General features: G+C 38.3%; 2 protein-coding genes across 3 annotated transcripts; both read right to left on the minus strand.

Moving 5' to 3' along the window:
* Positions 1 to 15,486: 15,486 nt before the first annotated feature.
* On the minus strand, positions 15,487 to 19,560 carry LOC139713279 (uncharacterized). The gene is made up of 2 exons (XM_071625023.1): positions 18,653 to 19,560; positions 15,487 to 15,873 (listed from the first exon to the last, which is right to left on the minus strand). Exons 1-2 carry the CDS (start codon positions 19,558 to 19,560, stop codon positions 15,636 to 15,638), a joined length of 1,146 nt encoding a protein of 381 aa, XP_071481124.1. The 3' UTR covers positions 15,487 to 15,635.
* An 8,226-nt stretch (positions 19,561 to 27,786) lies between these two features.
* LOC139713285 (nose resistant to fluoxetine protein 6-like) lies at positions 27,787 to 54,429 on the minus strand. 2 transcript variants are annotated; one of them, XM_071625029.1, is made up of 16 exons: positions 54,183 to 54,429; positions 52,164 to 52,243; positions 51,481 to 51,556; positions 49,829 to 49,989; positions 49,271 to 49,358; positions 48,663 to 48,753; positions 40,245 to 40,627; positions 39,839 to 40,012; positions 38,296 to 38,389; positions 37,412 to 37,691; positions 35,301 to 35,380; positions 34,829 to 34,930; positions 32,744 to 32,882; positions 31,600 to 31,798; positions 30,669 to 30,811; positions 27,787 to 29,786 (listed from the first exon to the last, which is right to left on the minus strand). In XM_071625029.1, the coding sequence occupies exons 1-16, from the start codon at positions 54,256 to 54,258 to the stop codon at positions 29,676 to 29,678; spliced, it is 2,277 nt and encodes a 758-aa protein (XP_071481130.1). In that variant the 5' UTR covers positions 54,259 to 54,429; the 3' UTR covers positions 27,787 to 29,675. The 2 variants fall into 2 exon arrangements, with proteins under 2 accessions (XP_071481130.1, XP_071481131.1); XM_071625030.1 differs by lacking the exon at positions 39,839 to 40,012.
* Between the last annotated feature and the right edge of the window lie 8,330 nt (positions 54,430 to 62,759).

Genomic DNA, 62,759 nt, shown 5'->3' on the forward strand with positions numbered 1-62,759 from the left:
CAAGTAAAATAAGCCCAGGAGATATACGGCTCACGAGACCGACACTGCGCACAAAAGGCTCATGAGACCGACAGTAAGCAAACAAAGCCCACGAGACCGACACTACACTTAAAAGGTCCACGAGACCGACGCTACGCATACAAGGCTCACGAGACCGACATTACGCAAAAGAGGTTCACGAGACCGACAGGATGAACAGCGCCACCTGTAGACCAATAAATTGTATAGGGTGTCCTGATAATAGCATAGGAAGATATGAGAGATGGAAAAGAAGAGTTGCCATCTCCGGCAGGGTGTTACACCATCAGTCCCCCCCCCCCCCCCGAAATGATCAGGATCTTTAATTGTGTTTGCATGGGTGTGTGTTTGTGAAAAACAGTACAGTAAAAGTGTGTAACAGATCTTTCTACAATAAACCTGCGAGGGTGTTGATTTATTATCAATTAAAAATAAAATATAACGTAATCGTCTATTAAGGTAGCGTTAGGGATTCGGAAAAAACCAGATGCATCCATGAAAACAGCTATTGTATTTCACGATAAAATGTACTGTTCGGAGGAGAATAACACAAGCCACAAAATTGAGGTGAATCCCTGCGACATAAAACGTTTTAATCAGTAGAATTACATCATAGTTACAGAGAAATTTACAAATAGATCTTACTGCAAAACGTCAAAGCAGGAGGGTAGAATATCTACAATAGAATAAGTAACTAGTGAATCGGGAAAGAGAAGAGGTAAAATTTATATCATGTCCATTTTCTAGCTAAAAACTGGGAAAGCCTATTAAAAATAGCACGATGGCATTATCAATGCTCTAAGATTAATTCATACATCGTTATTGTCCTCTGTTAAATTCATTTGTGTTTTTGTCTCTTTTGGGGGGATGAAGAATACTAATTCTTCCATTTTTTGTTGGGGGGGGGGGAGGGCGGGGGCATGAAGAATGCAATTCAATTTTTCTACTTGATAACAATGTCGCTCCCTGACACACTTGCCCCCCCCCCCCCCCTCCCCAGAAGTATGTAGAAATACATATTTGATGACGTTCATAATTATGTAGATGGTAACCATCTTTCAATTGATAGCGTTACGAAATTACACCCGCCGGTATGTTATTTTTCCGTTCATGGAACACCCTGTACAGGTGATTGACATGTAGATGGCGCTGTTTATCCTGTCGGTCACGTGGGCCTTCTTTGCCTACTGTCGGTCTCGTGGGCTTTCTTTGCTTAGTGTCGGTCTCGTGAGCCTTTTTAGCTTATTGTCGGTCTCGTGGGCCTTTTTTTTTTTTACCTACTGTCGGTCTCGTGGGCTTTCTTTGCTTAGTGTCGGTCTCATGAGCCTTTATTGCTTAGTGTCGGTCTCGTGGGCTATGTTTGCTTAGTGTCGGTCTCATGAGCCTTTTGTGCGTAGTGTCGAACTCATGGGCTGTATGACTCCTGAGCCGTATAACTCGTTGGCTGTATGACTCATGGACCTATTATTGATGTCGGTCTCGTGGACCGTATGACTCGTGGGTGTCGGTCTCGTGGGATGCCCCCGTATCAGTAATGCTTACAATTTCGACCACAGTCCGTTAGCCATGTTAGCTCACGCAATATCTTTATTATAGAACAGTGCTTTATAAACCAGCCAATGTAAACAGAAATAATAAGATTTGCAGCGAAATAAATTAAATAAACACATTTCATGTTGACAAGGAACGTCGGGACTTGGTTAATTGATTTCCTTTAGCACACACTGTTAACGTATATTTATGAAAGTAAGTTAATTGAGTTCAATCATTAAGTAGCTAAAGCTCAGTAAATTAGGTCTGTTTCTGTAAACATTCACCTCTGTAATACGAGACTTTGTCTGTACTTGAGTAACGTCTAAACAAGAATCTCACGAGTTATACAGCCCACAAGTCATACAGCCCACGAGTCATATAGCTCACAAGTCATACAGCCCACTAGTTGTACAACCCAAGAGTTCTCGGACACTAAGTAAACAAATTCGACATCAAGTAAAATAAGCCCACGAGTAAAGAAAGCCAATGAGTTCGACACTACGCAGAAAGCTCATGAGACCAACAACCACTGACACCCATGAGTGATACAGCCCACAAGTCACACAGCCTAAAAGTCACATAGCCCACGAGTTATACAGCCGAGTTATACAGCCCATAAGTTCGATACTAACCATCAAGGCTCACGAGACTGACACATTAAGCCCCTTTCTGTAATGTCAAACTCGTGTGCTGTTTTTACCTGGTGTCAAACTCGTGGGCCTAGTTGTAGGACTCATGGTTGTCGGTCTCGTGGGATGACTATTGATTACATTCCTTTAAGAACGCGTTAAAGGAGCATTCCAGACGATTTTCATAATTTCACATCACGTAGTACATAAACCGACAGTTCCATGTACAGATTTGTGGAATTTATTGTGGTCTTTGAGCAGAGAAACCAATATTCTGAAAAAATCTGAAGTAAATTACACTAAACAATGTTGATGACACAGAGCCTCAAACATTTCAGAAATGTGCCAGTGTATCTCAATTACAATACTGCTTGATTGACAAGTTCACCTGTGTAGAATGTATGCATACCTTCTTCTTTTGTTCTGTTTCCTTGAGCCCAAACTCATGCATTCTTATGGTGAGGCTGCCATGTCATCATCCTTGTTCATTGCAATTTGTTTTAGATTTTGAACAAATTTTATTCCTCATCCCAATCACTGTAAATTCTGAAACTCTGTACTCAGTACAAGTAATTTATCCTTGTTCAAATGTAAAAATCTGACAATCAACCCGAGGTCTCCTTTAACTCATACATTGCGCTTGAAAAAAAAAAAGAATATCATTTTGGAAATGGATTCGCTATAACAGCATAATTTTTTATTGCAAAAGAAAGCCAACGTGCTGGTCAGAATCGTGATTGCAGTGCAACAAGGTTAAGTGTGAAGGCAACATGTTTGTCATTTTATTTAGTCTAATAATTCTAGTTAAGCAGTCTATGTCAGAAATTGCTAAAGCGATGAACAGATATTGCAAGAATACCATAGGAGGCTTAAAACATTACAGTACAACGCTAGACCAGCTCTGAGAACCAGGAAAAAAATAAACTCAATTAGAATCACACGAAAAGCTGAAATTTACACATTTCACTCAAGTAACATAAAGGTAACCATGTGTTGCTTTGACCGGTTTTCAAACAAAATGGGTGATGAATACTAATAGTCCGACCCAACGAGGCGAGTGGGTCAGGTAAAGATGGAGTAGGAGCTATAGTTTTTGATCAACTGATGGCAGGCAATATGGTTCGGCAAGGTCGTCACTTGAATCCGCGAATCTTGGACCGAGATGGGGACATTGATTGTGCGTTGAACGCTAGTCACGGGCGCGGAAGTCATGATTCATCGGTGATCGATGGTCCATTACTCTTGATGAAAAGGAAACAGATGAAGAGCGTTGAAAACCCGAATACCAGCTCTCATCATTGTGCGCATAGTGCATTAAAGAGTATTACATACACGTATGTGTGCGTGTATGTATTAAGTGATCAAACTAGCCGGTAAATTATACATAGTCAGGATTATACCGGATGTTTTGAAATAGTTTGATCCATGAAAATGTACGTTGGGCCATCTTGGGCCGTTTTGAAAGGACATTATTTTAGTTTTGAATAAATATGAAATATTCTGGTAAAGTTGAGCCTGGCCCATGTAGTTTTTGCAGCTGACATTGGCCATTTGTTATGAACTCTCAGATGTAGATCCCCCCCCCCCAAAAAAAAAAAAAAAAAATGACGAGATAAATGTTAAGAAAGTAAAATGGGATATATTTACAAACACAACAGTCAATTCACAAAGGTCATGCAATTTCCATGATCATGCCAAACTGTTACCCGAAACTTTTCATTGCAATCGCCTAACCGGGGCGTGATATAGGCGCCTTTTTCTAAAATAGCATTACTAATCATAGCGTCATGACCATGTGACATTTCTTCCAAAGTAGGTGAGCATTAACTTCAGGTAAATGTAATAACGTCAAAATTAAGTCAAAATTTTCGAGTGCTCAATATTACTGAGATATCCTACAACTTACCGTGACATACATTTCAAGTCATTTTGAGCATTTCAGAATTTGCGCATATGCGCGTGCAAGTAAAAATTAAAAAATGATATACATTGTATATATATATATATATATATATGTACATATATATATATACATATATATAATGACATGTTTTTGGTAGGAGTCACTTTTTAATGTATTGGAGAATATGTTGACTAAATTCCATGGCTATCCGACTTCATAATGATGTCATACGGGCCTGTCAAATGAAATTTCGTGCTTGCGTCACTGACGATATTAAAAGGAAATTTACAAAAAGAAAAATGCTCATCTTAGATGCGTTATACCTCGTCGGATGCAAGCTTACCTCCTTTTTATCATATGTATATATATTGTTACTTCTGAGTTTTGTTGTCAACTTCTCATGAATCTCCTGATAGTGAAGGTGTGTTTAACGATGTTAACCAATGTTTCTCTGTTGTGCGTGTCATAAGCACAACTCATAGTAACAGTAGTCAAAGTGCGATAAATGGTAAAATGTGCTGTAAGCACTGCTATGCACATATATGAGAAATACCTGCTTTTGGTAATATTACAGCTTGAATTTACTAATCTGAAGTTGCCGCTTCATTACCATCAGTACGGCTATTTGACTGACTGTGAGACAAAAGTCATGGAGCTTGCAGCAGGGATTGAAGTTAGATTTCAGTTCCAAATGCTGAATTTTGTCTTCTCATTTTCCAGATGAGTGTTATCAAATGATAACGGCGGGGGGGGGGGGGGGGGGGGGTAAGAGAAGCAAATAATTGACGGAGACGCATGTCATATTCCACGTAACGATGTTCGCGAGACATACAGTTAGTTATTTTTATATTCTATCTGAATTGAGGATAGTACAGAGGTAGCTGAGGATCTTTTTTTTTTCACAATACATCGAACACAAAAGAAATTGGATGAGTTCATTCAATTTTCACTGCTACGAATCCAGAAATAGGAAACAATGCATACCTACCCAATTAGAAATAAGAACTTATACAAACTTACCCAGAGATGTCATCGTCAGTTACCTCAGTGAATTAAATGATTGTTAATTTTTGTCTAACCTGGATTTTAACAAATGAAGACTAACCTGGATTTTCTCAACCAAGTTACATTAAAAATGAGCAAACTTCACTAACATCACTTGTCTGCTGCCCTCGTTGTTATTCGTCCTATCCATGCGCACAAGACATGTGTAGATCAGTATTGCAAATGGATCATTTTATAAATCAAGGATTGTTTTGATCAAACGCTAGCTTGGCTGTCTAAATTACGACCAAATGCGTAGAAATTTTACTTCATTCTTAATCTTGGTTAAGTCTATCGTCCCCGATCCAGCGTGTCACCTCTTTCGTCTCAGCGCCTTAATGCCGTTGTAGTTGACACCTGGGTCGTAGTCATGACGGTGACTTCTGGTGCGACTTCTGACAGCTCACTGGTTGCGCAAGCGATCCGGATACCGATTACTTCGCAAATCACACCCGACAGTGTCATCAGTATGCCGACCACCACTGAGCCCACGGCTAACATTATGATACCGACCAAGAGGAGCCCGACTCCAACCAACACCATGAACACTGCGACCTTCGCCGACATCACTTTTTCCTTCTCTCTCTATCTCTCTGTCTTAAGTCACAGGGTGTATCTCTGTTGGAGAAAAGGACGGTATCACGAAACGTAAGACTCGTTCAAACAAAATGAGGACCAGGAGACCAGTGGATGCGATGTGAGAAACCCACTGAGAAACTACGACTCTTGTAGTGGGTCAGGGTTGCTAACTTTTGAACTAAAAACATTTTTTTTTTCTTGTAATTGCAAGTTGATGACAAACCAATGAGAGGGTGGTAACGTGGTGGCATCATCGTCTTTTCTGATTGCATAGAGTGTGACTGCAATTAACATTTAATTAACAATTAACATTTCAATTGAGTATATGAATATAAGAACGACCCAAGTCCAATTTTTGGCCAAATTCAGTTTGACATGGGAAATTGTAGCTTATGCATGGACTCATCTTGTGTATAAATGATAAATCCTAATTACCCCTGGAAGTGCCTGAAATAAATGAGTTAAATCTTATATGAATGTAAGAATGAAGGACTTGGGTCATTCTTACATTTATATTATAGCGCCCTCTCTCGTCCTTCTCTCATCTCTATAGCAGAATTTCATGTATATGAATCAAAGAACGACCCAAGTCCATATGAATCAAAGAACGACCCAAGTCCATCACACAAAATGGCGTCTCCACAAGTAATGTTAATGTTAATTGTTATAGTGATATATGTTCTAATTTGTATATACAATGTTGCCTTCCCATCACAGTTAAATAGAATATTATTGGACAAACAAAAAAGATATGAAGTTTTTTTTAGTTTACTCGAAATGGTCTTCCATGGACTTGGGTCGTTCTTATATTCATATACTCAATTGTGTTAAGCCCTCATAAATCCTCATAAACTTCCTTACTTTAACCCTATAAAGCCCAAGCTATATGACCCTTCCCAGGCCCAAGGGGGGGGGGGGGGCGCACAATGTGCCCCCTATATAACTTTGTTATTGTTTGATGTTTCATCGTCATATTTGGCTATTCATAGCAAAATAAAGAAATACATTATGAGACCTGTATATGTATTGATTGGGATAGGTACATGCATAATAGTTATCATATTTCATATTCCCATAATATTGGAATGTGATAAACAAATAATATTAGAGGTATAACTTGGGTGAAGGAATCAGAATGACACAAAATAGAACAGCAATCTTTGGAAAATACTATTGATTTTCAAGTATATCTATTATATCTATTGTTCCATGCCGTTGTTACAGAAAAACAAAGGAAATAATAGGAAAAACATTTCAGGGCCATAATTACTTCACATTTTGCTTCTTAAGCAAATTTCAGCCAAGAAACGCCCATTTTATACATCATAATATTATTAATTGCAATTGGAACAGAAAAATACGCAAAATCTAACTGACATGGTTGACAGTTTATGGTTGCTATGGCAACCAGCAATATCAAATATAGCTAAATCATAATTATATCGAAATGTTCAGAATAAGATTTTAGGAAAAGTCACCAAAGTCGGTTACAATTGGATTAAGGGGGAAGGAGTGGCGAATGAAAATCTGATAGGGGGCTTCATAGGGTTAAGCATGGACCTACGCTATGTAGGCCCATGCTTATTGTCTGATTTTCACAAAACTTTTAGCACTCCTGTTCGTAATATTCCACTCTATTCTTCACTGCACCGTCACTCTGCTCTGTACATGGTGATTGGGAAATGATTGGCAGTGATAAATCTGTGCATGGTATTACCATATCATATTATTCAATTTTGAAATTGATAAATTCTTATAGCATGATCTATTGTATTAATATCTGTAGACTAGCCGCTACAATCAAGACCTTTCAGTTCTCCGTTGGTGCAAATAAATCCTCAAAGAATACCAAAGCAGGTATATCTAACTCACATCATAATAATATTGCTTGTCTGAAATACAAAGAAATTAATGTGAACATTTTTAATTATCATAAGTGGACTGGACAAGATTTGCAACTTGTTTTTGTCGAGGATGAGATGAAGTAAGGTGTGAGTTGAGAAAATCTAACACAACGAGACTTCCAACGCCCGTACCAACAATGATCAAAGGACAGAACATTATCAGCTCGCTATAGCCTGACCGAGTTTTGAATCAGGGACCTATTGGTTGGACAGGGAAGACAGGCTACCGACAGCGTGACATGTGATGAAAACATAGAACATTGATACTGCATTAAAAACAAGTTTGCCTTCATAATTATGTACATGCATGGACTGAGTAAATGTGCAATTGTAGTAATATCAATAAAACATATCAGTGAAAGTTTGAAGAAAATTGGACAGTAAAGTTATGATTGTTAGTTTGTCTGACATCAGAATTTGATTTTAAGATTTCATTTTGCGTTAGATTTTTAAACAATCATAGATGATCATGTTTCATGATTATCAGTCCTTAATAATATTAGTTAAACCAGATTAGATAAGAAATAATATTAAACAATTGTATTTCTTAGAAAATGAAGTATTAGTGTGAGGTCAATGCACATTCACACACAGCAAGATTCACCTTGCACTATTTCAGGCACAATTTTTCCTCTTCATTTTTCGTTGCCCTTCTGTTCCCTACCAATATTCTAAAACCACCATCATTTCAAGCATAGGCTTACGATGTGCTGTCTGTTGCAATTTCCCCCTTCACGAATAGTTCTTTTATCTGATATTGATGCGAGTTCTGTTTGCATTGTATAATATTCTGTTGTCAGCAATACTGAAAATTAATCCCCAATGATATATTCTTTTACAATTGAAGTATAGGAAAAACGCAGAAATAAAACAAAACAAAACTTACCCCCTTTAAAGCGAGTTGATGCGATTGTCAGGTAATTCAACGTCACAATAATGTAAAGTGATCTCAAAGTGGGCTCGATGTTACCACCCAAGTACCAGCAAAGGAAGCCTGGGAAATATGTACAATATAGCCCATTGTTCATTAATTGCCTTCCCTTCACTGAAATGTTCGTCAGCATTGTCCAGGGTATCGGATCCCACAGCTTCTTCACAAAAGGTCTCCTAGGCGACGATTGCTTGTTAGGTCAAAAACATAATTAATCTTTGTGCTGTGTACAGAAATTTTTCCCCTCTCTGTAACACGGACTGAATAATAATTGTGAGCATTCCTCAATGTCTAGAATCGTATCTTAAATAATTAGAAAATGTTGACTAAAATCGTATGCAGGTGATAATAATGGTCATGGACATAAGAAAAATGTAGATATTGTATCAATCGGGTAGTGAACACTCGCGATAAAATATTCGAAGTAGAAGTAAAAAGTTTATTGAAGTCTAAGCAGTAGAGAACATAATTTTATATTAGGATATTGTACGAAATAATACAGAAAACAACAAGAACAGGAATAAAATAGGAATAAAAGAAGAAGCAAGCAAGATGAATTTGAAGAAGACAAAGGGGATTGAAGAAAATCATAAGAAGATAAAGTAGAATCAAAATGAAGAGGAGTAAAAGTTCAAACATTGACCTGCCAGTCGAGAGCTGATGACGGGATGCTAGGGACGAGTGCTGCTTAGCTTTGCTCGAGCTTATCTATAGCCTAGCAACACAAGAGGTACCACTCATTGAATTATGGAAAGACACTCTCTTCGCTAGAGTCTCTAATAACTTTAAAAACATGGTTGTGCCTCTATGCGTACATTTCCCGTCAAAGAGACCTCCCTCACAGGCCTGACTCAGAGTGTTCTGGAGGGTTCCTATATCTCCACAAGCAACACATTTGTTAGGTTCATTATAATACCACTTGTTCATGCTAGCAGGAGTGAGCAAAGGGTCATAAGTTAGAATTAGTAGCTCCATCTGCCATAATATAAACCATGTCAAGTGCCTTGGGTTCTACTCCTTTCCATATAGTCCAGGCACCATTGAGTTGAGCCTGGCCTACTGCTGTGTTCAATCTCTTCTCCTCCTCAGCCTCCCCGAAGCACACAGTCACGTTGCTCCTTGACTGTAGCTGTTGACCAACTTTTGGTTGAGGTCAAGCCCACACCAAAAGGACCTCTGTCTTTCACCATTTCTTTATGCTTTAGCCTTGACTCGGTCTCCTCAACAACAATCTGAGCTCACCATTTTTTGCCTGATTTCACCACTGGCTGACCATTCTTTACGATCGGAGCATAATGGACGATCTAGCCTTTGCCACATTGACCTCTTCAACCAAGGAGGCAACTTTAGTCAGGCAACTTGGAACGCTCAGCCACCTATTGGCACATTCATTGATCTTCCGTTTTGTAGCTTCAACATAGGAAAACCCAACATCATAGACAGTCAATGGCCACATGATGTTTGGCATCAAACCAAGGGAATGGCGTCCAATCAAACTGAAGACATTAGAGTTAAGTTTACCCGGGAGACCACACTTATCAATTGCCTGCAGACCCTTGGCAATCTGCTCCTCTGTCACCTTCGATTCTACAGTGTACCACCAACTTGCTGGTCGTACTTGTGTGGATGGGATTCGATCCCTCACCACAGAATAGAAAGGGGCAGTCACGCACCTTCACTTTTAGGACAAGGCTTCTTCGTCTTGAATCTCATTCTACACCAGTTCTACAGGTTCTGAAGCCTAGCCAGAATCTCACCTGCGAACTTTTGAGTTTGGACAGAGGATTGTGCGGTCGTCCACGAAAGCATGAATCGGAGGCAACTCCTCTGCATCGGGAAAGGTAACACCACGCCTTAAAGTCTATGCCGACCAAGCAATCACATTCACTTCTAACACAAAACATTTAATAGGCTTATGGGAAAAAATGCCCAACCCATGGGTATGCCATCTCCCAGGCTCTGCTGACCCGTTGTACACTGCTGGATGGTTGACCGCATCTTGAAGTCTTGATAGCTCTGCAATCACCATGGAAAGAATCCACAAGAATTCATAGCAAACTCAAGAAGTGCATGTGGTACTGAGTCTTACGTATTTGCCACATCAACAGCGAGATTCCATCGTAGTCTCTTCTTGAATGGTTCGCCGTATCATATAGAAGTATGTTTGAGGCACCCGGGGAAACGTTCAATACCTGCCTTCTACACAGATGTGTTACTAAACCATTCCCAACAACAAAGGAGTAGATCATCACTGATAAAAAAGCCAAACATGATTTTACCTTAGAAATTGAGCAGAGAGATAGGCCGAACTGACCTACCAATCAGGTGGATTTTTCCTCCTTGGGGTTGCATATACTCCCTATGCCTTACACAGGAACGTAGGACGACACCCTGCTTCCATACAACTATCAAAAATTGCGGCAAGAACTTTCTCAGCCTTCCACACTTCTCGAAAACCTTGTACGGAAGGCCATTTGGGCCTGGTGCAGAACCTGCCTATATAGACTTCTTTAGGAACCCCTCGACCTCGGAGAACTTAGGCTCAGGCAGCAAAATCCAAGGGCTCGTCAGGTTCGGTAGGCCTGACCAAACCCGTATAGGAGGCAACGGGACATCCCTCCTGTCGTCAGAGCAAGTACTGGCCAAGTGCTCCTCAAACTCAACTTATCAGACTTACTCTGATCAAACAGAGCCTAATTGGTGAACCTACATGGGGTTCTCGAAGAGATTCTGCAAAGAGACGTCAGCTTTGCTGCAAAGAGACGTCAGCTTTGTTTACAAGCTCTCGCGCAACTCAGACAGGCCTGGCTTCTCGCTATAACCTTCTTTCTTCAACCAGTGTCTTGATAACCTATTAAATTTTTCAGTGTCTTTTTTGACTAATTTTGTCTTTATGTTTCGATACATGAACTAAGTAAGCAATGAACATTACATTGTTTTTTGTATAAATGGAAAGAGAAATCCATTTTTTTTTGTCAATTTTGATATGAAGGATGGAAGAGTCAGAGCCCAATGGCATCTAAATTCTCCTTTGGAACATCCCTAAAGGTAGCTTTCATTTTAGCATCAGCCCAACATTTTCATCAAAAGCGCTCCAAGCACAGAAGGCCACATAACTCTTCTTTATCACGCTGTCACTATCATTTCGCTCTGAATTTATCCTTCTACTTTGGTTCGCCATCCGACATGGGCTATCTCCCGCCTTATATGGACCAGGGAGGTGGAAGACGTTAGGTTCTTATTTCCAGCATGATCCGCCAGTTTGTAGCAGAAATGAAAAATCCCTATCTAAAGACTGTGAGCATACTGTGTGTATGTGTGTGTGTATTGATAATATACATGCTGTGGGTACATGACTGGGGACGAACAATACACGTCTCACCTGTATTCGTGTTTTCCCCTGCGTTTTTGGACCAGCGCTCATCGACAATGATAAAAGTCACCCCCCCCCCCCCCCGCCTCTATGGCATTCATGTTTTAGTTCTGATTCTGGTTTGAGGATACCCAGGCGGAACCTACAGCACTAGTATTCTGAGCGTTCTGCTGCTGGGCGAACTGGGTGAAGCCGCTATGTGACAGCAGTGGCGTGGGGAAGATGGTAATTTGCGAGTCCTACCTTCCCTGACACTTCTTTGACATTCCATGACATGTACGAGCGTTGCCGCCCTCCCCTCAAATGACTTATTTTACGTCAGAGAGAGAAAAGTAACGTAATAGAAATCATATTCACAGAAATATATATAGCTACCTATATGTCTTGATATCTATATTTATATATATGTATATATGTATATTATATGTTATGTATTATGTATATTATATATATATATATATATATATATATACATACAGGTAAGTAATACAGTGTATTTTGTAAACATAATATCTCATGTAAGGACATTATTCATATATACATGTATATTCATATGTTCATATAAATATATATGTATTATATATATATATACATACATACATAGCACATGTTTATACTATTATAATAATATATAAGTAATTAACTCGGTACTATATAGCGTAATGGCCATTCCCATTGGTGACAAGTGTGAGAAAACGAGGCGAGCCACATGCAATGAGTTGCAAATGCTCCATAGTTTAAAAAAAAAAGTTCGATAAAAAAGACACATCATGAGCATTATCTTTAGTATATTTTCTTCCAAAGGAAACATAATGAACATAGTTTTAAATTACAATACATGTACAGTGTATATTGCATATTTTCACAGCGTCTACGTCATAAAAGGGAATTAGTAAAATTGTGCTTTTATGAGAATGCATGGTTCATAATAACCACACATAAAACATTATTGTTGCCGTGCCTGGATAAAACAAAAAAAAAATCACAATTATAATCATGTCAGAAGACGAAAATTCAAACTTGAAATTGACTAATATGTCTTGTGATGAGCAGCTTATATTTTCTATCTATACGCATAATGATAAAATCGGTTTGGCACAGATCAGTAATGTTGTTGCCACAGATCTGGCAAGTCTGGGGTGTATATCAGACAAGCTCACCATTGTCACTGATTACCTACTTGAAAAAGATCGTCAAAAAAGGGATAATGGTTATTAATTCTATACAAAATATTGTGCAATAATACCTAATGAGTGACACGATCTGTGAATACGTACTGTTATCTTATCTATATCACAATAATTATGGCGTTTATTCTAGATTCAAAGAGATTTTTCTCCTCACCACCACAAGCTCTTTGTCTAGATTACAGTGGAGGAGCGGGGGCTGTGCGTCAAAAGGTTTTTCACGTCATTTCACATTGCTGAAGAGACCCAATATTACACCATGACGCTCTATTCATTACATAAAAACAAAAAGACAACAGACAAACGAGCAAAATCAATTTCACGCAAAATGCTGATGCTCTAAAACAGAACGCGATTCAGGTTTTGATCACGTTGACGTTTATAGACACCTATGGAGTACGTCTTTTCAACAACAATTCAGCTAGAAAATTTCTAATAAAGCACATATAAAAGCTGGCAAGTCACCGCTGTCATATAACATGTCACCACGGAAATAAGAAGGAAAAATATTTCAAAGAGTTGAACCTGATATTCACAAAGATGGACTGGATTCAGTCACGACTGAACATCTCGACCAAATCTGTGGTTTAGCGCACACAATCATGGAATAGTGCGGTTTAAGCTCGTCAATGTAAGTAGAAATTATAAAGTTTGCAGCGAAATAAAGATCTCAATATACGCATTTCATAATGATTGGAAATGCCAAAACAATCAGCATGTTTGGGGGATTTGGTTGATTGTTCCAATTTTGTTCCAAAGAACATATCTTGATATGAAAGTAAGTAACTTTTTGTTCCACTATTGACTAGCCTATGATATATTAAAGCCCATAATAACTGTTCCTTCTATCACTGTCATCGTTATGACTTTGTAATAGCATGAGTAACGTTAAAACAGGAATGCTTGCGTGTCCCACACATCCATATCGGTGTTAGTTTATACCTCATGTACCTCAACATGGCCACTGCATGGTACACCCAACGAATACAACGTTCTCATAGAATTTATTTGAATTTCAAGAGTCTGCAAGATGTCAGCAGTGTGTAGAAAATGTCTCATTCATTGTGTCTCGAAGTAAAATTCCGCTGCTAAAAAGTAGATCTACTAGTGTGCAGCTCCAGATTGCCCTTGAAATCTTTTTTTTTAAGGTTATTCATCCGAAAATATACTTTCTAAACATTGAATACATATATGCCCTTTAAAGTAGCAAAATGTTTACAGAAATGAAAGTCTAAACATATTATTGTTATGCTCTCGTATCGATGTCCAGTGTGACCAAATGTGAGTCAAACAATGGACGATAGCTTAAAAAAAGGCAAAAAAGTACTTTCTACGTCATTTCACAGTGCTGCAAATCGATTGCGCAATGATTAATCTATTTTCTAATATTCTTGTAAACTATGCGGTTTGCGATCAAATTGACACCATATCATACTTGGGGCCTCACGTTAGCCTATAGGCCTAATGCATTTGTTTAAAACGGCGATAAGTTTTTCAAGGATGATTAATAACCTCAAAACATTTTAGGTGCAATTTTATACTTTTGTTTAACGTTAATACAGTAATAAATGTTTGGAAGTGGCAATGTCAGTTCACATATGACATTCTTAATTGAGGGTATCGTCAATACGTAGGTGCCGTGCGCAGAACAGCGTTTTAGATGTATTATGGGATAGCTCACGGGACAAACTTGCCACGGTTTTGACTGCACATACGCACTTACATTACGCTCTGTCTTTACATGAAGATTTCTTCGCTTTCCATCATGTGACCAGCACATTGAAGCCTTGCAGTAGTGAACCATGACTCTAGTGACCGCAAATCAGTAAAGCTTAGTCACTTTCAACTCTTTTAAGCTGAATTATAGCCAAGAAAAAAAGGCTAACAACGGAAAAGCAGACAAAGAACTCCATTGAATCGTATGGGAACTGCAACTCGCGTGAGACAACCGGAAGCGAACAAGGGACCGAGGAATCCCACAGTGCACCTGTGACAGAGCTCTTCAGCGTGCGCAGGAGTTTTTTACGTCATTGGCGATAGCTAGAATTCCACAAAGACCTAGGAAAGCGCCCACCATGATCACAAGGTAATTGCGTAGAATTGTTTATAGAAGGCTGTCACTCTTAAACTGAGCGGGAAATAAATACAAATGTCATTATTTACTAATTAAGCACTTGCTTTCCTTCACAAAAAGTACTAAATAAAAAAAAGATGTCAGTCACATAGTGGCCAATATCGTGAATACAGCGCAACATAGTCAATGTAGCATGTTTATTAGTTGAGATGATCTTAGTAAATTATGGTTAAGCAGTCTACGAGAGAAATTGCTCCTAAAGATAAGGAAAAAAGATGAATAAATCTTCCAAGAATATAGGAGGCATAAGACAGTACGATGCCAGCCCAGATCAGGGCACCAGAAGAAAAAAGTAAAGTCCTCATCACAAGAAAACCTAAAATTTACACATAATTCGTTCAAGTAACACAAGGCAGCCATGTGCTGCTTTCACAGGTTTCCAGGCAACGGGTGATGTATACTAATAGTCCGGCCCACCGAGGCGAGTGGGTGAAGTAGAGCGGGAGTAGGAGCGGTAGTTTTTGATCACGTGATCGTAGGAAGGCGGAGTCGGGTTGGGCGGGGTCGCCACGTGTGTCCGCGAACCCTGGACCGAGATGGGGACATTGAATGTTCGCTGAGCGCTAGTCACCGGCGTGGAAGTATCCATCGGTGGTCGCTGTTCCATTACTCGCATGATCTCTTGATCGTCAGATTTGCTGAAATGGAAATAAATCGACAGCGTTGAAAGCCTGAATAAAAGAAGTCGGTGTACTTAACAACTCTCAGGTAGCAGCAGCATGGCTAGGCGGAAGACGCAGATAGGTGCTACTGCACTAGACTCTCCAGTCATTTATTTTCTACAGCTTTCAGCCAACTTGGGTTTGCCAATATATCGATGTGATAGACATATGGTACTAGCAAATAAAATTTGTCCATATCCACAGATAATAGATGCATATGGAGAGCCATAATATACATTCACACAGTAATCATCATGATTTTACATGACAAATTTAGTATAACAGATCTAAACAGTATCAGCTTACTGCAAGTCATTTCATATTCATTCACAGACTCATAAAGCATATTGCAAAGTCACACAGTGGTAAGTGATTCAAGATCTATTCTTGACCAAATTACCACTTATTTTGAGGTTATGTTATGATAATATGCGTAATATATATTATACATACATTTTGTGAATGAATTTGATATGACTTGAAGTGGTATTTGTATTTATAGTTTTATAAGACTATGAAATGTTCTGAACAAATTGTACCATGTATATACAATTTTCGCCGTTGATGACGTAATAACAACATGATCAATTGCATTAATTTAGAACATATTTTTTATTTAATTGATCTTCTTTCTTATCCTTACGCGTGAATAAGGAACAAAGATTACACAATACACCCATCATACCAAAAACAGCATTAACCAATTTGTCAATCAGTTTCAACAGCATTAACCAATGTTTGAAAAAAAAAGCCAGCAACGGACTCCAACTTCCGTAGAAATGTTAATAATACCAATCCAAAGTCAACAATTTGGGTTGCCCTATTATATCAGCTATCACTGAGAATGCTTCATTCTTGATTTTATTTCACTTCCAACAAACAAATAAGAAATACAAAGAAACGCTCATATACACAGACGTCATGAAATCAGTACCACAATGCGATGAACAGAATAACATTGTAAGAAAAATATATAGGTAAATTATCAACAGAGATACAAATAACTGTTACGTCCCTGTGGTAAATGCATAAACAATATTGTTGGAAATGGAGGGGACTGCTAAAAAGCAGAGCTTGTAGAATGCAGTCCCCTCATAGAGAAAAAAAAATTGCAAAAAACAACAACAACAACAAATTTCCCTAAGCGGTAGCAAAAAAAAAAAAAGACAGACAGAGTAATACATGCACACATACGGACGCACATTAACAAACACATGGCGGCTCTCTTGTAAGGAAAACTGGAAATGTCGCTACGGCGACTGGTGTATGCCTCTGCCATAATGCATGGTTCTCCTAATAGGTCTATAGTACAATGTCTTGACAATGTGTGATGAAAGTTTCACACAATTGGCAAAATATTAAAATGACAGGCTTGCCACAAATGTGCTGAATGTTCACTTTCCTAGAACTAGGTTCAATTGGATGAATGATTAAAACGTCAGAGTGCAGCCAGGTATTTGGGGGATATGATGATTTTTACTTGACTTTTGACCCTTTCATAAGTTTATGCATTGAGTAATTTTCAAGGTATTGAGAAAAAGTATAATTTCAGTATCAAATGGTAAAATAGTATTATCTAATCCTGGCCTTTAACCTTTGACCTCACAGTTCCAAAGAGAATCACTGTTAGGTAGAACATGCATAAATAAATAAGTTTCATGATAATACCTTGAGTTACTTTTGAGATATGGAGGAAAAAGTGCAATTTAGCACTTTCACTTGACCTTTGACCTTTTGACCTTTGACCTTTTGGCAAGAAACTTCCCACAGAATATATATTGGGTTATACATGCATACATCAAGTTTAAAAAAATCCTTCAGGCATTGCATAAATATAAGGAAAGCAGTGATATTTTGAGGAGTTGACCTTGACCTTTGACCCATGACCCCCCAACTTCCCTAGATAATCACTGCCCATCGGCACATGCATATATACTAAGTTCCATGAAGATACCTTGAACCATTTGCGAGATATGGAAAAAAAATTTCAACCTTTTTTTCACAAAATAACCCGTGACCTTTGACCTTTGACCCCGTGACCCTAAAATCCAATCAAAGTATTATCCCCTCAGGATATAACCTCATACCAAGTTTGATGCAAAACCACCTCACGGTTCTTGAGATATCGACAAAAACAAAACGGGACGGACGTACGGACGGACGGACGGACGTACGTACGGACGGACGGACGACCCGAAAACATAATGCCTCCGGCCACTTCATTTGCGGAGGCATAAAAATTGATGAGAGGATAGAAAGATATAGTAGTGAAGAAGGTAGTAAGTCCGAGGTGGACAAGGGGGGAGGAGGGGAGAGGAGAGGAAAATGGTGGGTCATAACCATGGCACTGGAGGCACAGAAGCACGGGCTCGCTGATGAAGAAAGAGTAGTGAGAATAACGAAGCAACAACAACTTTGAAAATCAAAAGTTAAAAGAGAAAAATGAATTATGCTGCGTACGAAGTTTTTAGATGATTCTTTAACTTTAAAGAAAATGTATAAAAACTTAAAGCTTCTATCATATTATTATCCAGAGAATTCCAGAATTTTGGTCCAGAAAAGGAGAATAAAGATTTTGCAAAAACCGTCCTAGTCAAAGGCAAATGATATTCATGGGATTGACGGGTTGGATATGCATGAACAGTTTCATTCTTTAAAAGCACGGAATCAAACACAAGGGGGAGAGAATGGTTGGTGAGTTTATACATGAATTGTCCTAATTGCACACGATAACTTAAATTCCTATCTAGCTTACTTCCTGATCATTTCTTGGAGGGCCTCTTCTAGCTGGGCGAAGTCGTCTTTCCATCTCTCAGAATCTTCCGATTCCGACATCGCCATGGCAGGATTGCCGCCGAGCAAACCGCTCCGCTGATCGGCAACGTATCCAGAAGTTTCTTCTTCGTGGGAGGGGCTAGTGTCCGCGTTTGCACTGAAATATGTGATTGTGTTGACTCTCAGTGGTCGATAGCCCATCGGCGTATGCCAATCGGGGCTCGCGTCTCCTCCCTTCGAGACTGTGGGCGTATCTTCGTTGGCCGTGACGTACGTTGTAGAAGGCCCCTCCTCCGGCCGGCTGAAGTCTACGTCACCAGTGTCCCCGCCCGCTGAGGCGGAGTTAGTGCCGACGCGGGTTTGTAAAGTTGTGTCTGACGTGACTGTCGACCCACCGCCCGGCGTGTCGTCTGCTACGGCACCGATCTCGCACACATCCCCGCCCCTAAACTCCGCCATGTACTCTTTATATTTCGTCGACGTCTTGAAACAGCAAACGCACAGAAGGTATACCAAACCTACTACGAGCACTATGACTCCTAGCACCAGCACACCTATACCGACGCCCCACACGATCTTGGATATGTGTGCCAGGATGACAAGTACTATCAGTCCAGCAAGGGTCAAGAATCCGCCCAGGAGGATCATCACGACTGAACAGATCATCTGACATTGCTTCTTCCGGGGCACCACGACCAGGCTGACGTCTGGTCGCACACTCCATCGCTTCTTCACCTTCTTCCGTCGACCACTGCCGGGTTTCTTCTGGCGGTAGACGACCGCCGACGAGCCGCTGTTACTGGGTGGGTGGTAACGGATCTCATCGCGTCGCGAACGATCGTTTCCCCGCGTCCACCGCCCTTGCGCCTCTCTCGGTTTCTCGGCCATCTTCAATGCGTGGGACAGATAGTTTCCTGAAATAAAGATCAGAGTACCTTTATTGATTTACGTTGATATCAGACTTAACGATACCTTTAAAACTAGTAGCTTTCAGAATTATAAGTTAGAAGGAATGTTTTCATCAAAGTATTAATATTTTGCGTCAGATGCCTCAGTACTGAGCAGATCACTATATTACACTAGCACATCGATACTAGTCTTGTTAAGTAACGACATTGATCGCATTTGTTCAACTGAAATGCTGATTATTGTTTGATGGTATTTCATATTTTAAACAGCGCTCAAGGAACACTTTACAATGATCTATCATTTGCGGCTAAAATGTGTGTCTTCATTTGGCACATATTGCGTTTGACAACGTCAGCCTCTTCCTTAAAAAGATGGACGTATGACTTTCGTATGTGCTTGCATATCATTCTTTGTGTCAAGTAGCTAGTTCGTAAATTAAATGTGTAGTCAGTTTCATTTCCTCCGATATTCTTAGATATTTGGTCCTTACATTTTACGACCAGAACATAACGCAAGCAATGCACTCTTGCAGAATTTGCAGATCTGTATTGATTCAAAACTGTCGCCACTAACTATTAAATTTCGCTCACAATCAAGTCTCGTGGTTAAAAATCTCTGAAACACAACCCATCCAAACTGGACTGAGATTTATGTTGAACACGACTTATAAGTCTCTTTTGTTAACAAGTTTGCAATTGGTATAGCGTGAGAGAATTATCTGGTGACGTCTTACATTTGAGAGTATCTTTGAATGTAAGTATTTACTGCGTCAATGGGAGTTGATCTCCTAAACCGTGAACAGACTCTTTGCTTGATGTGCGTTAAGTTAACAGCTGTTTCTCTCTTAGTAGAGTTTCTCTACTAAGAGTTTCTCTACAAGTTTCTCTACAAGTTTCTCTACAAGTTTCTCTACAAGTTTCTCTCTTAGTAGAGTCAGGGCGGTGAGTTGGCTCAGTCGGTAGCGCGTCTGCCTCACGATCACGCGGCCCGGGTTCGAACCCGAGTCTGGACTGAGCAATGTTGTGTGTAAACACACCGTCCCCTCTAGCAAGAGGCAAAACACTCTGTCCCTCGGATAGGACATAAAATGGAGGTCCCGTGTATGAGAGAGTCACAGCTCATGCACGTAAAAGATCCCGCTTCATTCATTCATCGAAAAGAGCAGGGTGTCTAACCCGGTGAAGTGGTCCCACCCCACATCCAACTGGACCCCATGGAAGACCAGCTTAGTGTAGCTGAATATGGGCTATCCAGCCATCTTCACAGATGGAAAATGAACAACAACAACAACAACAACAACAACAACCATTATGCTGTCCCTTTGATTGGGAGAGCTTTTACATTCTACCAAATACACAAACGCAAAGTAATTATTTTGTTCCAAAAACAACATAGACAACAATAACAACAACAACACCAACGATGGTCTGACCTTGCCACGATTAAAGGGAAGATAAACCCCAAGAGCAATGTAGATTGAGTGAAAGCAGCAACATTAGTAGAACACATCAGTGAAAGTTTGAAGAAAATCGGACAATCGATGCAAAAGTTATGAATTTTTAAAGTTTTGGTGTTGGAACCGCTGGACGAGGAGACTACTAGAGGTTATGACGTCTGAGTGGACAACAATACCAAGAAAATATAAAGAAAATTCTACAAAAATCCATTTTTCATGAAAATTACAAATTCCATCAACTTGATATTGACATTATGTTAAGGGTAGCAATTATTCCCCCTGCTTTCTGAAAGCGGTTGGTCCATTGCTCTTTCATAATTCTAGAAAAGTGAATTTTTGTTGAATTTCCTTTATATTTTCTTTGTATTGTTGTCCACTCATACGTCATATCCTCTAGTAGTCTCCTAATCCAGCGGTTCCAACACCAAAACTTTAAAAATTCATAACTTTTGCATCGATTGTCCAATTTTCCTCAAACTTTCACTGATGCGTTCTACTAATGTTGCTGCTTTCACTCAATCCACATTGCTCTTTGGGTTTACCTTCCCTTTAAGACAAAAGCGGCGCCATTTTTTAAGGCTGCTGAAGTGTGTGCTTTCCACTGCGCATTATCACTCGATGCATGATGACTCCCAGGGTGCGTCGGCGAGGATAAGGGGGCGTGGCAGATTCTTGCCGCGCGTGATGTCAATCAGTTCTGTTACCTGTTGAGATACAGTGAACACTAAAATATTAAATACATATTTTTGACGGATAATATCGTAATATAATATGCGGTTCACTTCAAATGAATCGGGCTGACAAGACATACCTCTCAAACAAGAAGATCTCTTCGGCAAAACAAACATGTTCATACTTATCTGCATTTGTGTGCAAGGAAGCAGTTGTCATATAAATCTACATGTAATAACAAGAAATTGCCTTTAAAATAATCATGTTATTACTGGTATATTTATCAGAACTTTAAATCAACACTCGTTAGCTTTCAATACATAGAAGTAGTATGGTGTAGTTATCAATACAGCACAATTGCAATCATTGTAAGGATACAACAAAATCTTTTAATTTTTTCCTTCTGGAAGGGGGGGGGGCGTTCAAATTCTTGAATCCACATTGGCACAAACTGCCCAGCACACACTGACGTCTGTGGAAAAAAAAACTGACACTGTCCATCAATAATACCTGGTCGCCCTTTCTCTCCAGTCTGGTGGCAAGAAAAACAACTTTGTTGCCACTATCGACTAAAGGACACGAAAATATAGGCAGAGATTGTGCAAGACACTCGAAAAATAATTCCCTCGCCATTGTAACCTCTCCACAATAGAGTCGACACTTTGCTGTTACACGCGTGTCGGCCTAAAGTCTACCGCACGTCGATGGGAAGGCACCACTGTGCACTAAAGTGTGCATGAGAAAAAGTCAAGCATGCATAGGGTGAGCACACCATTTGTTCGATGGGTGTGACTGACTGCTACAGTATTTCATTGTCATCACCTCCACGTTCGCCGGGTGAAAATGCGGTTCCGCTGCGCACCTTCATATCGACAAGAGAAGAATAACGCGTTACAACCTTCCAAGTCAGTCACCTTTCATGCGATCAACAAGATCTATTTCCTTTGACACGTAAAGTATATAGGCAGGTACTTACAGACATTCCACTGCATTTACTTTTCTCCCAAACACCGCGGTACTAGTCTGTTATGATAATTTGCTTAAAGTGCATACGAGGTCTGAGGAGAATGGTGTTCATCGGTATACAGAGGGACAAGATATACAGGCATTTAGAGAGAGAGAGAGAAGGAGAGAAGAAATGAACTTGCATAGCAAATATATAGGAATATAAATTATACGTGCATATACACATATAATGATATATATATATATATATATATATATATATATATATATATATATACACATAATCTACTTTGTGTATACCATGCATGTTTGATATGTCTAGCATAGATGAAATATTTGTCTGTTCGTGAGACTTGATAGAAATAGAGTTGGATCACAGCTTGCTACCTGTCATAGGAGGGGGGAGGGGGTTATCGGAATCATCCAGCACTATTAAGCCTCTCAAGATCACCATATTAAACTGTCAACGGGACTGAGATCAAACTGGTTGCTAATCGTCATGACGGAGTTAAAGGACAAGCTCACCTCAATAGACAGGTGAGTTTAGTGAGTTCAGCAATATTTGTAGAACACATCAGTGAAAGTTTGAGGAAAATCGGACAATCCGTTCAAAAGCTATGAATTTTGAAGTTTCTGCTCAGTCTTGACTGGATGAGAAGACTACTATAGCTTGTGATGTACAACGTTATGAAGAAAGTATAAAGAAAATTCAACATATTTTCTCTTTTCTTGCATAACAAAGGAACACTCGACTTCTTTCTTTCCGAAGGCAAGGGGAATAATATTACCCTTTACATACACCAGTAACAAGTCAAAGAAACGTGCACTTTAATAAAAAAATAAAGTTTTGTGAAATTCTCTTTTTATCTTCCTTATGTTGTTGTACGCATGTGACATCATAAGCTATGGTAGTCTTCTCTTTCAGCCGTGACTGAGCAGAAACTTCAAAAATGTATAACTTTTTAACGGATTGTCAAACTCTCACTGATGTATTCAACTAATATTGCTGCATTCATTCAATCCACGTGTACACGAAGGTGGACTTGTCCTTTAATGGGGTGGTATAGAAAAGACCAGGTATATGGAGGGGCGGTGTGCATGGGGTTCATCGTTGAAACCAAAAGTACTGCCTTCAATCATCAGTCACCCAAATGCGATTATCAACTTTAGTGTGTAAATCATCATCGTCAACACCATAAAGTATCAGCTTATGTCTGGACACAATATTGCATCAATTGCAATTGATATTTATACAAATAATTAATATAACTTTGCTTGGGAAGTCAAATGTGTATGAAAAAAGTATTACGGTAAACAAAACAAATTTGACAGGGAGTGGGATACTATAGTACACCAAGGTTGCTCTATTGTAGCTGTTCCCGGGTCTGCATAAAAAGGTGAAAAAAAAAAATAGGCAAGAAACAAAACACGAATTCCTGCGGTTTGTCGAAACCTGTAAAGCACATACCTTCGCGTTCCACTGAAATGCTATTCAATATTTTGGCAAAAATGTAGGCCCTTTCTTTCTTTGAAATGGTGGATTCAATTCTTTGAGAGCCTGTATTGGTGACAAATCAATATCACTGTTCAGGTACGGTCCACCAAGGAGGTGAAACGAAATCTCACTGGATCCACGCAGCGAATACGATCAAATTACTTTAAAAATGGGGTTCTGTCTATATACCAAATGTTGATGCACGACTACACAGTGTAATTCTAGTTGTGTTTTTAACACCACGCATCGCGGAGTATATTCGTAACATTATTCTTTTACGTTGTCACTGTGTAAGAGAGAAAATAACTGGGTTGTTCATACATTCCATACAATATTCAGCACTTCACGTTGGACCATTGTAGAAATTTCTATTATACGTTTTACCATACATAGCACGATCCTCGTACATAATGTATTCGCATGACTGGCAGAGGGATCGATGCATAGGGCAGTGTAACTGATTCCCTCTCAGCCATGATCCACAAATTTCGCAGGTGATATTGATGATGTCCCTAAACCAGTCTATCATTCACTTATAATTCTTCACTTTACCATAGCAAAATTCGAACCTGCGTTGGAAACACCGAAACCACATATCAACACGTACACACAATGTATCGATACAGAAATAGCATATAGAACGTTTCCCAGCATGAGAAGTCACGTGCGGTCTGGTCTGAGAAGGAGACATAAAACGTAGCCCATCAAAGGACTATTGATCTCAAAAGCCCTCCATGAATGGAGATTACGATAATGCACTCTCATGTACGTATGAAGACTAGGTACCATCACACAATAACACTGGCTCCTTTTCCACCACACGAGACCCACCGTTCACGAACATACTTACGCGAGTGAATTCGAGAGTTGAAAGTTGGGGAGATTCCATACATGGGAGTGGTGGTTCCATGTATATACCCTCTCAGAAGGTATACGATTTGGTCCCTCCACTGACGGACTATGGCAAGGTCATGACAGTTCTCCTTTCAAAAGAGCGCGGCTGACTTTTATACTGCATTCGGCACAGTAAACAGTCACCTATTTTTGGTCCTTTTGAGGGCGCGTGCTCTATGATTGTAGTTGTACAACTGTATCGCTATGTCCGCAGTAAGTATCGAAACAGAAACCTCTTCATTTGACAATACAGCGTCCAAATAAGCACTTAGGTGCACTTAGTACCTCCTTAGTAGGAAAGGGCACTATACGGATTCTTTCGGTAAATCCACGAAAATCGAGTATAATTGCTCCCAGTGTGTCGACTACCAAAACAAAAAGGCTAGGCTCAACTGTTTCTTTGCGGCTTATAGGTGCGAATGGAGAGAACTGAGCGTCGACTTTTTGTGTTTGATCTGAGGCGAAGCGACAAAGGAAGAAAAACGGGGGGGGGGGGGGGCTCTATATGCTCCGTCGATCAAGAACGGAGACTCGAATTCAATTTCTTCTCTACGCAGCCATTCATATCAACACCGAGATCTTTTCCCTTTGCGCTTCGGTGTACAGGAGTTTGACGAGCCCACATCAAACGGGTCTTGATGACGAGGGCGGACTGGAAGAAAGAAATCGCATTCTTGTTCAAAAACCAGAATTCAGGGTTAGATTTCAGATTACCTGCGTGGGCTACGGTTGAACAGGTCACTAGTGTCAAAGCACACAATCTGCCACACACATACATACACACACACTAATACTTGTCTCACGATTTCTCTTTCTCAGATAGAGAAAGACAGGGAGTAGGAGACTCAAAGAGAGAAAAATTAAGATTCACACACGCGCATATATACACACACAGATGCACACGCACAGTGGCATGCAGACACACACACACTTAAATTATAACTTGTGGCTTTTTTTTCGCAAACTCGCATTCTTGGGTCGTGTGTTACACACAAATATCAGTATCTCTTAACCTTTGTATCGTGGTGGTATGGGTGCTTCTGATTCTGTTCCCAAAGAAATTGATTCATCATTTCGTGCATTAATGGAAGAAAGTAAGCTTTTGGTATAAGGATATGGAATAAAGGTGGACTGTTTATAATTCTAACTGCCGACCAACGAAACTTGACGAACACTTCTATACACTATCCAGTAATACAATGTGGGTAGCAATGCAATGATTACGAATGTGATCATAACTAAATTCTCGTTACAACGAAATCAAAATCGAGGTACTAGAATTATCATCATATATATCTTTGTACACTATACTGTTCGGCTAAAACGACATTTCGATATAACGAAAGAAAATTGCCGGTCCCGAGGACGTCATTATGACGGGAGTGCACTGTATTTTTTCATCATATCATTTTCATAATTGGCTTTAGTAGTAGAAGTACACAACATGTAGTAGTAGTGGTTGTATTGATATTATGTTATCGTCAGTATCATTACAAGTAAATCATCTTCAACATTAGTTTCGTATGTCCATGAGTTGCATGGGATAAAATCAGATATTTGCAATCGGTCGCAATTCTACTTTCTTTCAACGCCACACAAGACTTAAAGTCAGTTAATAGGTTTAACCTGTGAATATCTTGCGCCGAATCCCTTTCCTGCTTAAATCGCCTCGTCTTATGCTTTCCAAGGCACTCCTATACCCACCTGCCACTCACCCATTTTAGAATTACCATGGAGAAATACAAAGAGTTTCTCTCTTTGATCCTTTTATTTTTTTATATACCAATACCGTCTTTGCACATTTAAAGACCAAATTCAAATATGATAATACCCGCCCAAATGCAAAACTTCATTCAACCGCCACTTACACTTAGTCCAACATTTTCTTATAGGGCTTAAATGCAATATCAGGTCCATTACAAGGATTTTTTTTTTCTTTTGAACTTTGTGAAGGATTTTTTTTGTTATTTTTTATTCTTCTTTATTCTTTTATTGTTGTTTTTTTCTTAATATTCAAGTGGTCCCTGTTTGCCAGGGGCAAGGAAACGTTTCATTCATTATCTTATTTCTATGGTGTTTAGGGTGAATATCTATTTGTTGGGGAGTTACGATTTGTATTTTGCGTTAGATACTTTGATTGGTCTGTAATGTTGCTACATGATTGGCGGGGGGTGGGACTGGAAATTTTTCAAATCTATTTGGACTGAAATCTCCATACATCCATCATTATTCCAGCCACACACGAATAGTCACCTCATTGAAAGTATCATTTCTTGAAGGAATTATACGTGTTGGCTTCTAGTCCGAAGACGAGAAAATCTGTGTTCCTGTCACAAATCTCAAAGACAGTATTACCGGGTGTAATAAAAGGACTTGAGTCTGTGGTTTGTGTAGCCATGTGCAAGCATAGTCAGCATACAGACATGCACATAATACAATGTATTCCATCGAAAGAGATTATAAAATCTCTTTGATATCACCATAATTATTAAAACGCGCGCGCGCACACACACACATGCCACACCAAAGAGATAGTAGTAATCTGTTTGCGCCACACACACACACATACACGCATGTACACATGCACTCAAGTACACAAGACAGTAATAGGCATACGGTCGTTTTTTCAAATGATCAGGCAAAATGACCAGTGATTGGTATTAATCACTTTAATGATTATCCAATACTTTAGTTCTATAATCTTCACAAAATATCTCACGAAAACAGTGTAACTTTGAATGAAACTCAGACTAACTTTGTTCTTATATGATTAATGTTTAGCTCTATTAACAGGGAAGACATTTTGATATCTGTTGGACAATTATGCTGTGAGCTAGCACTGGTGACTCGTTTTGTTAATTATTATATCCTGTTAATCAATAACCAAGATTGTGCCATCATTATCAAAGTTAACTTCAGTTAACACCGAACCTTTGACTTTCTCTCTGTTATTTTCCACATCACAGTATGATAGTTATGACGGAAGAACAAACAGCTTTTAAAACCTACGGAATCCTATATAACTTGCAAAGATATATTATACACTATGATATACTATAGTTAAACAAGTCTTTGGAAATGATAAACACATTTTATATGCGTAAGCACTTTGAGATGAAAGGTACCAGATTTCATGTTCATGGCAACTTAATAATCGGACAAAGAAAAAAAAATAACCTTTAGTATAATTTATATGATATATTATTTCAAGCTCTACTGCTTTTCACCAAATAGGAATATCCGTGGAAATCACATGCAAATTACACAAAGTCAATGATATGATCACCTCTACCATTCACGGTTCCTACGTTAATACCATACGATATCATTAGAGTATGAAAATCACTATTTCATAGGGCTTGTTAAAGATCTCAGCAGCTATACATCCCCCTTTTCAAGTGGAATTTATGTCTTCGCAAATACAACAATTTTACAACTCCACAAGGACTGACGTAAGTGAAAGATGTACCCCATTTTATGGTCATTCCATGTCAAATGTGTGTGCTGATGAAGTCAAACTGTTGTGCAGATGACATCACATCACATCACTTAATATGCATGGTTAAGAGTTCAAATAAATGTTGGTTCCCTGAGGAGCATCGTAGACAGAGATAGATCAGAGAGTACTCTAAAAGTAACATACCATCAACATTAGAAAGGAACCATAGGCATTTCCGAAAATGTATATACAATATTACGTAGGATACAGTTTAACACAGAACTGGAAGAAAGTTAAAAAAAAGTAATATTCAATAAACAATAGGCTATTGCCCAGAGCGACTACCAAAGTAGATATTTACTTCTTGATCAACTTTATGTCAAGGTGAACGCATTTTTTTCATGATATTCACATAAGGAGATACTCAGAAACACTACTAAATCAAACAAGAGAGTGCAATAAACATCTAGTTAAATCATGTACAAACTGTCCAATAATCGTACGTTATGTAAACATTTCCCACCTTAAATAGTAACTGTGGCCAATATCAGCCATCACCGTAAGGCGAAAACATGACGTAAGCCTTTGTAACTCCACAACTTTCTTGTTCTATCTCTCTTTTTACTGCAGAGGTTTTACCTTTCAGATTCTGTTTATGTTTATATCACTCTGGTCATTTTCAAGTAATCATGAACATGTCTATACATGGGGACTACCCTACAAGGGGTTTTCCCACGAAACCGACACCCACGAGTTCGACATTGAAAAAAAAAGGTCCACCAGTCATACAGCCCATGAGTTCGACGCTATAGGAAATAAGGCACTTGAATTCGACACTCGGTAAAACAGCCCACAAGATATTACAACAGGGAGCTTAATGTGTCGGTCTCGATCGTGGGCCTTGTTTGCTTATAATGTCGAACTCTCATGGGCTGTGTGACTCGTAGGCTGTGTAAGTCGTAGAATGTACAATGACCAATGGGTTGTTATGACTCGTGGACTGTATGACTCATGGGTGTCGGTCTCGTAACATACATCCCGTTTCAGAAATGTATTTTGGAAAGATCTACTAGTATGCAAAAGTTGCAGCGTAGGTGCTAACACATCCGTTAGAGTGAGAGCGTGGATGGCCCCGGGATGGACTCCACCAAGCTTAAATGTGGTATATCCACCTACTTCTTGAACATGACCTTCTCCAGTCCCATTGGTGGCATTTCCATGAGCAGCGAGAGAATGAGTCCAGCCATGTAACAGAACACTAGGGTGCCCACGTAGAAGTAGCTCTGTAGGAGTACAGGTCAATATCATTGCAAAAACCAATATACAAGAAAAAATACACACTAGCAGTTTTTGCAGGACATGCCGACAACCTCTGTCAAGCAATTTGATCAATTTACAGGTGAGATGTATACGACGTCAATCTGTCTAGAACCATGCATGACCCGATAGAAGCAGCGTATTTTACAACTTTAAGGGATTGTCAATCTAATCAGGATGATAGCTACTTGTTGTTTTTGTTTTGTTTTTGTTTTCTCCCAGCACATTCGCTCTTGTTGAATGCAGCAAAAATGACCTAACCTGCACACAGCGTTCACAGGTTTGCATCCTGCCTCTGTGTATAATAAACGTTCAATGAATTCCCTACCAACCAATTATTGGCTAATAACATGATCTAGTCCAATAAACACACGCAACTAGAAACAAGTTATTTTAAATGTAAAAGTCTAAAAAGGTTCTCAACAAATTCCAACTTACAGAAATAATAGGGCTTGTCATCAGATGACCTGTAGTCATCTTATAAAATTAAGTCAATACACAATGCACTCGAAAGCATCAGTACTTTAGATCTAACGTATTTTTCTATATTTTGTTCAAGTGGGTTCTTGCATTTCTTTTTTCCCCTGCTGATGTCAGGATGAACATGACCAGTGATTTCCAGAAATAAATGAACAGCTTCTTTGTTTCAAGACTTTATTTTCAGCCAAAAAGAGGTATGATACCGAACACAACATTTTGTAAGAAGTACAAATCATAAAGTATTGGACAAAATATGATATTTACGAATGAATATAGCAATGAGAGAAAAAATGCGGACTTTGCGATGCTGACAAAATATTTGCAGCTTCTAATCAAGATATGGTTGAAAAAAAACCCCCCAAACTTACCCATGACAAGTTTCCCCAATGAAATAGCGCCTTGCCACTTAAGAGGACGTTGTAGATGACAAGGGGATGGATGAGATATGTGCAGTACGTCAGACGACCCATTGGGATCCAGAAATTCCACGTCAGAAACGTGTTGACGACGCCTAAGTCAAACGAAAAAAAAAATAGATAAACAGCATGTGTTTGTATTTGTGTTTGTTCGAATGTATCTGTGTGTTAACATAAATTGTATCAACCTCATGTTGGAGATCATATCCGCTTTTATACGTGAATAGGAAAATCAAGACAATTAATGTGCAATATCTAGGACCATTATTGTTTCTTTTTTCCTCATCCGCATCAACTTTGTTCTTATTTTACTCTCAAAGTATTGGCTTTTTCATCACTAATTCTGTTTTCCCTTTCCTTTTGTTAATCATTATACAAATTATTGTAATAAGCCAAACTTGGATATATCTAACTTCACTTTGTTTTTCATGCAAGCTGTTGTATTTTCAGTCATTTTTGTTTCCTATAATAATATGGAAGGTAATAGTGGTAATCATTGATAACGATAATACTTCAGTTCGGAAAATCGCTGATTAAAAAAATGTGTCAACGCATAGCACAATAAACTAATGTAAAAAAAAAGTGGAGGATGGGAACAAAGGAGGCACATAATAAGTCCTTGTTTTGGACTCCCTTTGAGAGCAGTCATTCAGCTGCAAACGGATTTTAACCCTTTGTATGTCACATTCATTACATGTCCATATATAGGTGTGTGCATGTGTGTGTGTGTGTGTGTGTGTGTGTGTGTGTGTGTGTGTGTGAAATCGACACATTTTTGCCTCACAGGCACAGAAAGGGTTAACTAAAGTTTTAGGAGGGTAGAATATCAAACGAAATAAGTTTAAACATGTACATAACTGACAATGAAACTTCGAAAATTCACCTCCGCAGTCGTTGACGCATGCGAAGCAGATCCAGCCAATGGCGATGGACCATGTGAAACGAGTGAGCCCCTCCCACAAAACCGCCTTGTACTGCTCGAACACGAAGTCGGGGTCGGTCGGGTTTAGGGCCCAGTAGAGGCCGTAGACGCAGGCAAACATGAGAGCAAAGGCCACGATCCAACCGGGAAGATAGATCCACTGATGAAAGAAAAATGAAGAAAGTAATGTAAATTTGAAACGAATGTGCCTAGTGTAAAGTAAAAAGGGATCAGAAAGTCAAGAAACTTTGTGGTATGTTGAAATTAATAAGTAAGGATAGAAAGAGACTGGACGATCATTATCTTATATACATGTACTTTCATTATTAAAGAGGAAATCTACCCATTGGCAAAACGAAAGAGAAACACGTTTCCTACAGAACGATATAAGATGACCAAAAATTGCATAAGAAATTCGAAAGATATGATATTTAAAATGTCCTTTTTTAACATTTATTGACCAGTACTAATATGAATATTCAGAGCGGCAAAGTTGGCGATGTCATGCTCTCACAATTTCGTATTGATTTCGTATACAGAAATGACAAATAAATATCATACTTTAGCCGTATGAATGTAAAACTTGCCTTAAAAACACCCAAAATAAAAAAGAAAAGATGTTAGCTCTGATATGTCTTGATATGGGAACATGCTTCTATTTGCATTAGCTAAAAATAACAAAAATTCCGAATTTGATTTGATTGATTTTATTTCATATCTTCTTCTTTTTTTTAATAAATGAAATACAAAGTCAGTTGAATGAACTAGCTGAGCCCAGTATAATTTGAATCTGACAGTTGAGACATACAAATGATTAATTCAAATAGCAAATAAATTTCATATAAGATTATGATATACATGAAAAATTGTGAAGGTATCTATGACATCATCAACTCACTAAAGTTGAATATTCATAAGGACTGGTCGAGAAATGTTTTTCGAAAAAAAAATGAAATTCTGAAATGTCATATCTTCCTTATTTGTCATTCGGTTTTTGTCATTTTGTATCATTCTTTAAGTAATAATTTTCTCTTTTTTCGGAAGTTTATACATTTTGGGGTAGACTTTCTCTTTGAGGCTAGCCAGCATGAATCCGTATACCCACCCATGGCATTGACACCTTGCGGTCCCTGGTATAGAACATGATGTAGCCGACACACATCCCAACAGTGTAGGAGTGAATTCGCGTGTATGGTTTGGTGTAGGTGATGTCAGTATCAGGGATAGGCCGGTCGTTATACTTGCTAGTATAAAGATGAAATGATAAATAGGAGTAATGTGATAAGAGTGAATAAACATTTTGGAAGGATCACATTCATGACATTCAGCAATTATAACATCATGCATATTATATTTACCGTATTCATATTACAAGTAACAAGAACAAAGTATAATGGATCTATCCACCTATCTACATGTTATTAACAATAACATAATTATTACATACTATTATGTGTGTATTGTGCATACATGAATATCATGATTTAGTAATGAACATCCAATTAATATAATGATAACTTTTAACATTTTCATTTTCTTGATTAGCATAACTTTAACCTTCATTGCCGCTACAGCATTCCTCGTCCTTAGTATGAATTGCGGTTTTCTCACTCATTGCCATAACTATGCTATTTTACCCCCCCCCCCCACCCCGACCTCCTTCTCTACCTCAAGTCTATCTTTTTTTTTTTTCTTTTTTTTTGGGGGGGGGGGGGGTATTGAATTTATTTGGAGTTTATCATAGGAAATTCGCAATTTTCATATAAAGGCAATGCGTTCATTGGTCTAATTTCCAGACCACAAGACCAGACTACATGATCATTAATTCTTGCAACCCTGTGCAGACGAGAAACGTGCAAAATCCGAGAAATGTGCAAAAACATCTCGCAAATATACAAATCATTTTACTTCAACAATGTATTACGTACATATTTGAAATATATATAATAATTAAAATGACTAAGACTCAATGATGGTGTTTTTATGAATGATTTGTATATGGACCTTTAAATAGAATAAGAAGATAATGTTGAAAATTACAAGTATTATCATCACAAGACGATACTACCCTCCCCTTCCCCCTCTTTTTCTATCTTTTTTTTTTCTTCTGATCCCCATGGAAGGCAAGTGACTCTACAATAGTGTCTCTGAATATGGGTTTTCCAGCCGTTTTACCCTATCTATTACTCTGTCTTTGTTATTATTGTTTTGGTTCTCTGTCTGTAAACTCATACTTTTACCTTTCAGTGATATTAATTTTCTCTTATTTGCATATGCATGTACTGTATATCATTGCATTTCTGTAAACTCTGTATAATTGTAAAGTTATTTCATTTGCATGCCTTTTTATGACGGGATATAACAACAAATAAACAAACAAACGTATAAATGGCAGAAAAAAACTTTCTGTCAAGACTGTGCATGAACATTAACCATTTTCATTTTCTGGAGAACCCATTGACAGATTTTCACCAAATTTGGCAGGTAGCATCCTTAAGACAATAAGATCTGAATTTGTTTAATGAGGTATCTTTCCTCCTCGTCGGGAGTTGGGGAATGGGGGAGGGTGTCAAAGTCCTTAAAGGAAACCCAGACCCAAAGAGATATATGGACTGAATGAAAGCAACAACATTAGTAGAACACATAAGTGAAAGTTTGAGGAGAATAGGACAATCGATGCAAAAGTTATACATTTTTTAAAGTTTTAGTGTTGTAATCACTGGAGAAGGAGACTATAGAGTCTATGACGTCATGTGTGGCCAACAATATAAAAAATACAAATAGAACTCCACACACACACACAAAAAAAAAAAAACATTTTTCATGAAAATTACACATTAAATCCACTTGATACTGACTTATGTTAAGGGCAGTAATTATTTCTCCTGCTTTCTGAAAGCGGTTAGTCAAGTGCTCTTTTATTACTCAAGAAAAGTGAAAGCATGTTGAATTTTCTTTATATTGTTGTCCACACATGATGTCATAAACTCATGTAGTCTCCTATCCAGTGGTTTCAATACCGAAACGTTAAAAATTCATAACTTTTGCATCGATTGTCCGATTTTCCTCAAACTTTCACTGATGTGTTCTACCAATGTTGCTGCTTTCACTCAATCCATATCTCTCTTTTTGGTTTTGGTCAAAAGATAAAAGCTAGCTCCAGAACCAAAAGTGTTTCTATTTTACTCACTCTCCCACGGGATTGATGCCATAGTACCATTTGATGCCAATCATGGATCCAATAGACACCGCGGTGACGGCAACTATGGCGGTGACCCCAAGCTTTGGCCGTCTGAACAGAAGCATAAGAAACCCATTCACTCCGATATGATAAACAATCCAAAGCGAATGAAAATTAAAGGAGGTAATGTCTCCTATACTAGTAAATTTTAGGTTTTGCCATGACAGGGTTCGTAAACAGTTGCAAGCAAGTTCCTAAGCAGTTGCGATCAAATATGATAGCAGTTTTCATTGTCGGAAACAGCTTTTCTTGTCGCTACTTGTCGCAAAGAAAAGTTGAACATATTGAATTGCTTTGAGGGGGGTATATCACTGGGCGGCGAAAGGTTACGAACGAACTTTTTTGACGAATTTGGTGAAAATGATGAAATGTACCAAAAAAAAACACACACAAAAAACTGTATGATGCGATCAATACGTACCGGTAGAGGAGAATGATTATAAAGGGGCTCAGCAAGTAGAACTGCATGTCGCATGCCAGGTACCACGCCCAGCCGAAACACTGGGGAAAAGGAAAATAGCATTAACAAAAATCGAGTTAGAAAAAGAAGAGATATTGACGTGAGACACCATGTAATCACCTCACATCTTACTTATAGCCCTATCACTCATGTGCTACTTTTAGATTTGAAATTGTGTTTGGCAACGTTTCAAAAAGAGACACGCTGAAGCAACAGATAACTTTATGTATTTTGTATGTAATCATATTTGTGTGTTATATTAACAGGGTTCGACTTCAGTGGTGGTCCAATGAACGGGCGACACCAAAAATTTATTTTGGGCCTCTAAAATTTCCAAAAGGGTTATATTTTGGTGGCCCATTCAGGCAAACTTTTAGATAAGTAGTGGATTGTTACGTTAATTTCTTATTTCTGGCCACCAAAATATCACATTGAAATATTTTAGAGGCCCGAGCAAGCCCCGAGAGAGAGAAAAATAAAATGGTGTCGAAGCCTGGATATAACAAACTTGGTCTTGGGGCTTTACAGTCACAGAGCTAAGACAAATTTCAATAAACAACAAAAAAGATAGACTTCAAAGAACCTGCCAATGCAAATAATAATAATAATAACAACAACAACGACAACAATAACAATAATAATAATGACGATGATAATAACTATGATGATGATGATGATAATAATAATAATAAAATTTTTAAAAAAATGAATTTGCCAAAAATGTATGTCTAATTTGTTTGTTTTTTGTTTTTGTTTTTCAGGCAAGCTGCTCATTGTTATGGGCACATTAAAGGGGAATTAATCCCAAATATACTTACGGATTGAGCGACTGCAGCAATATTGGTAGAACACATCAATGAAAGTTTGAGGAAAATCGGACAATCCGTTCAAACGTTACGATTTTTTTTTTTTTTTAATTTGGTGACGAGACTGCTGGATCAGAAGACTACTAGATCATGGCATCACATACTAGTAATGTACTACGATTTAAAGAAAACATATAAAGAAAATTCCACAAAATATAATTCCATATGAAAGGTGCAGATTTCGTGGACTTTTTACTGAAACATGTCAAGGGGTAATATTTGTCGCCTTCTTTTCTGAAAGAGGAAAATCTAGTGCTCTTTCATTATGCTAGAAAAATGGAAATGATGTTGAAAATAAGTCAACATGTATTTCTAGGTTTCATGTTCCTTTTTTATGAATCCGCGGAAAGACAACCAAGCATGACTTTGTATTCAAAGACGTATATTGATTACTTAATGATTGATCGTAAGAAGGTTGATTATCATTTTTATTTCAAATTATCTCTCTTTTTGGGGGGAGGGGGTTAGGATTTAGTTAGGATTATAGGCCTATATGCATAATAGGTTTTCATGTACAGTGTGTCCACAAAAAAAAATTACAATCCGATTTTCGCATAGATAACACCCAATGTAATTAAACTGTCTAAATGCTACTTGAAGGTCTTAAAATATAACATCGTAGCTCTATTTTGCAGAAAATCCTATTGAATTTGGTTAAGTGGTCACGGAGAAATGTGGATTGTTGTAAAGCACGTCATGAGTCTGATTCTTCCAAATTTAGCACTTGATGCTCTTGTGTGTGAATACAATAGACGACTGCAAAACCTAGAGGGAAGAGATTCCTGACATCCTCTACAAAATTCCTCATTTCTCTTTGACCACTGAAGCAAATCAAATAGGGTTTTCTGTAAGATGTGGGCAATGAGTTATAGTTTCATACCCTGAATTTGTATTTAGATTGATATACTATTTTTAAAGATATCATTGCGGAGCTCCTGTTTTATTTTATTTTATTTTTATTTCACTTTATTTCATTTATTTATTTATTTATCTATTCATTTATTTATTCATTATTTTATTTTTCATTTTTTATTTTATTTATTTATTTTTATTTTATTTTATTTTATTTTATTTTATTTTATTTTATTTTATTTTATTTTTTTTATTTTTTTTTTTTTTTTATTTTTTTTTTTTTTTTTTTTTTTTTTTTTTTTTTTGGGGGGGGGGGGGGGGAGGACATACGATACATTGTAACGGGGAAAGTACCGAGTAGCTGTTGTCTCCGGGGAAAGGGTATAAGTTGTTGATGTAGAGAGGGTACGTCCACCAGGTTTCTCGGCAGTTATCGCGTATGAACTGGTTGTAAAAGAAGTCGAGTAGAGGACCCTGGCCGGCCATGTGAATTCCCAGTGATACCCAGAGAGCCATGGCGCCCAGAAGGGCCGGGGTCAGGCGCCAGTAGCGGTGGAAAACGTACATCGCCCAGTTCATTTTGCCCTTGGTTTTGGTGAGTTTCTTTAGCGTGACGTACGTGACAAGGAGTCCCCTAACGAGAGAGGAGATTGAAAGGGTGCATGATATGCAAGATGAGTCATGATCTAGGAGGATGCACGCATATAAAATTCGAAAAATTCTTTAAAGTTATGTAAAACACTTTTTGAAGGCTTAACTCACTGCATTCCAACCGAGGACTTATGGCTTATCCGAGAGCTTGGTGTAAACCTACAAGATGGAAACAAGTCCGAATTTTCCTAATCCGCTCAAGTCTAAAGCCTATAATGGGTCACCGGGTCCGCGAATTACCTATCTGGAGGGCGAATATTGCAATTAACTTCTGCTCGGAACTAATGATGCCATTTGTCTTCAGAGGCCTTTTTTAACACCTTGAACTATTTCAATACCTATATCGCTGGTATGATACTGTATGGCATCATCATAAATAACAATGATAATGATAATAATAATAATAATAATAATAATATTATTATTATTATTATTATTATTATTATCATTATTATTATTACTGATATAGCGAAAATCATCATAAAAATAATAATGATAATTACAATAATAATAATGATACTAATGATATGACAATAATAAAAATGATAATAATTCTATGCATTTCTTCGAGGCTTCAAATGTCTTACCCTATCACGAAGAAAGTGTCCACGGAGAGGGTAGAATGCCTAATAGCCATCATAGGAAAGCTGAGTGAGTTCGTAATCGCATAATAGTAGTTATCTGAGGCCAAGAAAAAACAAAATATAAAGTATTGTCCATTAAGAATAGATCTAGCGTTATCATAACTATACATGGATATACTTTCGATGCCTAATCTCCATGAAGCATACGAAAATCTACGAAAGCTAATTTACTTCATTAAATCTGAGAAAACGATGGCCAAGATGGTCAAGATGGCCAAGAACATGCAGATTCTTTGTGATAAAGAGAACACGTATAGAGGGGACATCATATCATTTGATTGCTCTGAAGAATTTCATGGTAGAGATGAGTGTAATGTGTCGCTCGTATTCGTATTACTATTGACATTTTATCATTACCATCGTCGTATAATTCATACTTCGTCATTTTACATTCATCGACATTTTTAGAGCAAAAAGGCGGTAAAAGGGGTCATGTCCCATTGAGCACCAGTGAGAAGAAAATCGAACACTTGCGTGAAACTACCTCGTGGTGAGTCTGTTTTGTCCCATAAGAGCTCTTGTTATTGTTATAATACATTCATGTTCACGTCCCTGTTAGTGTAAATGTTCACATGATACAATTAACTATCTATTTGTCTCTGTCCTTTTCATCGTCCCTGTCCCTTATCTCTGCTTTGTATCTTCATCTATCAAAATTTCATAATATTACTGCATTATTATCATGATTAGAGAGGATATTGATTTGCAGATGGCACACTCGCCACAAGTGTTGTACTGCTAGAGATGCTCCCCCGGTATTTTCAAAATGATCTCATTGTTATCTGTACTTTTGTACATCGTCTGCTGAAGTAATGTCATTGAACTGGGAAAAAACAGAGCGGTGAAATAATAAAGGGAGAAGAACTAATTAAGAGGAGATGAGGAATAAGAGGAGACAAATCTGGGAATACGCCTTACAAGCAATGGCTGTTGTTGTTGTTGTTCATTTTCCATCTGTGAAGATGGCTGGATAGCCCATATTCAGCTACACTAAGCTGGTTTTCCATGGGGTCCAGTTGGAAGTACATGGGGTGGGACCACTTCACCGGGTTAGACACCCTGCTCTTTGCGATGAATGAATGAAGCGGGATCTTTTACGTGCATGAGCTGTGACTCTCTCATACACGGGACCTCCATTTTATGTCCTATCCGAGGGACAGAGTGTTTATGTAGAGAGGCAGAGTGACAGAGTGTCTATGTAGAGAGGCTCTACATAGATTCTTCATATTTCACGTCTTAATTGTCTTATTCGTTGGATACGAAATTCACTCATTCAATTTCTTGTTATATTTATGATTTGTTTTTGAAAACATGGAATGTGAGACAATAAAAACAAACAAACAAACAAACAAACAAATAATAAAAGAGCGGGATAATCATGCACGAAGAGGAATGAGAAATCCAGGGGAATGAGGATTGAAAACTGAACCGAGATTAGCAACAACCGAAAATTGAAAGAGAGAAAAAGAGAGAGAACGAGTCTGACCGATCTTTTGGGCGCCGTAGAGGAAGAGATTGCAGTGCAGGAGAATGACCCAGAACATACTGAGTGTGCGCAGACCGTACAGCGCGCCGATATCCGATTTGGAGCGCTTGGCGCTGAGGAGAAACTTGAGGTTCGAAGCCGCGGAGTAAGCCATGAGGATTCCATCGATGGTTTCTACAGGCATGAATCGATCACATTCCCACCATTTATAGAAGAAATGATAGGTGCATGAATATATGGAATGCATGAAAAAATGTTCAATTATGTCCAAGCAAAGATAAGTCATTGCAAACCTAACTGTGTGACGTCAATCGTTATGTCATTATAAAGCAAAGAATCTTCGGGTGTGTTTAATGACTCATGTTCTTTTCATGCCCTCCTTGGAAACTACAGGCCAATTAATTACCAAATGTTTTGCTCCTCCCCTCCCGGTCCTGTCCCGCACTGTCTCCCCCAGCGTGGAGTTGCTCAGAGCTCCGAGCGTTCTCATTTGGTTCTGACTTCCAGGCGGTTCCCAGGGACGTTTCCACGATGACGGGATCTTGGACCGGCGGGTCGACGTCGCCAAAGGAGCGATACTTTTCTGCTTGGGTGTCCTGCAGCGGTGTCGTCGGGCAGGCGGTCGTGAATGCGAGGTTCTGAGTACCGCCGTTGGTGAAAGACGACTGGACGCGATCATCGATGGGGATCGATTGAGTCGGTGAACGATCGTTCATGAAGTGCTCGCGCAGGTATAGATCGTAGATCGTACCGATCACGACAAGGGCGGCAATCAAACTGAACACAGTCCTGGATAGAGAGATATTTGATCGAAGCAGCTTTCACTCACAAGCTATATACGATAAATTTTATAATGCACGGTATAGTCTGGTAGGAATGGGGGGTCCCCATGCACTCCCCGAACACATTTTTTTAACTTACTTTTTTGTAACCCTTAGGGTGTCTAGTTAATGATTTTTTTTTTTGTTCCCAAGAAAAAATCGTGTCCCATGGGGGTCATTGGCGGCCATCTTGGCAGCCATCTTGGATTTTCAGGGAAAATCATTATCTTCCATAACTTTTGAACTACACAGCACAAAATTATAAATAAAGCATTTCTTCAGGGTAAACCTGACACGAGGAATCGATTGCAATGGTTATTTACGTGATCAAAGCAAGTCTGAAACAAGAAAAGCCTAAAAATATGCAAATTTCGGTGTCATTTTCACCGAAAAAAATAGTTTAACTTTTGAATTACACAACATGCAGGGACAAATAAAACAGTAATTCAGAGTTAATATGGCATGAGGAATCGTTTGAGAGAGTTATTTACATGATTAAAGCAAGTTACATACAAGAAAAGTCCAAACATATGAGGAAAACCAAAAATATTCCCAAGTAGTCTATATACATATATACATGACAATCTCATATCTCCTAAGAGTAAACTAACCTCTTTTTCTTAACAGTCTGGTAGGAAAGGGGGGGGGGGGTCCCATGCACCCTCCTTTTTGTATCCCTTAGGGTGTCTATTTGATTCTTTTTGTCTCCAAGTGAAAATCGTGTCACATGGGGGTCATTGGCAGCCATCTTGGATTTGCGAGGAAAATCATTAATTTCTATAACTTTTGAACTTTCCAACATACAAGGACAAATAAATAACTTCTCCAGGGTAAATTTGGCATGAGGAATCGATTGACATTGTTATTTACATGATTAAAACTATTATGATACATGAAAAATCCAAACATGCGAATAAAAAACGGTGTTGTTTGCTCTGCCCAAATAGTCCATATATACATGACAATTATATACCTCATATGATTGACTAACCACTAAAGTCTAGGAATGGGGGATCCTCATGCACCCTAAATTTTTGTATCCCTTATGGTGTCTATTTGATGATTCTTTTTTTTTTTTTTTTTTTTTTTTTTTTTCCAAGTAAAAATCGTGTCGGGGTGGAGGGGAGTCATTGGCGGCCATTTTTGATTTGAGAGGAAAATCAGTAAATTCTGTAACTTTTGAATTTCACAACATACAGGGATAAATATAACATTTCCTTCAGGGTAACTGTGTCATGAGCAATCGATTGAGATGGTAATTTATATGATTAAAGCAAGTTTGATACAAAAAGTCCAAAATACGAAAAATTTGATGTCATTTACACCGTATGAAGAGTACCCAAAATCCGTATACATACATGACAAACTACTTCACAAAAGTGACTTGGCACTTTGTCTTTAGATCATAGCTCAAATATGGTGTTTTGTATATCCAAAAAAAAAAAAAAATATGCAACATGCAACTCCAAGCATTTTGACGCCTCACTTGTTGAAATCAAATGAAAAATGTAAGCACGATGGCAATTCATATGCAGATACCCGTAAAAAAGCAGATCGAAAGAGGTGAACATACACATTTTGATAACAACATGTGAAAGTGACTAATCGACAAAATTCAAAGCTAAAATGTAATTGAACACTTTTTGTGTGCATATTCTATTTCATATAATTTTGTATTTGAAGAGTTTGAGTAAGTGTATTTCTATAAAGGAAATCACTGTACCAAAATGCTCTGTCGGTTTCACCAATTTAGGTGTCAGATTGTTATCATTAAACTTACTTAAGATTAAGTTAAAAATGATTCATTCAAACGTATTTGTTTAAAGCCTTTCTGTCTGAAAACAAGGAAAAGTAGAAATTACGCGGTGCGTAACATATGTCCCCGCCGGAAGTAGCATTTTGTAACAAAATGTGCAATATAGGTAAAAAATCAAGGTCAAAGGTCAAAGAAGTCAAAGGTCAAAATTCTGTGTAGAAGTTTTGAAGCCCTCACCTAGTGCCATCACATAAAGCAAATGGAATCGAAATTGGGGTTAGAAATGGCGAAGGAGTAGCATTTTGTAGCCAATGTACAATATAGGTCAAAAATCAAGGTCAAAGGTCAAAGAAGTCAAAGGTCAAAATTCTGTGTAGAAGTTTTGAAGCCCTCACCTAGTGCTATCACATAAAGCAAACGGAATCGAAATCGGGTTAGAAATGGCGCAGGAGTAACATTCTGTAGCAAAATGCACAAAATAGGTCAAAAATCAAGGTCAAAGGTCAAAGAAGTCAAAGGTCAAAATTCTGTGTAGAAGTTTTGAAGCCCTCAACTAGTGCCATCATATAAAGCAAACGGAATCGAAATCGGGTTAAAAATGGCGAAGGAGTAGCATTTCGTAGCAAAATGTACAATATAGGTCAAAAATCAAGGTCAAAGGTCAAAGAAGTCAAAGGTCAAAATTCTGTGTAGAAGTTTTGAAGCCCTCACCTAGTGCCATCACATAAAGCAAACGGAATCGAAATCGGGTTAGAAATGGCGAAGGAGTAGCATTTTGTAGCAAAATGTACAATATAGGTCAAAAAATCAAGGTCAAAGGTCAAAGAAGTCAAAGGTCAAAATTCTGTGTAGAAGTTTTGAAGCCCTCACCTAGTGCCATCACATAAAGCAAACGGAATCGAAATCGGGTTAGAAATGGCGAAGGAGTAGCATTTTGTAGCAAAATGTACAATATAGGTCAAAGGTCAAGGTCAAAGGTCACGACTGAAATTCTGTGTAGAAGTTTCAAAGCTCCCATGTAGTGCTATCATATAAAGCAAACAGAATCAAAATTGGCTCATAAATGACAGAGAAGTAGCAAATTGAAGATTTTGATCACACACGGACGCACACACGGACACACGGACACACGGACACACGGACGGACGGACGGACAGACGGACGGACACACGGACACACACACGTACGGAGCCCGTTTCATAGTCCCCTGCTCGAACTCGTTCGGCGGGGACAATAAAAATATGAAAATCACTTGACAGCCAGAAATCCACTCTCTCTCTATGACTTTAATTTGTCTAACATATTCTTAATTCTCATCCTATGCAATTATACAAACCACAGATTCGGTAAGCGATAATATGTTAGCTTTTGGTTTTACACTTCTGGTAATTTCCAGTCATCATCAAAACGATCATTGTAATCAATGTCTGGCTCCTCCTCTTCATCCCCCTCCGTCTACGGAGTAACTTTCTGAAGCAAGTCAATGAGGGAAGTGGGAAGGATAGGGCCACTTGACCACACCGGATCCATGATACCGAAGGCTGTCTTATGCCACCTTTGTCCAGGATTAAAGAGGTAGCGCACCAGAAGATTGGCTAGTCAGATCGCTTGAAGACGGCAAGGTGGTACCCATGGTTCACACATTGAAAGTGTGAAATAAGGTTGCCTCTGCCAGGTGGGAGCAAGGAGAAATCCACCTTGGATTTGGTCATCAGTTGCTCACCCTCTCCCACCATCTGTTTCAGCATGATGCTGCGAACGCCATTATGATAGACTTCTCCCGGGCCTCGCTATACATTTTAGGCATGTGAATGCTTCAATGTCATCTGTCACCTCTGGCTCCACAGACCACCCATCACCAAGATTTGTGAGGAAAAAACACTCAACTTGGCATATTGTAAAGTCATAGTCTAAGATTTTAGTAGTGTTTATTATGATATAATACTGAGCAACTTATTAGATTTCAGTTAAATACTTCTGAAATCATGAAATCAAACAACTCTCACCTGAATGCTATGTGGTATGTGGGGTGACTTTTGTAGATTCTTTAGGGGTCCAACTTTTCCCAACCCATTAAGGCACTTTAATTGTTACATCTTCCCCGGTAAACACATACAGTCAAGGTATTTTGGTATACAGGATATGAGCTCTCGTTGATTCTATAAAAATGCAAGTTAATTGACAATGACAACCTGGCAATACGTGACAGTCCGTTTATTAAGAAAGATACTACATTGTAGAATGGATTAAGCAAGGACCAAGGGGATCAAGAAAATGTGTGTCTAGATTCCTCACCAAAGCTACCTTGTACCCAAGTTTAGCAGAGCACTTGAGGTAGAGCACGACCCTGGTGTCCGTCTCCTTATACTGGTTAGACAGTCACTCATGAATATCGCGCCATTGTCTCTTGGAACATATCATTGTGTAAACAAAAGGAATGTAACAGAAATCACATTCTCTGAAGCTTAAGTGATTCCTGTTACATTCTTTTTGTTCACCTAATTATTCATCCCAGGAGACAATAAGCTCTATCCATGAACTGCCGTCTAACCAGGAGAAGGACACCAGGGTAGCGCTCTACCTCGAGTATTCCACTATTAAGCTTGGGTACAAAGCAGCTGTAGTAAGGATACCAGACACAGACATTTTCTTGATCTTCTTGCACTATGCTTACTCCGTCACCCTCACTATCCTCCTTGATAAATGGACTGTCGAGCATTGCCAGATTGTGATTAAACGTCGTTGAACTGGCATACAGAATCAAAGGGAGCTGGCTACTGTACCACAATACTTACATGTGTTTACAGGGGAAGATGTAACAAGTGCCTTCAAGAGCAGGGGCAAAGTCGGACCCCTAAAGAATCTACAAAGCCACCCCATGTACCATACAGCATTCAGGAGAGAGTAGTATGACATTATAATCTCTGCAATATTTTACTGAAATGTGGTAAATTGTTCAATATTACATTATAATGAACACTGCTGAAATCTTACAACATGACTTTGAAATGTGCCAATGTTTTTTTGTCCCCCACTTAAACCTTGGAGATGGGTGGTCTGTAGAGCCAATAAGAGGTGACAGAAGACATTGGAGCATTCACATGCCTAATGTATGACCATAAGAGGTGGAGAAGTCTACTTACAGCAGCATCATCCAAAGCAGATGATGGGAGGGGGCGAACAAATGACGACAAACTCCAATGTAGATTTCTTCATGCTCCCACCTTGCAGAGACAACCTTATCCTACACATTAAATGTGTGACCCATCGCCTTGCCATCTTAAAGAGAGCTGACCAACCAATCTTCTGGTGCTCTGTATATGACTCCTTTGATTCTGGACAAGGATGGCAGAAGGTAACCTTTGTTATGATGGAGCCAGTGTGGTCAAGTGGCCCTATCTTTCCGACTTCCCTCATTGACTTGCTTCAGAAAATTACTGAGGAAATGAAGGAGGATGAAGAAGAGGAGCCAGACATTGATTACAATGATCGTTTTGATGATGACTACCGGTATAGAAATTAAAGAAGTGTGAAATGAAAACCTGATATATCGCATAACCGCTTCTGTGGTTTGTACAGTTACACAGGATGAGCATTCAGAATACTTTTTAAGAAAAGTGAAGTCATATTGTGTTACTTTATATTTTTTCAATATACGTTAATTCCATACTTCATGAAAAGCATATACACATGTCACAAACGTTGAAATATATAGATGATGACTGGCGGCGGAGGGAACATACCCAATGTTCCACCCGAAGGGTTTGAAATGCTATTGAGGGAGGTTATAAGTGCGGTGCGGTCCTAGGCATTAATTCTGTCATTTGTCACGTGGAAATGTTTTCCCATGGGAGAACATTACAAGAATGTTCGCCCTTGGGCGAACATAACGAATGCACTTCCATCACGTGACTGTGTTCAGCCAATCACTAATCGGCATGTGACTAACCCTTTCAAAATATCATTATGTCTTTTGATAATAGCTTGAATATTGCGTCTTATACCAGACAACTTTTAACAGAATTCGAAAGGAAACTTAATTCCAATCAATGTGAACTTGAATTGAATGCATACAGGATGTAAGCACAAGAGCGATTCATATGCAAATATTTCTAAATTAAAGTAGCAGCAATCCACATTGATATACAGTCCCTATTCACAGGCTAGATTTCCGGCTGTCAAATGAAATGTTTCTCTTTTTGTTTTCGGACAATAAACTTTAAACAAATACGTTTGAATGAACTGCTTTTTTTAACCTGAGAATAAATGAAACCATTTTGGCATCTAAATTTTTTAAATCGGCTCGACATTTTGACACAGTGATTGTTTCCTTGAATATATCCCAACTCAAACTCGTTTTAAATGTAAAATGAAACGAAATTGAACGCGCACAAAGAGTGTTAAATTTCAGTTCAAGTTTTATCTTTGTCCAGTAGTCACTTTTAAGTGTTGTGATCAACATTATTATCATGCAATGTGTCACCTCTTTTTAAGGGTATTTGCCTATGAATTGCCACAGTGCTTACATTCTTATTCTCTTTCACCAAGTGAGGGGTGACAATGCTTGAAATTAATTTTCTCTTCAGATTCTATCTAATGTTTTTGATACAAAACAAAAAAGGCCCATTTGGGCAATGATCTAAAGACAGAGTTGTTAGTCACTTTTGTGAGGTATGCAATTTGTCATGTATGTAGCATGAAATATTTGGGCCATTTCCAGAGTAACAGCACTTAATTTTTCATTTTTTGGGACATTTCTTGTATCAAATTTGCTTTCATCATGTAAATGACAATCTCAATTGATTCCTCATGCTGTGTTTCGTCTGAAGAAATGTTTTATTTGTCCCCTGTATGTTGTGTATAGTTCAAAAGTTGAACTATTTGGGTACTTTTCAGTGTAACCGATACAGAATTTTTCATATTTTGGACTTTTCTTGTATCAAGCATTTTTTAATCATGTAAATAACTATCTCAATCGATTCCTCATGTCCCATTTACCCTGAAAAATGTTTTATTTTTCCTTGTATGTTGGAAACTTCAAAAGTTATAGAAACTAATGATTTTCCTCGCTAATCCAAGATGGCTGCCAATGACCCCCATGTGACACGATTTTCACTTGGAGACAAAAAAAAAATCAAATAGACACCCTAAGGGATATAAAAAGGAGGGTGCACGGGACCCCCCCCCCCCTTTCCTACCAGACTGTTAAGAAAAAGAGGTAAGTTTACTCTTAGGAGGTATGAGATTGTCATGTATATATGTATATAGACTACTTGGGAATATTTCTAGAGTAAACGACACTGGTTTTCCTCGCATGTTTGGACTTTTCTTGCATGTAACTTGCTTTAATCATGTAAATAACTCTCTCAAACTATTCCTCATGCCGTATTAACTCTGAATTACTGTTTTATTTGTCCCTGTATGTTATGTAATTCAAAAGTTAAACTATTTGGGTAGTTTTCGGTGAAAATGACACCGAAATTTGCATGTTTTTAGGCTTTTCTTGTTTCAGACTTGCTTTAATCACGTAAATAACCATTGCAATCGATTCCTCGTGTCACGTTTACCCTGCAGAAATGCTTTATTTATAATTTTATGCTGTGTAGTTCAAAAGTTATGGAAGATAATGATTTTCCCTGAAAATCCAAGATGGCTGCCAAGATGGCCGCCAATGACCTCCATGGGACACGATTTTTTCTTGGGAACAAAAAAAATCATTAACTAGACACCCTAAGGGTTACAAAAAAGTAAGTTAAAAAAATGTGTTCGGGGGGTGCATGGGGACCCCCCATTCCTACCAGACTAGTACAATGATTATTTTCTTCATTTCTAGATTTCGGTATGAATTTTAGTTGCTGCTGGTGAGTTTAATTAAACATTATGGGAAAAACAGATCTGGACTGAACAGCTAATATCGATCGAAAACAAAATAAAACAATAAACTACACTGAAAAGTCCTGTATTCATAACTGTGCTGGTATACATCTATATCCTCATTTTGTGAACATTATTAAACGACAAAGCGGCTTTTTAAAATCCTTTTCAGTCTTTGAGGTTATAACGTTAGTAAAAATATCACTCTCTAAAATTTTGACCAGATGTAAAACTCTATGCCAAATTCGCTAACATTTTGCAGTGTGCTCGATTTCTTATGACATTTTAGATAATGACGTCTGGCAGTTGGCATAGCAAAAAGAGAGAAAGAGTGGAATATAGGTACCTACAGCAAGTACTTTGGCTGACTTACAGGACTGCTATGGCATCAGCACCCCAGGGCTCCGGCGCAAAGCAGTTGAAATTTAGTTTCGGATCCGTGACATTGAACACAGTTATAGACACTGCGGGTTCGGGAGAAAAAGGTGACAATTACAACGATGGACCCTCATGTGATACTTATAGGCTTTGCACAGTGATATCCGAGCTGGTTGTTAAGATAGTTGGCCTTTTCTGTTTGATCTGTACTGTGTACAAGCTGTTTCGGTTTTAATTTTAGAATAAAAAATACTATCCTCCAAATCAAAGCTACTTCGTCAAGACTGTTGATGACAAACAACTTCAATGAGCATGCTGAATTAATAAAATCAATTCTGGTGACAATAGTAAGGAAATAAGGTTACGCGATAATGATAAGATGTTAAACCCAAAAAGTAAGCTGTAAGACACCATGTTCTACGACACTAAAACCGTGATCTTACCATTTAAACAGCTTTGATACCGAAAATATATCAGCAATTCTATTACATGTATACCCCTGTTCATTTACTTACCTCGTTCTCGTAGAAATATTATACCGAAATCAAATTAAGACTTAAAACAAATGAAAATAAGGGCATAATCAAGTAAAGAGTTATTTACTCTCATCGGCGATCACGTTGACCTCCTCCCCCGAGCACGAAGACGGCCAGCACGTTCCGACTTGGATTTGTAACATCGAGTCCGGGTCCTACAACACGCCAAAGATATAGAGTACCAAGGTATGATGTTAGTGTTATTCATCGCCATGGAAGCTGGTTCTAAAATAACCTCACCTGACCCGATCTGTGAACACTATTGTTGCTAACCATGCTCACACCTGCATGGTTCCCTTTAAAACTCATGTTCCCTATAACAAAAGGTAATGACTGCGACATCCATGCACTCTTGATAATCTATGTCCTCATCCATTGCATGTCTGTAAATCACAGATTAGATGATATTTGATTTGATTTGATTTGATTTGATTTGATATGATTTGAACGATTTGATTCGATTTTTTTCCGCATTTAATCAATAACAAATTGAATACAAATGTCAAACGCACAAAGACAAAGAATCACAATTGCAGTGATTTAAAACGATAATATAACATTAAAGGTCTAGTTGTCTACAGAGTTCTTCAAAAGCCAAAAGGTCACAAAGTTTATCAGCTCATACCTCTCCGACTTCCGTCATAGCCATGCAGTAGCGGGCGTCAAACGGGGAACCACTGGCGTCGCCTTTATTAACGTCCAAGCACTGCTCGATCATGCCGTACTCCACGGCGGTCCAGATGAATTCGACCTCGACACCGGGCATATCACCGAAAGACGTGACCACTGAATTAAGCGGTGAAAGTGTTGAACAAGAGTCAAGTGTACGGGGTGGTGTGAAACGTTAGAAAATTACCCTCCCCCCCCCCCCCAGCAAAGAGGAATCATGCTCTTTGTGTGTGTGTGTGTGTGTGTGTGTGTGTGTGTGTGTGTGTGTGTGTGTGTGTGCGTGTGTGTGTGTGTTTGTGCAAGTGTGTCGAGTGGACTAATATGAGATTTTTGTTCATGGCGGGTTTTTAGCGAAATGCTGTATTCTCAAGTGAGCGGTGTGTGCCATGAAACAGATATTGATTAGTTTGATCAGGTTGATCAATGTACCTTTTTTTTCCTGAGATTTGTGCTGAACTTTATATCATTTTTGTATCCATGGTCTGATTTGAAAAAAAAGGAAAAAACAAAAATCTTATATTTATACCTTTTAAAAATATGATTCAGCAGCACAAGTGTCAGGGTAATGAAGCAGATATTGATTAGTTCATCAAGATCACTTTTTCTGAGATTTATGCCGAGTTTTATATCACTTTCATATACATGGTCTGATTTGCGAAAAACAAACTAACAATGAAATAAAAATAATTATATAGCACCGTGTGTTTAAAAAAAAAGAATGTCATTCAGCAGCACAAGTTAGAAAAACAGCTGCTTATTCTTGTTCAAACTAATTTCATTGAGAAAAAGAGTCTGATGTTGAATGAAATTCAAATAGGGGCCTAAAGAACATCATTTGAATAGATGTGTTTATGCGTTGCTGTTGTTGTTTCTCGTTGGCTTTTCCTCTAACTGCGTTGAGTGCAGTGAAATTTACAAGTCGAAACACATCGAAAATATTATACTGTATATGAAAATGGATGATTGTTACAATATGCTTATAAGGTTAACATGAGTAGGGTTCAAGTGCTAAATGGATTATCTCCATTGGCTTGTGTGTATACATTGACGTCGATCGTGTATAGTCAGTTACGCACTTCACTCTCTCACACAACACACACACACACACACACACACACACACACACACACACACACACACACACACACATGAAGTTTATGAATGTGCATATAGGGCTCTCACTGCTGCTGTTGTTAGTTTTTTTTTCTGTCAAAGAAGGGTAGCTCGTGGAATGATATACGGGATCATCCCACTAGACCGACACCCATGCACGAGTCATACATCCCACGAGTTCGACATTGAAAACAGGTTCTTGAGTCATACAACTCACCGTAGTCATGGGTTCGACACAGGACAAATAAAGCCCACGAGTTCGACACAGGTAAAAACAACCCGAGAGTTCGACAGATACAACACGGGACTTAATTTGTCGGTCTCGTGGGCCTTGTAAGCTTAGTGTCGAACTCATGGGCTGCATGACTCGTGGGCTATATGACTCGTGGGTGTCGGCCTCGTGACGTGCACCCGAATATACACGTTCATTTCTCTTTATCATTTTCGTTATTACAGACGAAGAATCTCCCACGACAATACGTTGCTTGTGCTTACTTTTGCGGGCGTAAGTTGCTCCAATAGCCAAATCTGTCGAATACTGTTGTAGATCAGTCAGACATTGCGTCGGATCCTGAAAAAAGGAGGGATTTTGCTTTTTCAATCTTATGACACATGGCTTATATGCGACACGGTAGATCGCAAACATGGGTAGACCCTCTCCTATTCCCTTCGTTCTGGAAAGAAAACAAGTCGTTTATGCTCTGTTCTTCTTTTGTTGCTTTTTCTTTCATTCCTGTTATATTCCTGCGCATCTTGTTTTCTGTGTCATTTCGTGCAGTGTCGTGTTCTCAGTAATGGTCACGTGATTTAAGATATCACCCATAAAGAAATGACATATTTCAATCTCTTGTGCTACTGGCTTACGATGAATCTGAATACAAACAAAGCTGGTAGCACATTAATATCAGCAAACTCTGCTCGACACTATATTGGGAAAGTATACAAGATGTGTATTAACTCACCCCGAAAACAGAATTTTAAAAAAAATCAAAACGTCTAATGACTAAAACGAGCGGAATGCAGTCACAATCATTGTTTGTAATTAGTTGTATAAGGAGATTAAAGTGCAATGCAATAATATACTCAATTTGACTTGAATAAAATCAGATGAAGAGAATATCACCAAATGATGTAGGAAAAGAAAATAGAATAATGGCCTCTCTGGTATCCATTCTCACCTTAGTATTGTTCACCATCTGATCGATTACAACCGGTCCAACAGAAGGATCGGTTAGAACGGCGTAAATAGCCCCCAACGCTGTGTATAAATGCCATATATGGTAAAGAGAGGGAGAGGGAAAAGGAATGCAGAAAAGTTAGCCATGGACAAGACGGGTCAAGAAAAGGTGAAAGCAAATATACAAAGAAATATTGCTCCTTTACACTGCTTTTTACATGCAAATATAACCCAGAGCGGAACAGGGGTCAAACGGACCCACCTGTTTGGCAAGCAAGTGAATTCAGTCAAGCAAAATGCTGTAAAATATATAGTTTTTCTTAAATATGTTATTAAAAAAAAACTATTTCATTTTCAGCTTTCAACCTAAAAGTTAATGCGGTACACACCCATTGTTCGGTAAGGAAAGATATTGAGTAGTTTGTTGAATGATGTGTACAAAATATATTATGACACTCTTTTGAAGAAATTTCTGTTATAATGAGAGATAGGAAACTAAGAGAACTATATGCCAATGGAAAAAAAAAATAAGTTGCTTTTGAACATCGTGTCTCTGTCATGATTTCGTTGTTCTGATGGGATATGACGTCTTCAGTTACACGATTCTTGCACTCGTTTTATTTTGCCTGCACACGTAAAACACAACTATTGGAACATTTTTCATACTTCAAAAAATCTTTCGTTGAGAGTAATCAGTCCTCCGAAGGGAATTTAATTTCATTACGCGAATTCAAGAAAATTGTATACAAAGACTACTTGAAGAGATCTCACCACATAAAACGTCCTACTGAAATTCACACATGACCTTTTTTTATTGTACTTGTCCAATATTGTACTCATTAGTTAGTGATCTTTGCTTAATTTCATAAACTTTTTTTTCATTAAGTAAACACACTAGAGTTAAGATATTCTGTTTTAGTTTGTTTATAGTACAGTCTAATCGTTGGCAGATGAAAATGAATGATATTGCACATGAACTAAGTTTGATTTATTTAAATCACTGATTGTCAAAGGGTTACTAAATAATGTCCCTCAGTTAATTGTGATTCGTGTCAATATATATTCTCTTTTGGCATAAGATGGAAGCCTGCCTTACTATTTCTCATTAAATTTTACATGAACGAGGTTACTATATAGTGTACATAATCTAGAACACACGAGGCGCATGTAAAAACTGAAGCTGCTCAAATATTTATTTCAATATTCTAATCTCTTTAAAATCTACTTATTTGAAGTTTATTTTTCTTTTTAGAGTGAATATCAAAATTCACATCCCAGAAATTCATGTGAATAACTTTCACTGGCATGAGAAGCAGCGAATTGACCCTTTAATGTGCCAATGAACCAAATTTTTAAGCCTACAACAATAATGAATTACTGAATTCAATAACCCTCTTAGTTTCCTTTTTCTCATTATAACGGAAATTGCAAAGAATGTAATATATCTTGCACACATCATTTAACAAACTCTACACTTGATTTCTTTCCTTACAGAACAATGGGTGTGTGCACATGCCTCCCTAACTTTTGGGCTGAAAGCTGAAAATGAAATAATCTATATATATATATATATATATATATATATATATGTATATATATGTATTTAAGAAACTATATATCTTACAGTATTCAATTGCTTGACTAAATTCAATTGTACATAATCTTATGGACATGAAATTAATGGATAGCTCGCAGAGGGTTAAGCCACTGGCATTCTAATTTACATTTGAATGGAACTGGGAAAGTTCCTATATTGTTACACTTTGTGTGGGTGTCTGTCTTTCGACTCATCTTAACTGGTGTAATTACAATCGAAAATTAAAGATCAGTTCCCATCTCGCTTTTGACGTCTCGGGAGTAATCATGAAATAAAATATTCACAAAAATAAACCAAAATCTTTCTCTGTCTTGATGATACATCATTACGTAAGAAGACATCACATTTTTACATCATGTTTTCTTATCTATGATAATCTATTTTGATTCTTTTCTTTATCAGAAGGATAAAGGAATAAGTTACCTAGTTCTTGCTGTGCGTGACAGGGACTTAGTGCAATCCACAACACCACGGCGATGAGTTGGGCTGATGATGGCATTCTGTAGAAACATCCACCTCACGTGGTCTCCCAGGAAAAACAAAATAGAATAGATTCTTAAAATGAGTTCCAAGCTCAAATGTACACGTTTATAACAATATAAGAAGTAGACGTCTGAGTTCTCGAGCGATTTTATTATGGAAACATACAAGTAGACCTGTATACACCAGTGTTATGCTAACACCTACCACCCTACTTACCAACGCAACTACGGAATGAACTGGTTGGGTCGCTTCAGGGGCGGATCCAGGAATTCCATAAAGAGAGGCGCGTTTAAAAAATTAAAGAGGGGCGCACGCAACCCTCCCCATTTTTCTTCTTTTTATTACTTTTGTTTCAACAAAAAGAAAAATAAAGAGGGGGGGGGGGTTGGCGTGCGCCCGGTGCGGTCCTCCCTGGATCCGCCACTGCGCTCGGCTATGCCAACAGAACAAAGTGCGCACTTTCAAAGGGGAAAAAAAATATTGATATAGATTGACAGACATGCAATTACAATTCAGAGCGTTCTTTGGGGCCATTTCCAGCAGGTAATAACGCATGTTATATCATGGCTATTTTTATTTTCTTACGACGATGACTGGCAATGACTTAAATTCTGTCCTTCTCCTGTGTAGTCCAGCAAAATATTATGTTGTATAGCAGAATCTGGACCGTTCCTTTTGAGAATTAAACTTTCCCTATTGGAAAAATACTCAAGTACGATGGTTGTCTACCCGCTATTGCATCCAATTTGCAATATTCCATCTGGGTCAAAAATGTGTGGAGATCACGAGATCATCACAAATATGACAAAAAGACACACCAGGGGGCATTTCATGAAGCGTTTTGTCAGATATTTCTTCTGACAAACTGTTATACGCCACTGAAATCCTTGCATCTGATTGGCTGAGAGCAAATTTGTCCGACAAACCTGTCGGACGAAATGTTTTATGAAATGCCCCCCTGCACACACGCACACACACACACGCACACGCACACACACACACACTAACACACACAGGCTCTTGCATCGAAGATTGGTGCGTACAGTATATTCAATTCAATTCAATTCAATTCAATTCAATTTTTTTATTTTTTTTATTTTTTTATTTTTAGGCATTCCTTTTAATGTACTTTAATTGCGTTGTGTGTTACTCATATCAACTTAACTTTTATCACAAGATTGAATACAGTGAACTACAATACCAAAGAGCTTTACAGGCAATCGCGGAGCGCCTGAATACATAATTACTTTTTTGTTTGCCTACTTTGTTTTATGAATCACGCACGTTATTTACATTTCACACAGCTATAATGCGCTCACGTGCAAATGTATAAATAAAAAAAATGACAATTAGGGACACACTCCCCTAGTTACCTAAGTTATGGACCATGAACCATCATAACTCCAAGAATAATCCTTGTTATAAAATTGGCTTTAGAATCTCTGCAATCTGATTGGTCAAATTATCGTGTATTGATTTTTGCTGATCCATGTAAAAAAGTTGAATTTCTTGAATTTACTGGTCTTATATATAAAACGAATGATGCATACGGCACTAGGCCTACATATGGACCAGTGAGAATTGGATGGTCTCGTTTATTTTAACAGTTCCAAAGTTAAACTGCGCATCCAATTCTCATCGATCCACTCATCATCTTCTGTTTATCATTCAATTCAATTCAATTCATTTCAGTTTTATTGTCCGTTTCTGGAAATTTGTTTTGTTTGCATGCATACACGTTACATCGATACATTTATACAATGCACACATAACATATGCCTACATAGACATGATAGACATAATGAGATATACAGCAATACAATATCAATGTCATTATCAAAAGTACATAACATTAAAGAAAATATTAATCTGTATGAGTCAACACTGTGTTGGTTGCGATGTGCATATAACATTCAACAAGTGAGTTGTCATTGAAAAGGTTTTGATTTACTCTATCTAATACTTGTTTAATGTTTAACTTGTACTAATATTTGAAATGACGCTTAACCCCGCTTTACAATCAAACTCTTTATTTTGCATTTTAAAAGGTTCGCCGCAGCCACGCAGTGAGGAAGCTTTTAGTGGACCTCTCGGTTCTCTTTTTTTTTCTCCTCAAAATATAACTTTGTATTTTCCCGTATGCATTTCTATTAGTTTGTTGACTATCGTTTATCCTTCGCATTTTGTACTGTATTTACAAATAATTGATTTTCCGATTTCCCTTGTTATATTTTGTTGGAAGAAAAATGAGAATGAAATAAATGAATTGAATTGAAATTGAAATTGAAATTGAATTGAAGTCACTAAATCTATAGTATAAATTTGTTTCTTTGTTCACGAGACCGTCATTCTAAATTAAGGATTTACCCTCTCGATGTAATTAACTCAAGACAACTATATATGCTACCTATGGTCGAAAACAAAGAAATCTGTATCTTTTATTATACTAATTACTCAAGTCTTCAGAGATAGGGCTCCACGTGCATCTAAAGAACGAGAAAAATGGAAAGTTCGTGCCTGGAAGAGTTTATCATTCTCCCGTTTTCGGGAAATAATACGAGGACAAGAGTACATATAACCAAGACAAGGACAAAATCAACAAGAACATGGACACAAATTGAATAAACTAAATTACATATTCGAAAGTACGATACACGTAAACTTTATTTTTTATTCTTATTTCTACAATGTCACGAGCTGTTTGTTCTTTTTATTGAAGAGATAAAGATGATGACGGAATTCCCGAAAATTAGAGCACTTGTGGTTCCATAGAATACATCATTATATAAAAATGAAATAAATTAGATATATTGTTAAACTTGACTTGGCGACGGAGTGCATGATGTTCATTTTCCAAATGGTGATAACGCCCTCATTCGGGGTCACTGGGTCTTACATCATTCTGACACTGAGCCTGAAAGCTAACTGTTACACTCTACATTATGAGCAACTGTGTCAACATATCCGTTCACCAAATCAAACTATTAATTCGTTAAGGCATCTATCAATTTGCTAAACGTGCAAAACCACGACGATGTCAGTTGGCGGTAAATCAGACAAAAAAGTGGTTGTGATGTTTTAGAAAAATCGGACCTAACTTCAGGACGTTATGGCATTTTGAAACTTCACATACTATTTATGAAACAATGATGTAGCAGATACCTTCCATAATGAAATTAGATAAGGATTTGATATCATAACCTTCAAAGTCTTCCATTTACACGCAAACTTTCACTAAGATTGTACATGCATATTCATTATATAGTACGGCAAATAGAAAATGTCTTATCTCTGTAATCATTTTTGATGAGTCGCAGTTGGGTATATGACTTTTTAGGGACATGGCTTATAGTAACAAGAGTAACTTTTTTGTGCACTTACCAATCCAAAAGTATTAGTGGCAGGTCCACATCCTTCGGATAACAATACGTGCATATAAGACCAAAGTCACTATTTGGATAAAGGTATATAGAACTCTGATGATTTCTACAGCCTTTCAATGAAATTGATACCATTTTGTTTGCTTGCTTTATTGCTTCATAGCTCAAAATCAACCATTGGACAGATGGACCTATACAACAAAGTCAATCTTAACATTGATTGGAATTGCACTTTAGGGAAATTAATGTGACGTGAAGGGACCAAGAGCAAACAACCTTTCTTAATAATTGTTGAAGCCCTTGAAATCTTATATTTCTTCAATTATATCAAACAAGACATACAGGCAACTTAATATATCACTCTTCAGTGTTATGCCATCGCATAGCGACGTGCCTGCCTGTAATGCAGTACGTTATTTGCTGTCTGTCATAGATGATGTTCGTTATTCCGAAAGTTCGGTAATCCGAAAATGAAAAAGAAAGAGTGCGCGCAAACGAACTTTCGGAATCCTGCATCTAATTTTCTTCTTGGAACAACGAACCCTGGGAATAACGAACTTTTTTTTTTCATTTTTGGTTTAACGATTCTTCAGAATAACGAACCTTATTTCCTTTTCGGATTAACGAACCTTCGGAAACGGACTGTAACCTTTATAATAAGTACTCGTATGTTTTATGAACTACAGAGTCTATGTCAAAGACATTTTTCTCCTTCTCCCCCTCACTCATTAGTTCTTTGGTCTATATGTATACGCCCCTCTTGTTCTTTGTTACTTGTCAGAAATGAAATTCCATGTAGGCCAACTGCTCATTCATGTGTCTTAACTTTGCACTTTGTCTCGCTAATGTCGTGTTATGAGAAATGTGAAAATGAATGTGAAATGAAATAAAATGATCGCCATTGCGATAAGTTATTGCATTATGGAAAACACGGGTAATTCGACTTCATATTAATAATACGTGATCAGGAGCAAGACAGAAAAAACAATATCAAAATAGATTTCTCTCTCTCTCTCTCTCTCTCTCTCTCCATCTTTCACACATAAACATAAACACACACACACACACACACAACACAAACACACACACACACACACACTTCATTTCTCCACCTGTCTTTGTTCAGAGACTGTTTTTTTTTAATCATTGAAAACGTAATTCATCCAAGTATAGAAACGTGAAAATGCTATTGTTTCGCAATACATCCGGGTTCAAAATTTGCAGCTTCTCAAATTCTGAATATGATGGCAATTATATTCACTATATAGTCTTTAATTTACATGATGCAAACGAATATTAGAAATGAATAATTGTTTATTATCACAACGATAATTCATTTCAATCCAAATCATCCTCATTTTCATCTTTCACAGAAAATGAAACAAGGAAATTACATATGATCTTTGCTATCTATTACGAGATCTAGAGTATCTAGAGTTTCGTTTATTCGATCAAATGCATAATTCTTTCGGCCTTTGGCCCCAATATTAAAATAAAACTACTGAGGCTTTTACGCATAACTTTACTATTTATAGAAAAGGCATTCAAGAACATGCTCCGCAATACATTCTTTATCATATCACATTATAGTATTATACTTATATATCAAATTATGTCATGTTGCATACTTTATATCATATCACATCATTTATATTACATCATTGTAGATAGTTTTATTTTGGATTAAAACGTGTATCCTTTTGTGATTGGTTGATAGAGCTACAAGTGAGGTACTTTCAACTACTGTATCAAAATGCTGCTGTTTGACACTCAATGGTGTACTCTGTGGCCGGTGGTTGGATAGCGATAGAGCGCCAGCTTTCGAAAGTTGAGAGAATAGTTCTGTTTGACTTTTCAAGACGTTTTCACTAACTGTTACAAATTTGATTTCATTGAATTTGGATGTGAAGTATGAGCACAACTTCACAAGGCACAGGGGCGTCACCAGCTTTATTTCAAGGGGGGTGCGTTTTGACACAAAATGTAACGAGATTTTTTGGACAGACATTTGGAATATAGGAAGCTCTCAATTAGACCTTTACTGTTTTTTGAGGGAAACCAAGCGGGGAAAGTAGCAATGGCGTAGCTAGGATTTCATCTTGGGAGGGGGGGGGGGTGTTAGTATGCGAGGGAGCGAGCAAGGGGGGTGTGAAAGTGCCTGTTGTCCCCCCCCCCCCCTCCTCCCACGGTGAGAACTTTTTGCATTTTGATGTTGTAAATGGTGCAATTTGATGCAGGCTTTTTGCGTGTTTTTATCGACTTGAAACAGTCCCACTTGGTTAAGGTAGCAGTACATTTTGATGGAAATTGTTGTTGAACAATGTGCCTATAAACTATATCATTTCAATAAACTTCGTGTATTGATTCTTACACTGATGTCATGAACGCGACCGAGACCGGGCAAGCGGAGCGAGCGAGGGGGGAGGGTGTGGGAGGGGGCCAACCCCCTCCCACGGTTTGAACTGAAATTGCATTTTAATGTTGTAAATGGTGCAATTTGATGCATGTTTTGCTTGTTTTATCGACTTGAAACAGTCCCACTTGTTTAAGGTAGCAGTATGTTTTGGTGTAGATTATTATTGAACAATTTGCCTATAAAATAGTATCATCCAAATTAACTTCCTGTTTTAATATTTACACTGAATATCATGAACGTGGCCAAGCAAGAGCGAAAGGAGTGAGCGAGGGGAGGATGTGGGAGGGAGTGTCTCCCTCCCACAGTGAGCACTTTTTGCATTTTGATGTTGTAAATAGTGCAAGAGCGTGTTTTATCGACCTGAAACAGTCCCACTTGCTTAAGGTATCAGTACATTTTGAAGTAAATTGTTATTGAACAATTAGCCCATAAATGGTATAATTTAAATAAATTTCTAGTATTTTTTTCGTTCTTTCGCCTCATCTGAGGATTTATTCAGGATTCCATTCAAAATACACAATCAAAATAAAATATCATCGTAACGATGTCACATAAAAGTGATGCAAGCACAATCGTGCGTTAGAGGTTCAACAATTCGTTTGGTAACAATTGTTCATTTCTCCGCAGTGTTCTTCTATGTTCCATACAACATTGTATTTCTATATATTCTCGATCTAATTTCTCTCATAAACACATGCTATAAAGAACAACTTCTTTTATCATTACTGGTTTCATTCCGTTTCAAAATAAGCTTATAAATGTCTAGTAATAATTCTTACACTGATGTCATGAACGCGCCCGAGCCCGAGTAAGCGGAACGAGCCTGGGGAGGGGGGGAGGGGGAGGTTGTGGGAGGGGGTTGTCCCCCTATAAATGGATTATGCAATGACGGTGTGAAACGACAAGTTACTGGCAGCAATATCAGGAGAATGGCATAACGACTGCATGCGAGCGAGCGGAGCGAGCGAGCTTGAAAATTTTGACATTTTACATTCCAAAAACTGCCGTTTGTGGCCATATATTTTTGCTTTGGAAATTAGGGGGGGGGGGGCGCACCGGGCGCAACTGCTGGCAATTACTGGCAGCAATATCAGGAGAGCATAACGATTACACGCAAGCGAGCGGAACGAGCGAGCTTGAAAATTTTACATTTTACAGTCCAAAAACTGCCGTTCTTAGCTATAGTTCGCTTTGGAAATAAGGGGGGGGGGGGGCACCGGGCGCAACTGCTGGCAATTACTGGCAGCAAATTCAGGAAAGCATAACGATTACACGCAAGCGAGCGGAACGAGCGAGCTTGAAAATTTTACATTTTACAGTTCAAAAACTGCCGTTCTTAGCTATAGTGCGCTTTGGAAATTAAGGGGGGGGGGGCACCGGGCGCAACTGCTGGCAACTGGCAGCAACATCAGGTGAATTGCATACCGATTCAATGCGAGCGAGCGAAGAGAGCGAGCTTGAAAATTTTGACATTTTACAGTAAAAAAACTGCCGTTTGTAGCTATATTTTTTCGCTTTGGAAATAAAGGGGGGCGCACCGGGCGCAACTGCTGACAATTACTTTAAACATCGGAAGAAGTGCATAAAGATTAAATGCGAGCGAGCTTGAAAATTTTTGACATTTTACAGTCCCAAAACTGCCATTTGAAGCTATATCTTTTTTTGCTTTCGAAATTAAGGGGGCGCACCGGGCGCAACTGCTGGCAATTACTGGCAGCAATATCAGGAGAATTTAAATGCGAGCGAGCGCAGCGAGCGAGCTTGAAAATTGTGACATTTTACTGTAAAAAAACTGCCGTTTGTAGCTATATTTTTTTCGCTTTGGAAATTGAGGGGGGGGGGGGCGCACTGGGCGCAACTGCCGGCAATTACTGGCAGCAACTTCAGGAGAATGGCATTACCACTAAATGCGAGCGAGTGGAGCGAGCGAGCTTGAAAATTTTGACATTTTACAGTCCAAAAACTGCCGTTTGAAGCTATATTTTTTGCTTTGGAAATTAAGAGGGGGGGGGGGGACGCCCGGTGCACCCCTCTCCCTGGATCTGCCACTGGTAGTCAAGGGTGTCGGTTTATGTTCATGACTGTGGGAGGTATGACGAGCGAGGTGGCGTCAAAGTGACCAAGCGGGGGAAGGATGTCCAAAATCTGCGCTTTTAGAGCATCCCCTAATTGTGCGTGTTTGTTTGTGTGTGTGTATTATATAAATGGAAAAAAGCTAGGAATTAGCCCAGGTCAAGCCTTTTTATTGGCAATGCAAGACATTTTTATATAGACTAGTATGTAAAGCAACACTGCAAAATGATCCGCTTTGATATAACGAAGCGTAGGTAAGGTATAAAAGGTGTACATTCTACATCACATTGCGCAACATTGTAGCGACTCTTTTTGCCGTTCGCATGTTCTGAGTACACTGCGCACATCCTGCTTTGAATATATGCAGAATGCCAACCAGGAATCACGCTGAATCACAATATTTTGTCGGGTCCGGGCTTTTTGAACAATGTTTCACACTGTATACCTATTTAATTATAGTTAAAAGAAATCATAGAAAAATATTTTATTTCTTGATCACCCTTTCATTCAAAAGCAGTTTACTAACCCTTGAATAACTATTTTTGTAAGTCTTTCTTTTTCCAGCGAATGGGGGGGGGGGGGGGGGCGCACCCCCCCCCCGTAGTTACGCCACTGCTTTTGGGTGAAATAATTGGACAGATTTCTAAC

The sequence above is a fragment of the Diadema antillarum genome, unplaced genomic scaffold (assembly GCF_040938485.1).
Source record: "Diadema antillarum isolate AM-2024a unplaced genomic scaffold, OU_Dant_1.0 seq00001941_RagTag, whole genome shotgun sequence".
Classification (NCBI taxonomy): domain Eukaryota; kingdom Metazoa; phylum Echinodermata; class Echinoidea; order Diadematoida; family Diadematidae; genus Diadema; species Diadema antillarum.

Coding starts and splice junctions, on each gene's coding strand:
- LOC139713279 (XM_071625023.1), bottom strand. CDS start 19,560: ATGGCCGAGAAACCGAGAGAGGCGCAAGGGCGGTGGACGCGGGGAAAC. Junction 15,874..18,652: donor CTCCAAGAAATGATCAGGAA/GTAAGCTAGATA, acceptor TTTCCATTTCAG/CAAATCTGACGATCAAGAGA.
- LOC139713285 (XM_071625029.1), bottom strand. CDS start 54,258: ATGCCATCATCAGCCCAACTCATCGCCGTGGTGTTGTGGATTGCACTA. Junction 40,013..40,244: donor GGGGAGGAGCAAAACATTTG/GTAATTAATTGG, acceptor TCATGCCTGTAG/AAACCATCGATGGAATCCTC. Junction 31,799..32,743: donor GCAAGGTGTCAATGCCATGG/GTGGGTATACGG, acceptor TTCTTTCATCAG/TGGATCTATCTTCCCGGTTG.